The 63,916-nt window shown below is 31.7% G+C and overlaps 2 protein-coding genes, 2 long non-coding RNA genes, 1 other non-coding gene and 3 pseudogenes across 6 annotated transcripts; 1 reads left to right on the top strand and 7 right to left on the bottom strand.

Annotated features, from left to right (window-relative positions):
• Positions 1–48: 48 nt before the first annotated feature.
• LOC116405572 lies at positions 49–1,320 on the bottom strand (annotated as a pseudogene).
• Positions 1,321–5,101: 3,781 nt separating this feature from the next.
• Positions 5,102–6,903, bottom strand: LOC116405574. 2 transcript variants are annotated; one of them, XR_004218683.1, is made up of 3 exons: positions 6,463–6,903; positions 5,535–5,732; positions 5,102–5,427 (listed from the first exon to the last, which is right to left on the bottom strand). It is a non-coding gene; the product is annotated as an uncharacterized LOC116405574 (long non-coding RNA). The 2 variants fall into 2 exon arrangements; XR_004218684.1 differs by having other exon boundaries at positions 5,540–5,732.
• Positions 6,904–8,093: 1,190 nt separating this feature from the next.
• LOC116405573 (polygalacturonase-like) lies at positions 8,094–9,906 on the bottom strand. The gene is made up of 4 exons (XM_031889522.1): positions 9,440–9,906; positions 8,963–9,252; positions 8,637–8,865; positions 8,094–8,544 (listed from the first exon to the last, which is right to left on the bottom strand). The coding sequence occupies exons 1-4, from the start codon at positions 9,869–9,871 to the stop codon at positions 8,326–8,328; spliced, it is 1,170 nt and encodes a 389-aa protein (XP_031745382.1). The 5' UTR covers positions 9,872–9,906; the 3' UTR covers positions 8,094–8,325.
• Positions 9,907–13,787: 3,881 nt separating this feature from the next.
• LOC116405575 lies at positions 13,788–15,500 on the bottom strand. Its single transcript, XR_004218685.1, has 2 exons — positions 15,066–15,500; positions 13,788–14,014 (listed from the first exon to the last, which is right to left on the bottom strand). It is a non-coding gene; the product is annotated as an uncharacterized LOC116405575 (long non-coding RNA).
• A 1,228-nt stretch (positions 15,501–16,728) lies between these two features.
• On the bottom strand, positions 16,729–18,491 carry LOC116405576 (annotated as a pseudogene).
• Positions 18,492–20,781: 2,290 nt separating this feature from the next.
• On the bottom strand, positions 20,782–24,040 carry LOC116405571 (pentatricopeptide repeat-containing protein At5g08510-like). Its single transcript, XM_031889521.1, has 4 exons — positions 23,929–24,040; positions 23,491–23,726; positions 22,806–23,326; positions 20,782–21,605 (listed from the first exon to the last, which is right to left on the bottom strand). Exons 2-4 carry the CDS (start codon positions 23,717–23,719, stop codon positions 20,994–20,996), a joined length of 1,362 nt encoding a protein of 453 aa, XP_031745381.1. The 5' UTR covers positions 23,720–23,726; positions 23,929–24,040; the 3' UTR covers positions 20,782–20,993.
• Positions 24,041–30,704: 6,664 nt separating this feature from the next.
• Positions 30,705–30,777, top strand: TRNAR-CCG. The gene has a single exon. It is a non-coding gene; the product is annotated as a tRNA-Arg (tRNA).
• Positions 30,778–44,402: 13,625 nt separating this feature from the next.
• On the bottom strand, positions 44,403–45,655 carry LOC116405568 (annotated as a pseudogene).
• Between the last annotated feature and the right edge of the window lie 18,261 nt (positions 45,656–63,916).

Genomic DNA, 63,916 nt, shown 5'->3' with positions numbered 1-63,916 from the left:
AAAAAAAAACTACGTATCTCTAAAAAGAAAAGTTGGTCAATTAATTACCTGGAAGAGAACAACTTTGGTGGTTGGGACAATAATTTTGATCGATTAAGATAGGATTTTTAACATTGATCATGACGATATTTTTGAAAGATAACATGTCTAACGAAACCATTGCTAGGTGTAGGCCATGTCTTTATCCTAACACCATTATCGGATTTCGTGAACACTGCATTTATCAATGTTACATTTTCAACTCCGTTTTCGTTGGCCTCTTTTCCTAAGCTTCCGATGCTGTCCATTAATTGAAGTTAGATAATATTAGTTTACTAGCTCGAAATACATACGAAAACCACCATTTCAGGAAGTATATGTAAATGTAGTTTGTTACCTTACGCCATGGCCAGGCCCACATTTGATATCACTCATAAAACAAATTCTTTGTTCCATCACCAATAGAAATGCAATCATCTCCAGTTTTAATGGTACTTCCAGTGATGGTTACGTTAGTGGAGGATTGCACATGAATACCATCAGTATTGGGGCTTTGGTCTGGAGCCATTATCTTCACATTCTTCACCACCACATTGTTGCAGCTATTGATCACAACATGAGTTTGTTGACTATTGATTGATGTTAACCCACTAAGTATTATGTTGTTCGCCCAATTGAACGTTATTGACTGTATTTCATTTGTTAAAATAGAAAGAACACAGAACATGTTACCATATATATATTTTAAACAAGTCACAATAATTTTTCTTTTAAAAAACACCCATTTTCTAGTTGCCAACTTAATTAGGATGTATTTGAAATATAATTTTGAGATAGACTCGAAAGGATGGGTGGAACTTGAAGTAAACACATACCCTAGCTCCTGGAGGACAGTTTTTTGCAGAGTTCTTGCAAGCCCAATAGGCAGTGCCTTTTCCATCAATAGTGCCACCGACGAAAGAAACTCCATCGACTTTGATGAACAAAATCCAATACCCAGAATCTCCAAGGCACGATAGTCAAGAGGTGCAACAAGTGTTCCGTTCAACAAAAATGTAATTTTGTTCTTACATGGACCTCTAAACGTGATGGGTGTGAGCAAGAACCTTCCCTTAGGGACGTTGATGGTGGATCGTGTGGAGGAGCTACATGCAGACGTCCACGCCTTAAGAAATGATTGGGTCGAGTCCGTTTTTCCATCGGGTTTTGCACCAAATGATATCACATTGTAGTTGGCAGCAGTTGAGATTTGAATGAACAAATGGAAGAAGACGATGAAGACTAGACTTTTGGTTGGGTTGGCCATATGTATGTGTGGAGAAGATTATGATAAATTGGGAATTAAAATTGATGATGGATGGCTGTTGGGATGTGTTATATATATTTATAATGTGATGTAATGAATTTAATAATCTAAATTAAAACATTGATAAAGTGAAATTAAAGAAATTGGATACGAGCCCTAAGTAAAGAGGCGGCTTGGTGGTTTGATTCAAACGACGGAAATCGGCGAAGGTCTTGATGTACGGCTGCTAAGTTCATGCATTTTCATCATTCTTTCTTCTTTTTGTGAACAAAAATTGGTATTGATTGAATCTTTGTGTGTAATTGGTTGGTACTTAAATAATTAGTACAATATCATTCTTATCCATATATTTGTTTGATTATTTCACAATTTTATAAATACTACTCTATTATTTTAACCCTATTACAAGCTATTAACCTTCAATTAATTTTTAGTTTCATCTCAAAACCCATCTATTTTTATTATCTCATTTCATCACTCACTCTAGAAAATAAATTCTCTTTTTCTAAAAATAATTTGGCACCTGAAAAATTATGATCAAACAATTTGATCGATAAAATGTGAAAAAGATGGATATTGCTTGAAATGCACTCTTATAGTATTTTTTCTAATGTCATTGTCTTATTTATCAAGCCTTATCATACACACTCTTTCAAACAATTAGTAATGTATATCAGAAAAAGTTATTTCATAAATAATATTTTTTTTTTAAGTAATCACAAAATTATGGTAGTTAGATAAGAAAATACAGAAATCGGGTTGGAGCACACAACTTCCTTCTACAACTCCATTAATCCAATCACAAATATTTGACCAGTTTGACCTAGTTTTTAGCCACGTGGGTTGTGACTAGATTAAAGAAAGTCGTATATCGAGTATACCACCCTTAAAAGAAAAACAATTTCCTAAATTAACCCATTTTTTGAAGTTTATATGATGCTTTTATTTTTGAAGTTTGGACTCAAAAAGAAAGAATAATGATGAAACACTCCTCAAGCCATCTGCACTGCCTCATATTTAACTCCTTCTTGGTGACGAAGTATTTTAAACTCTTAGGGGCCGTTTGGGGAATGAAAAGAAAGGAAAGGAAATGACTACAGTTTGGCGGAGAGATTAAGGAAAGAGAAAATACTACCCTTAATTCCTTTTATTTCTTCTCTCTCATCATTTATTATCCATTTTTTCTATTTAATCATTTCATTTCCCAATATAATCCTTCAATTTTTTAATATAATCATTCTCATTTTTCTCCTTCTTCTCTTTCCTTGTTTATTTCTTCATCTCTTTCCTCGTTTATTTATTCTTCTCTCCAAATTAATCCTTTTATTTATTCTCTTTTCCAATCAAATTAATTACACTCTCTTATTCTTCATTCTCTTTGTGCCAAATGAATTAGTTCTCTTCTATAGTATGTTGCTTATCATTTGCATGAAGAAAAAAATTAATAAATGAAAGAACAAAAAAAAACAACATAATACATTTTTTTATTATAAGTATTGATGATATAAACTTAAAATACAAATTTCTTTTGGTATTCTATTTGCTGTACAATTTGAAGAAACACATTTTACATAAATGAAAGAAAATAATACAATTTGTTTGTATTGTGTATTGTGTGTACGAGCCCCATCAACTAGATCTTCAGCTCCTTCAACTTAGCTGAAGCCATTCTGTATGGATTTTCAGCTCCATTCGTCGAACTCTAAGCCCAACCACACGCCATCTTGTTCCACCCTCGATCCAGTCGTGCTTCACGTTCAACGGTAAGTCATCATGCAGATTATACTCGAGATGTCTTCTACCTCGAGTTCACAAGCTAATTCTCAAGATCGAGCCGCGTGTTTCTCTCCCTCTCCCAATCATGCAACCAAGTTATTCTCTGCCTTTTCCTAGCCAAGCCACAAGCTTACCTTCACTTCTTCAAGCCGTTTGCTTTTGGAGCCATGTTTTGGGTGAACCTTAGTGAGTTCTTGATTTAGGTTTAGGATACACCCACAAAGTGTTAATTATTAGTGTTAATTATTGATTATGGTTAACAAAATTATTATTTTATTTTTGTTGACATTAGGATTGGTTTAATTGAATTTTAATTTGGATTTTTTAGTTGAAGGTTAATTAGCTCAATTGGAAGAATTAAGCAATGTTGAATTGGTTCCTTAGATGCTTAGGATTGGGTTCATTGATTTCTGACTGTCAACCACGATTCTACTACTATGTATTGATAGATCTTCAAATGTAATCCCAACTTTTGAATTCCAAACTTTTCTTCAAGGTATTTAGCATTTTCTAACCCAATGGGTTTGCAGAACTGCAATTGTTGAATACTTAATGATCCTTTCAAGTTAATCAATCTATTGAGTTCACTTAACTCACCGTCTTTATTCTCTCTTAATATAAACAAATTCATTGTTTGAAGGATAGTCATTGAACTCATTCCTTTTGGCATATAACCCCAAGCATGTTTAAAATCCTTAACATCAAGATGCCTAAGATCGATCAGATTCTTAATATATCACTTGGCAATTCTCTTAGCAAATGACAACCTTGAAGGGTGTGTGTTTCCAAATGGTACAGTTTTGTAACTACCTTGAGAAGGAAAACAATACGACAATAAGAAATATTAACATATCTCAAATGTTTAATCTTACCAATACACTTGGGAACATGATAATGAAACAAAAATTTCAATGTTTGTAACTGCAAATGATTAGAGAGGTCGATTTTATCATCAGCATAATTCAGTGTTCTCAAAATATTTGCCTTTATTAATGATTGTGTAATGGTTCCAGTATTGTCTTTGGCATGAAGGTCGGAATTGTCACATGTTGAGTCCTTTTGTCAATGGACTTAGTGTCATCGTTAGGAAGCACACAATCATTTTCTCCAACGGAACATGGAAGATTATGCCTTGAAGTTGTGCATCTTGAACGTCTTGATGTCTCCCCATTTGTTTGTTTTACGTCTTGAAAAATTGACCTTCCTAGTAGTTGTTTGAAATAAAAATCACCAACATCTTCAATTGGATTCTTATTATGTGGTTGAATGAAGCCTTATGCCATCCATAGTTTTATCAAATCATCATTTTGAATCTTAATCTTTAAGGAACAAAGCACAATAGGTGAAACATTGTTTCAACCTGAATGAGATGTGGTTAAAATTGATCTTTAGTATGAATTGCATCTCATTTTTCCGTGGCATGATTGGGTGAAGTTAGTTGTCCTTGAATGACAACCAATTATTTTTTGACTTTTTAGAATACAAATAGCTCCCAATTACCCTTATTGCAAGAGGAGAACCTTTAAACTTTTGTCACAATCTCCTTACCGATTACCACCAAATTTAAATATTCAAGCACCTCTGATTCGTTGGATAATGCAATTTTTCTAAACAACTCCCAAGAGTTGTCCTTGTCTAGTTCACTCAAATGATGGAACAAAACTGTGTTAGAAGTATGTGCAACTTGATGAGTACGAGTTGTGATCAAATTTTTACTTCCCTTAGCTCCATCGATAAGAAACTCTTTAAGACTAGTCCATTATCTTGCCCAATTCATATTCCACACATCATCCATGACAAGCAAATATTTTTTTCTATCAATTTTCTCTAGAAGCATACTTTGCAACGTATCGAGTTGAAGGTTGGGCTCATGTCTCTTTTTCGTGAGAGACTATAATATTTTCAACAATTATTTTGACATCAAATTCTTTCGAAATACACACCCACATTGTTAAGTCAAAATGTTCATTTTCCTTCATATCGCCATAGATAGATTGAGCAAGGTAGTCTTTCCTAATCCTCTCATTCCAAAAATTTAAGTTCAAACCAAATCAAATCGAAGATATACTTCCATTCGTAAGAGATCAAAACAAATGGTTAAAATACAAAGGATTATAAAATTTGTTCAAAACATGAACATCAAAGAAAATTTTGTTCATACCCTATTGCAAATAAACATAAAAATATAAAAGTATTAGTGTTTTAAGTCAAAATAAAACAGACGGTAGTTCTAAACATAAAACTCAATGCAACCACCACAACTTGAAAATAAGTAAAGTGTTAAATGAAAGCATTTGAAAGGTTCATGTTTGGTGTTCATGAGTTATTCTTGTCCCTCACTGGTCAGACTCTCGTATTACCTTTGCCTGAAAAAGTTAAACATGAAAATAGTGAGTATAAAAGTATATCTAATAAGAGACCCACTATCGATCCCGTTAAGAGTAAAAACGGTTAACTCTCTATTCGAAGGTACCTTACATCATAACAGTCTTTTGATCATATAGGATGCATGTCAATTAATCTAGTGATACTGTAGAATACACGTCAATCAGTTTAGTGATCCCATAGGATGCACATAATCAGTTTAGTGATCCCGTAGGAACACATAAATAGTCGAGTGGTCTTGTAGGAACACAAGCACAATATGTGGTGATCTCATAGGACACTGTACCTACAATATCCCATAAATAAAGTTAACAGTTGCCCCTCAATGTAGATAAGTTCATTCCGATCTAAACTATCTAAGACAGTCAAATCAAGAAAGACTCCAAATTATCAACAATTTTTTAGTTCAATGCATAAGTAGTAAAAAACTAGTAAGCTAGTACATATCTCAATTCAATCATCAATGTAGCAAATCATCAATACATCCAAACTTATTCTTATGCTTATACATCCAAACATACACACATGTCTATTTCAGACATTCCACGACATATTTTAGTCGAAACATCTTAATTCTACGCGGTATATTTCAATTCTACAGGGTTTGGTAGTTGAAATCCTTTACCTTGAGATTTGCTAAAACAATTATTCTCTAGTTGACAGCCAACGTTTTCCCAATTAACTAGATACTAACACAAAGGGAAAATTTCATTAACTTTAATCAACAATATAAGGTCAACATGTAAGCTCAATCCTAACACAAAGGGAAAAAATTAGTAACTTTAATCAACAATACACATCTAAATTTTGGTTAAAACCAATTCAACCTTAGAGAAAATTCCACATATTAAATGTTCAACAACTTATCTTATTAGACTTACCTTCAAACAAAAGCAAACCACTTGAAGAAAATAACCCAACTTTAATCCAAAATTAATCTTATTAGACTAAAAATTAACAATGTAACTAAAACCCAAAAAGTGTCTCAAATATGGCTGAAAAGGAGCAAAACTCACGGCTCGGCTAGGCAAAAGGCAAAAGATAGCTTGGCTTGCACGCGACTCCGCTTGGTTGGATGGAAGCTCACACGCGGCTAGGAGAGAAGAAGGAATCGCGCGCGGCTTGAAGCGGAAAGGCCACAGGGGTTCGGTCGGAGGGGAAACGCGGAAGAAGACCGGCGGCGGCGGGGAACAGAGGAGGAGGAGCTTGGAATGGAGAGGCGGCGCAGGACATGGAGAAACTGCTGGAGGTTTTGTCTCGGGCGGAAGACGACGGGGAACGCGGCTTGCCTTCGTCTGGGTTAGCGACGGAAGACGAAACGACAGGAGGAGCAAACGGCGTGCGGCGGAACTTCGGTGGAGGGAAACTCACGGGCTGAGGTGCTAAGGTAACGTGAAGGAGAAGAAGAAATGGTTGAACGCATCTCGAAGTTATCTTTCAATAATACATAATAATAATCAATTTACTTAACTAATGGGTAAATAATTAACCTAATTAATCGTAATGAACCAACAAGGTAAACGAAGAAAGAAAATCAATATTCAACCCAATCGATATTACCTGGTGTTTTTAAAACGTCAACCATATCACTTGACGTTTAAAAAATGTTAAGAAAGCCAATAATTGTCCCACATCCACCTTTTCATAAAACTATTGACGTTTTTATTTTCTATATCACCTATTTTTTATGTTTCTTTTCCAAAAAACGTGAAGTATTTAAAACCACAAACGTTAAAGAGAGTCCCTTCTTCTAGTAGTGAATGAACACAAACGAGAGTATAGAATTCAAAGATACAAAATGAACATGTGTGTGGATATCTATTGCCTCGACCAATGAAAAGAATAGTTAATAATTCTAAAGCTTGGTCTGACTGTTTCTTCGATAAATTTAGTGGATTCACTAAGAAAGTTTCAACCACAACTTGTCTCTTTGCTCTCAACAATTTTGTTTAATTTTTCTCACATTCTTTATCATGTATGTATACAGTGAAAGAAAGTGAACTTGGTTGATTATTGAAAAATAAAATAAACTTAATTCTGTAAATTAAGTTGTATAATTTGTTAGAAATTTTAAATCTAAATTTAAAATGTATGAAAGTTAACTTTGAATGAGTTGTGTTTGGTTTTAGACACGCAAATAACAACTAAATTGAATTAAATTTCACATATGTTTCAATGTTATATTTATTTTCATTTATTTTGTATTTTGGAGAGTTAGTGAGTAGCTAGCCAATAAACAGGGCAACTTGGGTTCTTCGTTTGTTGCCTCTCCTTTCACAATTGAAGGTTTCTCTTCTTTCTTTGCTAAATGTTGTCCAAGAGTTCTTTGGATCTGAGTAGTTTGAGACTACAATTGTACGTATCAAAGTTAGTCGTTGTATTCTGCTAAGACACAATTGTTGTAATCTGCTTACAAACCCATGCAAATGGAATAATTGTCTTTAGAACAACATTTATAGAAGCGTGTCTCGACTACGATTTGAGTATATACAAAGGTTTTGAGGTTCTTTCAATTTGATTGTTTTCATATCTAAACATTATTATATAATATGACTTAAATGTGATTGTGTTTCCAATTGAGTTATAAATAGTTTTCTGGCGTATTCTGTTCATATTATATCAAAAAATACTGTGTATACAAAGATTGTTTGATTTTGGTATGTTTAATATTATGTATATAATAAGAAGAAGAATATAAAAACAATTAAAAATGTCCTGAAGAGAGTGTTTGGAGGGTTGATAGATACAAAAGTTAAATAAAGGGTTTGACTAAATGTACATTATTGACATATTTTCTTTATTCTTTCTTTCTAAGTAAGGACAAACAAATATGAAAAGAAAGCACTAACACAATTAATATGGAGTGTTAGTTAATTTGGTCAAAAGCAAGTCTCTGGCACCACAAGTCCGATACTCGATCCACCAATGTTCTTGCATGATGAAGTTGTTGTCTTGTTTTTGTACGTAAGCTTTATGTCTTCCAATTTTATATCACTGCACGGATTACTGGAACTACAATCAAATGTTACAGCTTCTGACGTTGCGGATGTTCCTTCAATACTTTTGTATGTCACATCATTAATCTTCACTCCAGAACTCTTTAATATCAAAAACAATTAAAAAACAATTATTAGAATGGCAAGAAAAAAAAATTATGTATCTCTAGAAGAAAAGTTGGTCAATTAATTACCTGGAGAGAACAACTTTGGTGGTTGGGACAATAATTTTGATCGATTAAGATAGGATTTTTAACATTGATCATGACGATATTTTGAAAGATAACATGTCTAACGAAACCATTGCTAGGTGTAGGCCATGTCTTTATCCTAACACCATTATCGGATTTCGTGAACACTGCATTTATCAATGTTACATTTTCAACTCCGTTTTCGTTGGCCTCTTTTCCTAAGCTTCCGATGCTGTCCATTAATTGAAGTTAGATAATATTAGTTTACTAGCTCGAAATACATACGAAAACCACCATTTCAGGAAGTATATGTAAATGTAGTTTGTTACCTTACGCCATGGCCAGGCCCACATTTGATATCACTCATAAACAAATTCTTTGTTCCATCACCAATAGAAATGCAATCATCTCCAGTTTTAATGGTACTTCCAGTGATGGTTACGTTAGTGGAGGATTGCACATGAATACCATCAGTATTGGGGCTTTGGTCTGGAGCCATTATCTTCACATTCTTCACCACCACATTGTTGCAGCTATTGATCACAACATGAGTTTGTTGACTATTGATTGATGTTAACCCACTAAGTATTATGTTGTTCGCCCAATTGAACGTTATTGACTGTATTTCATTTGTTAAAATAGAAAGAACACAGAACATGTTACCATATATATATTTTAAACAAGTCACAATAATTTTTCTTTTAAAAAACACCCATTTTCTAGTTGCCAACTTAATTAGGATGTATTTGAAATATAATTTTGAGATAGACTCGAAAGGATGGGTGGAACTTGAAGTAAACACATACCCTAGCTCCTGGAGGACAGTTTTTTGCAGAGTTCTTGCAAGCCCAATAGGCAGTGCCTTTTCCATCAATAGTGCCACCGACGAAAGAAACTCCATCGACTTTGATGAACAAAATCCAATACCCAGAATCTCCAAGGGCACGATAGTCAAGAGGTGCAACAAGTGTTCCGTTCAACAAAAATGTAATTTTGTTCTTACATGGACCTCTAAACGTGATGGGTGTGAGCAAGAACCTTCCCTTAGGGACGTTGATGGTGGATCGTGTGGAGGAGCTACATGCAGACGTCCACGCCTTAAGAAATGATTGGGTCGAGTCCGTTTTTCCATCGGGTTTTGCACCAAATGATATCACATTGTAGTTGGCAGCAGTTGAGATTTGAATGAACAAATGGAAGAAGACGATGAAGACTAGACTTTTGGTTGGGTTGGCCATATGTATGTGTGGAGAAGATTATGATAAATTGGGAATTAAAATTGATGATGGATGGCTGTTGGGATGTGTTATATATATTTATAATGTGATGTAATGAATTTAATAATCTAAATTAAAACATTGATAAAGTGAAATTAAAGAAATTGGATACGAGCCCTAAGTAAAGAGGCGGCTTGGTGGTTTGATTCAAACGACGGAAATCGGCGAAGGTCTTGATGTACGGCTGCTAAGTTCATGCATTTTCATCATTCTTTCTTCTTTTTGTGAACAAAAATTGGTATTGATTGAATCTTTGTGTGTAATTGGTTGGTACTTAAATAATTAGTACAATATCATTCTTATCCATATATTTGTTTGATTATTTCACAATTTTATAAATACTACTCTATTATTTTAACCCTATTACAAGCTATTAACCTTCAATTAATTTTTAGTTTCATCTCAAAACCCATCTATTTTTATTATCTCATTTCATCACTCACTCTAGAAAATAAATTCTCTTTTTCTAAAAATAATTTGGCACCTGAAAAATTATGATCAAACAATTTGATCGATAAAATGTGAAAAAGATGGATATTGCTTGAAATGCACTCTTATAGTATTTTTTCTAATGTCATTGTCTTATTTATCAAGCCTTATCATACACACTCTTTCAAACAATTAGTAATGTATATCAGAAAAAGTTATTTCATAAATAATATTTTTTTGTTAAGTAATCACAAAATTATGGTAGTTAGATAAGAAAATACAGAAATCGGGTTGGAGCACACAACTTCCTTCTACAACTCCATTAATCCAATCACAAATATTTGACCAGTTTGACCTAGTTTTTAGCCACGTGGGTTGTGACTAGATTAAAGAAAGTCGTATATCGAGTATACCACCCTTAAAAGAAAAACAATTTCCTAAATTAACCCATTTTTTGAAGTTTATATGATGCTTTTATTTTTGAAGTTTGGACTCAAAAAGAAAGAATAATGATGAAACACTCCTCAAGCCATCTGCACTGCCTCATATTTAACTCCTTCTTGGTGACGAAGTATTTTAAACTCTTAGGGGCCGTTTGGGGGAATGAAAAGAAAGGAAAGGAAATGACTACAGTTTGGCGGAGAGATTAAGGAAAGAGAAAATACTACCCTTAATTCCTTTTATTTCTTCTCTCTCATCATTTATTATCCATTTTTTCTATTTAATCATTTCATTTCCCAATATAATCCTTCAATTTTTTAATATAATCATTCTCATTTTTCTCCTTCTTCTCTTTCCTTGTTTATTTCTTCATCTCTTTCCTCGTTTATTTATTCTTCTCTCCAAATTAATCCTTTTATTTATTCTCTTTTCCAATCAAATTAATTACACTCTCTTATTCTTCATTCTCTTTGTGCCAAATGAATTAGTTCTCTTCTATAGTATGTTGCTTATCATTTGCATGAAGAAAAAAATTAATAAATGAAAGAACAAAAAAAAACAACATAATACATTTTTTTATTATAAGTATTGATGATATAAACTTAAAATACAAATTTCTTTTGGTATTCTATTTGCTGTACAATTTGAAGAAACACATTTTACATAAATGAAAGAAAATAATACAATTTGTTTGTATTGTGTATTGTGTGTACGAGCCCCATCAACTAGATCTTCAGCTCCTTCAACTTAGCTGAAGCCATTCTGTATGGATTTTCAGCTCCATTCGTCGAACTCTAAGCCCAACCACACGCCATCTTGTTCCACCCTCGATCCAGTCGTGCTTCACGTTCAACGGTAAGTCATCATGCAGATTATACTCGAGATGTCTTCTACCTCGAGTTCACAAGCTAATTCTCAAGATCGAGCCGCGTGTTTCTCTCCCTCTCCCAATCATGCAACCAAGTTATTCTCTGCCTTTTCCTAGCCAAGCCACAAGCTTACCTTCACTTCTTCAAGCCGTTTGCTTTTGGAGCCATGTTTTGGGTGAACCTTAGTGAGTTCTTGATTTAGGTTTAGGATACACCCACAAAGTGTTAATTATTAGTGTTAATTATTGATTATGGTTAACAAAATTATTATTTTATTTTTGTTGACATTAGGATTGGTTTAATTGAATTTTAATTTGGATTTTTTAGTTGAAGGTTAATTAGCTCAATTGGAAGAATTAAGCAATGTTGAATTGGTTCCTTAGATGCTTAGGATTGGGTTCATTGATTTCTGACTGTCAACCACGATTCTACTACTATGTATTGATAGATCTTCAAATGTAATCCCAACTTTTGAATTCCAAACTTTTCTTCAAGGTATTTAGCATTTTCTAACCCAATGGGTTTGCAGAACTGCAATTGTTGAATACTTAATGATCCTTTCAAGTTAATCAATCTATTGAGTTCACTTAACTCACCGTCTTTATTCTCTCTTAATATAAACAAATTCATTGTTTGAAGGATAGTCATTGAACTCATTCCTTTTGGCATATAACCCCAAGCATGTTTAAAATCCTTAACATCAAGATGCCTAAGATCGATCAGATTCTTAATATATCACTTGGCAATTCTCTTAGCAAATGACAACCTTGAAGGGTGTGTGTTTCCAAATGGTACAGTTTTGTAACTACCTTGAGAAGGAAAACAATACGACAATAAGAAATATTAACATATCTCAAATGTTTAATCTTACCAATACACTTGGGAACATGATAATGAAACAAAAATTTCAATGTTTGTAACTGCAAATGATTAGAGAGGTCGATTTTATCATCAGCATAATTCAGTGTTCTCAAAATATTTGCCTTTATTAATGATTGTGTAATGGTTCCAGTATTGTCTTTGGCATGAAGGTCGGAATTGTCACATGTTGAGTCCTTTTGTCAATGGACTTAGTGTCATCGTTAGGAAGCACACAATCATTTTCTCCAACGGAACATGGAAGATTATGCCTTGAAGTTGTGCATCTTGAACGTCTTGATGTCTCCCCATTTGTTTGTTTTACGTCTTGAAAAATTGACCTTCCTAGTAGTTGTTTGAAATAAAAATCACCAACATCTTCAATTGGATTCTTATTATGTGGTTGAATGAAGCCTTATGCCATCCATAGTTTTATCAAATCATCATTTTGAATCTTAATCTTTAAGGAACAAAGCACAATAGGTGAAACATTGTTTCAACCTGAATGAGATGTGGTTAAAATTGATCTTTAGTATGAATTGCATCTCATTTTTCCGTGGCATGATTGGGTGAAGTTAGTTGTCCTTGAATGACAACCAATTATTTTTTGACTTTTTAGAATACAAATAGCTCCCAATTACCCTTATTGCAAGAGGAGAACCTTTAAACTTTTGTCACAATCTCCTTACCGATTACCACCAAATTTAAATTTTCAAGCACCTCTGATTCGTTGGATAATGCAATTTTTCTAAACAACTTCCTAGAATTGTCCTTGTCTAGTTCACTCAAATGATGGAACAAAACTGTGTCAGAAGTATGTGCAACTTGATGAGTACGAGTTGTGATCAAAATTTTACTTCCCTTAGCTCCATCGATAAGAAACTCTTTAAGACTAGTCCACTATCTTGCCCAATTCATATTCCACACATCATCCATGACAAGCAAATATTTTTTTCTATCAATTTTCTCTAGAAGCATACTTTGCAACGTATCGAGTTGAAGGTTGGGCTCATGTCTCTTTTTCGTGAGAGACTATAATATTTTCAACAATTATTTTGACATCAAATTCTTTCGAAATACACACCCACATTGTTAAGTCAAAATGTTCATTTTCCTTCATATCGCCATAGATAGATTGAGCAAGGTAGTCTTTCCTAATCCTCTCATTCCAAAAATTTAAGTTCAAACCAAATCAAATCGAAGATATACTTCCATTCGTAAAAGATCAAAACAAATGGTCAAAATACAAAGGATTATAAAATTTGTTTAAAACATGAACATCAAAGAAAATTTTGTTCATACCCTATTGCAAATAAACATAAAAATATAAAAGTATTAGTGTTTTAAGTCAAAATAAAACAGACAATAGTTCTAAACATAAAACTCAATGCAACCACCACAACTTGAAAATAAGTAAAGTGTTAAATGAAAGCATTTGAAAGGTTCTTGTTTGGTGTTCATGAGTTATTCTTGTCCCTCACTGGTCAGACTCTCGTATTAACTTTGCCTGAAAAAGTTAAACATGAAAATAGTGAGTATAAAAATATATCTAATAAGAGACCCACTATCGATCTTGTTAAGAGTAAAAACGGTTAACTTTCTATTCGAAGGTACCTTACATCATAACAATCTTTTGATCCCATAGGATGCATGTCAATTAATCTAGTGATACTGTAGAATACACGTCAATCAGTTTAGTGATCCCATAGGATGCACATAATCAGTTTAGTGATCCCGTAGGAACACATAAATAGTCGAGTGGTCTTGTAGGAACACAAGCACAATAGGTGGTGATCTCATAGGACACTGTACGTATAATATCCCATAAATAAAGTTAACAGTTGCCCCTCAATGTAGATAAGTTCATTCCGGTCTAAACTATCTAAGACAGTCAAATCAAGAAAGACTCCAAATTATCAACAATTTTTGAGTTCAATGCATAAGTAGTAAAAAACTAGGAAGCTAGTACATATCTCAATTCAATCATGAATGTAGCAAATCATCAATACATCCAAACTTATGCTTAACTAGTTAAGATATGAAAGTTCACACACATGTCTATTTCAGACATTCCACAACATATTTTAGTCGAAACATCTTAATTCTACGCGGTATATTTCAATTCTATAGGGTTCGGTAGTTGAAATCCTTTACCTTGAGATTTGCTAAAACAATTATTCTCTAGTTGACAGCCAACGTTTTCCCAATTAACTAGATACTAACACAAAGGGAAAATTTCATTAACTTTAATCAACAATATAAGGTCAACATCTAAACTCAATCCTAACACAAAGGGAAAAAATTAGTAACTTTATCAACAATACAACGGCGGAATCAACATCTAAATTTTGGTTGAAACCAATTCAACCTTAGAGAAAATTCCACATATTAAATGTTCAAACAACTTATCTTATTAGACTTACCTTCAAACAAAAGCAAACCACTTGAAGAAAATAACCCAACTTTAATCCAAAATTAATCTTATTAGACTAAAAATTAACAATGTAACTAAAACCCAAAAAGTGTCTCAAATATGGCTGAAAAGGAGCAAAACTCACGGCTCGGCTAGGCAAAAGGCAAAAGATAGCTTGGCTTGCACGCGACTCCGCTTGGTTGGATGGAAGCTCACACGCGGCTAGGAGAGAAGAAGGAATCGCGCGCGGCTTGAAGCGGAAAGGCCACAGGGGTTCGGTCGGAGGGGAAACGCGGAAGAAGACCGGCGGCGGCGGGGAACAGAGGAGGAGGAGCTTGGAATGGAGAGGCGGCGCAGGACATGGAGAAACTGCTGGAGGTTTTGTCTCGGGCGGAAGACGACGGGGAACGCGGCTTGCCTTCGTCTGGGTTAGCGACGGAAGACGAAACGACAGGAGGAGCAAACGGCGTGCGGCGGAACTTCGGTGGAGGGAAACTCACGGGCTGAGGTGCTAAGGTAACGTGAAGGAGAAGAAGAAATGGTTGAACGCATCTCGAAGATATCTTTCAATAATACATAATAATAATCAATTTACTTAACTAATGGGTAAATAATTTAGCTAATTAATCAATCATAACAGGAATGAACCAACAAGGTAAACGAAGAAAGAAAATCAATATTCAACCCAATCGATGTTACCTGGTGTTTTTAAAATGTCAACCATATCACTTGAAGTTTAAAAAATGTCAAGAAAGCCAATAATTGTCCCACATCCACCTTTTCATAAAACTATTGACGTTTTTATTTTTTATATCACCTATTTTCTATGTTTCTTTTCCAAAAAACGTGAAGTATTTAAAACCACAAACGTTAAGAGAGTCCCTTTTTCTAGTAGTGAATGAACACAAACGAGAGTATAGAATTCAAAGATACAAAATGAACATGTGTGTGGATATCTATTGTCTCGACCAATGAAAAGAATAGTTAATAATTCTAAAGCTTGGTCTGACTGTTCCTTCGATAAATTTAGTGGATTCACTAAGAAAGTTTCAACCACAACTTGTCTCTTTGCTCTCAACAATTTTGTTTAATTTTTCTCACATTCTTTATCATGTATGTATATAATGAAAGAAAGTGAACTTGGTTGATTATTGAAAAATAAAATAAATTTAATTCTGTAAATTAAGTTGTATAATTTGTTAGAATTTTTAAATCTAAATTTAAAATGTATGAAAGTTAACTTTGAATGAGTTGTGTTTGATTTTAGACACGCAAATAACAACTAAATTGAATTAAATTTCACATATGTTTTAATTTTATATTTATTTTCATTTATTTTGTATTTTGGAGAGTTAGTGAGTTGGGTTCTTCATTTGTTGCCTCTCCTTTCACAATTGAAGGTTTCTCTTCTTTCTTTGCTAAATGTTGTCCAAGAGTTCTTTCGATCTGAGTAGTTTGAGACTACAATTGTACATATCAAAGTTAGTCGTTGTATTCTGCTAAGACACAATTGTTGTAATCTGCTTACAAACCCATGCAAATGGAATAATTGTCTTTAGAACAACATTTATAGAAGCGTGACTCGACTACGATTTGAGTATATACAAAGGTTTTGAGGTTCTTTCAATTTGATTGTTTTCATATCTAAACATTATTATATAATATGACTTAAATGTGATTGTGTTTCCAATTGAGTTATAAATAGTTTTCTAGCGTATTCCGTTCATATTATATCAATATTGTGTACACAAAGATTCTTTGATTTTGGTATGTTTAATATTATGTCTATAATAATAAGAAGAAGAATATAAAAACAATTAAAAATGTCCTCAAGAGAGTGTTTGGAGTGTTGATAGATACAAAAGTTAAATAAAGGGTTTGACTAAATGTACATTATGACATATTTTCTTTATTCTTTCTTTCTAAGTAAGACAAACAAATATGAAAAGAAAGCACTAACACAATTAATATGGAGTGTTAGTTAATTCGGTCAAAAGCAAGTCTCTGGCACCACAAGTCCGATACTCGATCCACCAATGTTCTTGCATGATGAAGTTGTTGTCTTGTTTTTGTACGTAAGCTTTATGTCTTCCAATTTTATATCACTGCACGGACTACTGGAACTACAATCAAATGTTACAGCTTCTGACGTTGCGGATGTTCCTTCAATACTTTTGTATGTCACATCATTAATCTTTACTCCAGAACTCTTTAATATCAAAAACAATTAAAAAACAATTATTAGAATGGCAAGAAAAAAAAATTATGTATCTCTAGAAGAAAAGTTGGTCAATTAATTACCTGGAGAGAACAACTTTGGTGGTTGGGACAATAATTTTGATCGATTAAGATAGGATTTTTAACATTGATCATGACGATATTTTGAAAGATAACATGTCTAACGAAACCATTGCTAGGTGTAGGCCATGTCTTTATCCTAACACCATTATCGGATTTCGTGAACACTGCATTTATCAATGTTACATTTTCAACTCCGTTTTCGTTGGCCTCTTTTCCTAAGCTTCCGATGCTGTCCATTAATTGAAGTTAGATAATATTAGTTTACTAGCTCGAAATACATACGAAAACCACCATTTCAGGAAGTATATGTAAATGTAGTTTTGTTACCTTACGCCATGGCCAGGCCCACATTTGATATCACTCATAAACAAATTCTTTGTTCCATCACCAATAGAAATGCAATCATCTCCAGTTTTAATGGTACTTCCAGTGATGGTTACGTTAGTGGAGGATTGCACATGAATACCATCAGTATTGGGGCTTTGGTCTGGAGCCATTATCTTCACATTCTTCACCACCACATTGTTGCAGCTATTGATCACAACATGAGTTTGTTGACTATTGATTGATGTTAACCCACTAAGTATTATGTTGTTCGCCCAATTGAACGTTATTGACTGTATTTCATTTGTTAAAATAGAAAGAACACAGAACATGTTACCATATATATATTTTAAACAAGTCACAATAATTTTTCTTTTAAAAAACACCCATTTTCTAGTTGCCAACTTAATTAGGATGTATTTGAAATATAATTTTGAGATAGACTCGAAAGGATGGGTGGAACTTGAAGTAAACACATACCCTAGCTCCTGGAGGACAGTTTTTTGCAGAGTTCTTGCAAGCCCAATAGGCAGTGCCTTTTCCATCAATAGTGCCACCGACGAAAGAAACTCCATCGACTTTGATGAACAAAATCCAATACCCAGAATCTCCAAGGGCACGATAGTCAAGAGGTGCAACAAGTGTTCCGTTCAACAAAAATGTAATTTTGTTCTTACATGGACCTCTAAACGTGATGGGTGTGAGCAAGAACCTTCCCTTAGGGACGTTGATGGTGGATCGTGTGGAGGAGCTACATGCAGACGTCCACGCCTTAAGAAATGATTGGGTCGAGTCCGTTTTCCATCGGGTTTTGCACCAAATGATATCACATTGTAGTTGGCAGCAGTTGAGATTTGAATGAACAAATGGAAGAAGACGATGAAGACTAGACTTTTGGTTGGGTTGGCCATATGTATGTGTGGAGAAGATTATGATAAATTGGGAATTAAAATTGATGATGGATGGCTGTTGGGATGTGTTATATATATTTATAATGTGATGTAATGAATTTAATAATCTAAATTAAAACATTGATAAAGTGAAATTAAAGAAATTGGATACGAGCCCTAAGTAAAGAGGCGGCTTGGTGGTTTGATTCAAACGACGGAAATCGGCGAAGGTCTTGATGTACGGCTGCTAAGTTCATGCATTTTCATCATTCTTTCTTCTTTTTGTGAACAAAAATTGGTATTGATTGAATCTTTGTGTGTAATTGGTTGGTACTTAAATAATTAGTACAATATCATTCTTATCCATATATTTGTTTGATTATTTCACAATTTTATAAATACTACTCTATTATTTTAACCCTATTACAAGCTATTAACCTTCAATTAATTTTTAGTTTCATCTCAAAACCCATCTATTTTTATTATCTCATTTCATCACTCACTCTAGAAAATAAATTCTCTTTTTCTAAAAATAATTTGGCACCTGAAAAATTATGATCAAACAATTTGATCGATAAAATGTGAAAAAGATGGATATTGCTTGAAATGCACTCTTATAGTATTTTTCTAATGTCATTGTCTTATTTATCAAGCCTTATCATACACACTCTTTCAAACAATTAGTAATGTATATCAGAAAAAGTTATTTCATAAATAATATATATATATTTTTTAAGTAATCACAAGATTATGGTAGTTAGATAACATTTGACCAGTTTGATTCAATTTTCAGCCACGTGGGCTTTGACTAGATTAAAGAAAATTTTGTACGAGTATACTACTCTTAAAACAAAAATAATTTCCTAAATTAACCTGTTTTTTAAAGTCTGTATGATACTTTTATTTTTGAAATATACCAAGCTTTTATGGGGTAATTCATAAGTGTCAAAATGGTATATTTTGAAGTATCTTCATCATCTAGTTATGTCGAACACCAAGAATTAACTTTCATGCTCTGCTCATTGTTCTTAGATTAAACCTCTGGGATCTCCATCCCTTAGTTTGCTTCTACTGCCTACAGAAATACTTTTGAAATTGAGGTACGGCAAGCTTAAGGTTCAAAATTCCTTTGTGTTGTTCTCATGTACACATTTTCCTTTTTAAAACTGGCCTTTTGTTTCAAGATTTTCAACTTGTTGATTCAGAAACTCTCTCTTGTTTTTACTTTTGACTTACTTTGAGTTTGTTCCTTTGACAAGTTCAACTTTTATCATTGCTTATTTACTTTCATCGCATAGACATTGGAGCAATTAATGTTTATCATTTCTAATTACTCACTTTCATTTTGACATACCAACTATGAGGTGTAGAAGGCACCCAACATTGGGTAAGTGTTGTTCATGTCTTTAACCTTATCTAAGGCTTTTCGAAGACATTGGAGTTTTGTTTTTTTTTTTTTTTCTTAAATGAGTTTAATTTTTTTAAAATAAGCTTGTTTGGAAACCTATTTAACATTTTTAATGCATTATACTTCGAACATGATGAAGTTGCATGTGGCTTTAGACTCGACCATGGTACTCTTGGTCAATCTATGGTTGTCCCAAGTGTCTACATTCATTAACCCTTCTTTTTTAGATTCTTTTGATTCTTCCACATTCTTTTGGTAGACAACTAAAAATCTCAAGACCCCAACTCGTAGGTTTCACTTTCTTCCACTTGCATGGTGTTCTCCGTAATAACACATTTATCGTTCAAATCAAAAACTAATTATGCTTGAATGACATTAAGTTTTGCTCGATTGAGGCATTCACTTGCTCTATAGTGACTCTTGAATATGTAACAGAATAAGGGACAATTCTAATTGTTCTGCTGGTTTGGCCCTCTACATGTATTTCCAACCCTTTGATGGAATTGCCTATTGTCTCCATCAATATTCTTTTCTCTCCACTTATCTTTGAGAGGACTTGAGGTGAGTTCTTATCCTTCCTATTTGGTGCACTCTCTCGTCATTAACTAACGAAAACATAAATATGTAGGTTTTTCTTTAGAATAATAATAAAAAAAACCTATCTATAATTCATGACAAAAAAAAGCACTAAATAACAAACTCATTAAACCTGATGTTATGAAGTTAACAATGTCCATTTTGTCATTTTTGACAATTTCTTTATATAAAAACTAATTAAAAAAAAGATTAAGTACATTAAATTGTTTATATATATATATATATATTAGTTTAATAAAATTGTTATAATTTTATAAATCACATATACAATATTCATATAATTAATTTGATATATAAAATAAATGAATAAAGAAATGTACTAAAAGAGGAGAGAATGGACATGATAAAAAAAATTATCATTTTGAATGAATTCATAGGTATAAAAGTATTTAAACTTTAGGACAAAAACCGACTAAGTGCAAAATTCAACTACATACAATTTTGCTATTCCCTAATGAACTATTCTAGACATTAATTCCTAGTTCTTTAAATCTCATATATCTAATATAATAATCATGAAGCAATATAACGATTCAATCAAACCGTAAAATAATTACGAAGAATAGAGTAGTTCTTCATCTTCGTTTGGATCATGATGTACATGCTTATGAAGTTTAATAATGTCATAAATTTTATGAAGTAAAGCATATATTTCACCACTCTTCAAATGTGATCTATCTTCTACAATGAACTCATGAATCCCATCTCCCACTTCAATATAACTATATCCTGCTCTCTTTGTAATATGTCCTCCTTTCATCATCTTCCTTAATCTTGCAACTCCAGACCAATCACCTGCCAACGCGTAAATGTTAGAAAGAATGACATAATTTCCAGGGTTCCATGGCTCAAGCTTGAAGAGGGACTCAGCTGCTACTTCACCCAATTCAACATTTCCATGGAAGCTACAAGCTCCCAAAAGCGTTCCCCATATAACAGAGTCAGGAGCCATTGGCATGTTTTGAATGAGATTGTAAGCTTCCTGCAGCTCTCCAGCTCTCCCTAATAAATCTACCAAGCAGCCATAGTGCTCTAATTTGGGAGCAACTTGAAACTTACTCTCCATTGATTCAAAGAGTTGTCGGCCTTCTGCAACCATGCCTCCGTGTGTGCAAGCCAAGAGAAGCCCTACAAATGTCACGTCGTCCGGTCTCATTTTCCGTATCTGTTGTGAGAAAGATATAACACCACCGTCAGTATAAATGCAAAAGATGTAACAAGACTATTAATATAAATGCTTAAACATACAATAACACAACAACTTCAACCTTGTAGATTTAGCTATAGTTTAAGGTGAAGGAAAATTTAATGTTGTATCGTCTTTAACATTTCCCTCTCCTTTGTAGGCTTGAAATATGTAGAAGACTCAACAAATGGAAATCATTTTAATTGAAGAGAAAATAATACTGCAGCCAGTGTTTTCGAGGTGCAACCGAGGGCTCGCCTTAGGTGAGAGGCACTTGCTCCTCTTAAAACAGCTAGGCGACCAACTTCAAACGGGCACTCGTCATTGCGAAAACGGAGAAATGAAAAATTATCTCCAAAATTTTTGCTTGAAAGAATTGGACCAGTGGCATAAAAACTGGAATTACCTCCATCGGCCTCTATTCATCCGGTGTCTCATGTCTCACAGTTGAGGGAGTGTTAGTGAGCATTCTGAGGTGCAGCAACTAGTCACTTGTCGAAAAATTATGAATGAGTAGCCAAGCTAGAGGAAGTTTATGGATATCAAAGGCACCCTACAACGGGAGTGTGGGAGGTCTTGATTTGTTGGCAAGTGCTACCTCCTTATAAAGCTGCCTAGGAGATTTGTTATGATTTTCAACAGCAATTTCCAGATTTCACCTTAAGGAGAATGTGATTTTAGAGAAGGCGTAATGTTAGGGCACCTATTATATGGTAATACAGTAGGAGAGGGAACAAAGGAAGTGCATGTGTAATGGGCACTATAGCTGCTAAGGCCGGGTCCCACAGTTAGTTAGGGAAAGGAGAAGGTTTAAATGGTGAGGGAGTCTGAGAGTGAGGGTATGAAAATTGTGTGAGGGATTTGTTTATTCCTTGAGAGATAGAAAAGGCCTGGGAAGGGTAGGGTTTACTTTCCGTTCTTTGTTAGTTGTCTTTGTTCTTGTTCAAGACTGGGTGCTCTACCATTTCCTTGTAATTCCTTTTGTTGTTTCCATTGAACAAGAATCATCCAAAGTAGGTGTTCTATTATCACTAACCTATACCAGCTACCAAACATACAAAACATGTGAACATAAACAAAAGATTAACTATGTACTCACTTATACTTCTGAAGTTCATTAGTGATTTAGAAACTAAAATTCAGAACAAAAACAAATGAAGAAGGATATAGAAAACTCACCAACATTTGATCATAAAGCTGAAGAGCATCAATACATCTTCCATGCACAGCCAATCCCATTATCATGGTATTCCACGAGCACAAATTTCTTTTGCTTCCAATCTCATCAAAAACTTGCTGCGCTTCCTCGATGTTCCCACACCTAGCATGCAATTCCAGCACCGCATTGCTCACATATGCGTTTTTGAAAAATCCATTATTTCTTGCATATGCTTCAATCCTCTTCCCAATATCCAATGCCCCAAGCTGAGAACAGGCAGGAAGAACACTTGCTATGGACACCTCATTTGGCTTAGTGCCTTTCTCATTTTCCAATCCTATAAACATCTCCAAGGCCTTCGCATACTTCCCATTTTGTGCATACCCAGATATCAAAGCTGTCCAGGAAATCACATTTCTCACCGGCATTTTGTTGAACAATTCTAACGCAGCCTCCATATGCCGGACCTTGCATAACCCGCAATCAACGAATTCCAGGTGGTATATCTCGACACATTTCATCAAACAGTTGGCGTGCAGACCTCAACATTCCCAATTTCGCATACATGTCCAACAATGCCCATTAGCAAACATATCAGAAGCAAATCCTGACTTACAAATGAGAAAAGCATCTGACCTGGGTAAACATTAAAAAGGGAAGCACACGCGAAAGAGAAAGGTGAATGAATACTGATTCGAGAGCAACCTTGGGAACACATCTGACAGTAAAGCAACCAGCATCGGTGGGGGTGACCAATTGAAGAAAATGTTTGAATGAACTTGTTGTAGAGATAAACAGATGGCTTAGGAATTTGGTCAAACAGGGTGCAAGCATACGGAAGATCTGGTAACTGCAGAAGCTTTTCAATGAGGAACTTTGTGTGATCTAGGCCGTTTCTGAGGCTATAAGCATGAATTTGCTTCAATTGGTTCATAACAATTCTGCACCGTAAAGCATTTCAATGATCATGTTAGGGCAATTGGTTCATAACAACTCAACCTATGTTTATTTAGTAATAAACAAATAATAAAGCCAATAAGCCCTCCAATTACAGGACTTCAAATTGAGAGACAACTTTGAGCAAATGACAAGTGGGGTAAATAAGCCTATTTTATTTAGTAAATATCTCGCATGAGTACTAACCTCCATCAAGTCCATTCCATTACTGAAGGACTTTAAGTTTCTGGTGCCATTAGAAAAAGTTAACACTGAGGCAACGCAAACATATGTTCTCTCTGGTCTTCTCGTATCTTTTGCTGGAAAAATGGTGTTATTGTGAATCAGCTGAGCCAAAGGTTCAACTACGAGTATTAAGAACAAACCTCCTACCGTGGCCTATAAGCTTAGGTGACTACAAATCTCTACCACCTAGTCAAGGTTAACCTATAAGCCACTTCCATCTGGAAGGAATAGTGCGAGCCCTCCCTAGCAGCTACTTACTTCAGAAAAACAATTGTCTTGAAAAGTTTACTACATAAGTGAAAAGGTATTGCCAAAAAGAATTTCATAAAACCTCACTAAGTCTTTAAGACTTATTCTTTAAAATTTATCTTCCAGGACTTAGGCGTTAGACCAAGAAGAGAGGAAAGTTTGGGCTTACAAGGCGAAGAATTGTCAGACGTTTAATTATAAGCTTAAGTGTATTGTTTGTATTTTGGTTAAGTATTGTATCCATATATTCATGTACTAAACACCTTGTTGGAAATAAAAATTAAAGTTTGTTTTATCTTTTCCTCGTTAAGTTTTATCACCTAAAGTTTTTTATCAAGTTAAGTGTTTTGGCGATTAAGCTAAGGAAGTTAAGACGAGTGTCTTTGACGTTTAACCGCATCAAGGATGCTCAAGTCGCACTGCATCTCGCGAGACAAGCAAGCTGGTCTGCGAGACGGGGGTGTGATACATATTCTTATCGAAAAAAGGTGGCGACGATAGGGATGACTAGAGCATAGCGTGAGCGACGAAAGGCGATTGTGAGCGACGAGCGCACTTTGTTTGAGGATGAACGATGAGCAGTGGTGGTGGCAGTCTCTTTGTATTCGTCTCTCTCCCTTTCTCTTTCAGATTTGTAAACTACAAATCTGGAAGAGGATTTTTATAGGAGATCTCTCGACACACCATGATAATTAGTGTCGAGAAATAGGGCTTGTTGCCATTAGCAATATGTCGAGAATGCCCACATAACTCCCAACGTGTACATGCATGTACACGTTGAGAGTTGTATGGGCATTCTCGTCATATTTGCTAACGACGTCAAAAATGTTGCCCTATTTCTCGATGCATTACACTTGATGTTTGAGAATAGTTGATCTTCTGACGTTCATGTTACGACATCGAAAGAGACTATCTTCTGACACTTCATCTCCCGACATGCTAAAGAAGCGTTGGGATATAATGATTTTCTTATAGATATCTTAAAGGACAACTCAAGATATTGATGATAAGAGATTCAAATAAGACTTAGTTAATTGAATAGGTTCAATTACATTTTCAGAGGGAGTCTGACCATTTTCATTAGATTTAAATCACAATTAAGGAGGAGTCTCATTATTTTTAGTTAATAGGAAAAACTGAAAAGAGTACTAAATATAAGGGGAGTTTCTTCTACATTGTTGAAGTGTGTTCATTGTTACTCATTTGAATCTTAATAAAATCTCTTTTAAGCTGCTAAAGCTCTTCTGAAGTAGGTGGGTTCTCACCAAACTAGGTTATCAAATTACAGTGTTCTTTTGTTTTTATGTTTCTTTAGCTATCTCTTCAGCCGTTAACTAAAGTAACAACTAAAATAAACTATTTCTCTTTCAGACATTGTTAATGATACTCATAGTAAGGCGATTTCACGATTTTTGAGTTATGAAGTTTTTTCTAAATATAAATTTCATGTTGTCCATGTGATGTCACAAATTTCATGAAAAGAAATATGAGGTTAATGTCAAATATGATAAAGCTTGGAGATTATAGTGGTTCCACCGCTTAGCCTACGTCCAGTCTCAAAACAGTTATAGAAAGATTTCATTCATGGAGTTTTTCAAAGAAACAACAAGATGAAGCTCCTTTTACACTGATCATTTTCTACTCTTCTTTTAATTTCTCCTATTTTATCTACTAGATTACATCCATAAAAAAAACTACTTCTTTCAAAATTATTAAAGAAGTTATTTTGTTTTAACAGAATTTGTGAATTCAAACGTAAAATCAAAAGTTTTCTCAACGAATAACTAATAGACTTTCCTCACCTCTCATGCCAATGTGAAATCTAACGTAAGCTTTTTCAATGCTATAATGCATTTGCTCCAATTCTAATGAGGGCACGTCTTCCCAAACACCAATGCCTAAAGAGACATCCTAATATACACGGTTCTATAACCCCATAGAGTTTCATTCAAATGGTCAACCTAAGCTGTATGCAAGATGCGTTCACCAACTTTTGCAGAATCTCTCCACTTTACGATTAGACACTTCAACTTGTCTATTAGTTTATAGATTGTAGGTTATCAAGGTGAACCCTCTGACGACCATCATCTTGTTATATGTTATTTACGAGGTAGAATCCAGACAATAGTATTGTTTCATCTTGTTATAGCTACAATGAGGTGGGTAACCTACATATATCATATTTGCAGAACTCTCTTCTCACAAATCTGTCCCAGTGATAGCATACATAGGTGACGTGTCGACATCTAATCTCTTGTGTATTGTGTTGAAGAGGTGCATTTTCAAGATGTGACTAGTGATTTGTTACTTAGTTCTTGGTACGCTTGTGGTTTATAATCTCCAGATAAAACCCTTGGAACAAAAGCTCTATCTGGTCAACTATAGCTTGACATCCTTCTTCACCATCAATTACCTGGCTATCATCAGTAGATGATTAGTATGCACCATTTTTTGAATCAACAATCTAGCTTGAAAATCATTTCAAAGAAAATATTACTATAAGCAACTCATTTTCAATAGTTATGTAATTCTCTTGAGCCTTGTTAAATGTTTTGCTCGCATAGTATATTGGATAAATCACCTTATTATTCTTTTGAACCAATATTGCATCCATCGTAATGTCATTTGCATTCCATATCATTTCAAACGATTGGGACCAATCAGAAGAGACTAAAGTGGGCTCAGAGATCAACGTCTTCTTGTATACAGAAAATGCACGGGTACATTCACCCTTCATCAAAATCAAATGGTTGAGTCTTAACAAATTACTCAGAGGTATAGTTACCTGGGAGAATCCTTTGATGAATATTATACAAAATCTCATATGTTCCAAAAAGGTTAGTATGATTTTCAAATCAGGAGGTGATGGTAACTTTTCCACCACATTAACTTTTGCATAATCCACTTCAAACTCTTTTCAAGATATCTTGTGTTCAAGCACAATTTCTTAGTCACCATAAATGACACTTTTTTTTCAAATTCATTACTAGATTTATCTCTTCGGATCAGTCTAACACAACTTTCAAATTATTCAAACAATCTTCATAAGAGTTTCAAAAAACTGAGAAATCATCCATAAAAATCTACTAATCACTTCAGGAAGTGAGAATATAGCCATCACACATTGCTGAAATGTGTCCGATTGCATGGCAAAGCCCAAAAAGCATATGACGAAAGGAAAAAACCTATATGGACAAGTAAATGTTGTCTTCTCCTGGTCCTTTAATGTGATCATTATCTGGTTATCTGGTTATATCTAGAATAACCATCCAAAAAAAAATATTCATATCCAACAACTATTTAGCATTTAATCAACAAAAAGCAAAGGGAATTGGATCTTTTTGGTGATCACATTGAGCTTAAGGTAAGCAATGCAGATTCTTCACTTAGTCATTGTACACATCTAAATTAACTCATTGTTGCTATTAGTGGCCATTGTCATACCCCCTTTCTTGGGTATGCATTGGTCTGGACCTACCCATTCAATATCAGAGATTAGATAAGTCACATTTGGGTTGAACCACTTAATGATTTCTTTTTTCACAACTTCTTTCATGCGAGCTTTCTCATCCTTTAGAATTGAAAAACTCCATTTGCCCTTCTTCTGATATGATTTTATGCATGTAATAGAATGAGCTAATACCTTGTATGTCAGTTAAGATCAAGTTTTGAATAGAAATGGACAAAATTCTAGAATTTTCATAAGTATAAAAAAGAATTAAGCTCCTTAATCTTGTACTTACAGGCAAAAATCATGTAAATCCCAAATCCATAACAAATTGACACTAATCTTAAAAATTATTGTGGGATTTGTGGTAAAATATAAAATTAACAGCAAGTTAACCTTCAAGCTTAATCTTGCACACTTGACGGAAAAATCCAATAATGGTTGATTTTCCCACTACCAACTTGGTCATCTCATCAAAATTTTGACCTTAAATTTAACATTTTGTATTAAATTAAATGTAATTCAAATAATCAATTTTAATTTAATTAGTTAGTTAATTTTTTTTATTTTAATATCCAATAATAAAAACCTCTAATTTCAATCCATCCAATTGACCAAGTTCCAATCTTTATTCAAAATATTAGTGTTTTTTTATTTAAATTTCATTTCCCTCTAAATCAAAACGTTAAGTATGTCGAATATATTTAACAATTTACTCTAAAAATAATTCAAACAAATCAAATTCATAGGTTAATTCTGATATGATCTACTAGGGAGACTTAATGGATCTATAAATTACGAGCTCTAAGGATTCGAGATTAACAAGTTAAACTCTTTAACCTAGCTAACTAATATTTGTTAATTATTAGAGTTGTCCACTAGAACCCATAGATGCACTCTCCTCATGGTATAAAATATTTTTTAACCCTGAAATTTCTCTTTGTTCCTTAAGTTCCATTAATCGTGTAACGAACAATTGGTTTATGGTCTGACACTAAACTGAGTCTCTCTCAAGCAAATGAGAAGGTAGGTTTCATGTTCAAGACTTGGAGTTACCACTAAGGAATAACCTATCTACTTAATCTAGAAGCGTGTAGGAGTAAATTCCATCTTGCATCCAATTCTATGTCCTTAACTATCTACTTGATCTTACCCTTGAAATGGGAGGCTTATTGAACTCGCTATTGAGTTACTCTCACTATGAAAATCTAAGGATAATCCGAATAGAAACAAAAGTTCATAGTTAGGTTAGGATTAAGATCGGGTTACTAGGTCATCGAATTTGAAATAATTAGTTTTAAAGAGTAAACGATGCTATAAAGTAAAAGTGAATTTCATGGTTTGGTCTTATACAAATTCTTTGCATAGGACACCCGCACTCATTCGTCAATACATGAACAATCTAGAATCACATTGTTTATATCAAATACAAAGTAAGTCGTATTCATAGTGTCCTTAGAATAAGACGTCCAACATTATCCATATACTATAGATTTTTTTTAGTTATTAACTTGAACGTGGTCCACTTTTTTTGTAGCTATATAAAGTTCGAGTGCACATATTTTAGCCACATGATTTTAATTTGTTGGATTCGGGATTATAATAATTATATTGAACAATACCTCAATAAAACTTTTATTGAATAATATATAGAACACGTTTATGATTTACAAACCACGAGTTTTAGGAGATAAGATCCAACATTTCAACACCCTCTCCTCATTGTTTTCTAGTAACAATTGGCTATTGAAAGTTGAACGTGGTTGTGACTTGCCTAAGAGAGTTGGAGGCAAACTTGACTGGATTAATTGTGATCATGACACTTCAGCCCGATGGGAGACTTGACAGCGATCAAGTTACAGGTGTTAGAGAACAATAGGCTTTTAAAGTAGAATCTTAAGCATTGGAGGTTACAGAAAGGAGACACACTTTGCTAAATTTGAAGTCCTCACTGAAGACAATCTTTTTGTCAGGAAAGTTGTTTATATTGTACAATTTTGCCACATTCCTTGATAGAAATAACAAGTTTGTCCAATGTAATTACAAATTTTGCATCCTTTCACCACTGTTCTGGTTTTTCCAAATAGTATTTACTCTCTCTTTCTTGATGAGGAGCCCAAGGAGCAATTGGTTGTGCCACTTGATGTGCTTTGCTTTCTTGCCTAATAAAAAGAACAGTGGGTCATGCTTGTGCATAAATTCTTTTTTAGCATAGTGTGGTGCTTTTGGACACTCAACATACATATCTTGTTATTTTGATGGTCAATTAATCTTGTTTTTTAATTGATACCCTCGATGACTTAATAAACTTAGATTTTGTTAGTGTCAATGAGTGTCTAGCTCAACTCCTTACTCCAAATGAAGTTTTTATTGGGAATCAACTCCAAGTTAGGTTGAAGCTACCTTTTTCAATAGTCAAATCAACTATTTCCTATCCAAATGTGATAGTAGGTTGCTTTGAAAATTTTAAAGAGTGACTAATTCTTATGAAAGTCATTTTCTCGTGGTCTTTACTTCCAAATTCCTAGTGCTTACTCATAACAACTCATAATTAACAAATAGATCCTAGTTATGTACTTTTTTAATATATTTTTCTTACCATTTTTTGAATATTTATATCAAACTCATTTTAGTCATCATGCATGGATGCATTCACAACCATTGATTTTTAATTACATAAGAGTTGATTGTCGTGGTTAGAAATGTGATTTTTCTTTATTCTTCACAGTAGTGTGAGACTTTTATCTTGAGGAGTGTTGTTGATTATTCGGCTTCAAAACTTTTTTCTTTTTCATTTAGTGACGTACTCCACTCTTTCTTTGCTTATTAGTGTTCTTGTGTTCTCTTAGTATATCTTCGGTTTTGTGTCTTTTACTTTTACCTTGACCGAGGTTGAATTAAATTTTTTTTATTGAAATTAAATGTCTTGAAAGGTAATAATAATAATAATCAATAATTGATTATCACTATTATTACTACTTTTACTATTTCCTTTTTATTCTTTCTATAAATTGCTTAAAACGGTTTATTCCAACAAACAGTTCGCGTGGCCTAATGGATAAGGCGCTCGCCTCCGGAGCGGGAGATTGTGGGTTCGAGTCCCATGGCGAACGGAAGTTTTGACTCATGGGCCATTCAAGTGCATTAGTAATCATCCAGTTTTTTTTGTTTGAAATTCTCCTAACTTAATTGTTGTATTAGAGAAAGAATACCATTAAAATTAGTTTGATGAAATTTTTCTCACCAATTTATCCACTTTTCCATTCATGTTTAAACAAATGTCTAATCATAGTAATTACAATTGAATTTCACTCCATAGACTGACCACAGAAGATGAAGAAGTGCTTTACACATGGTGGTAAGGATACCACCAATTCTCTAGGTTTTGGTCCAATAAGACCTTTGTGATCCATACAAACCTTCTTTTCTCGATGATGATGATGAAGGTTCTTATATAGGCATCTTTTGACGAGAAACCTATCATTCTAGTCATGTCAGTGTTAAAAGTTGTCTTTTTTGTCAAGTCACATCACTCCAATTACCGTTGTTGTCTTTTAACAAACCTCTTCCTACGTGATGATTTGGTCTTCTCGCCTTGCCTCTGTGCGAGTTCCTCTGTGAATTGCTAGCTTATTCTTTTGTCAATAATCTTGCATTTAGACACTAAAAATGGAGTAAAGCAGACATAAAGTTTATGTAAAATATGGTTCTAAATAATTATGTATTTACAACATAAACTACACGTTTTGGCACTTTTACTATGCGTTTTAGTCTCATTACTCTATCTAAAATGTCATAATAACTTGTATATGTACAAGTTATCACACCTCCAAATTTAGAATAATGATTGTCCTCAAGCACCATCCTCTTCAAAGACTTCCTTCCTCTTAGTATTTCTAGGCTCCTCAAAAAGTGATCAAGTTTTATTCATTATTTAGGGTTATTCTCATTGCGTACTTTTTACTATGAAAACATTTCTAAGTTCAAAACTTAGCAAGCTTAATACTCAAAATATCATTGCTCATTCCCCATAGTAAATTTTATTTTCAAAATCAGAAATGGCTAATTTTTTTTAAAAGTGTTGAAGCCTTTTATTATGTGAAAGACTACTTTTTATTTATATTTACAAGATGTTTGGGCGTTAAGTGGAGAATCATAGTTACTCTATGAGTCTGTTTCTCTCCTAAACTATAACTCCTATCACCACTTAGTTTTTACTTTTAAAGTTATGCATCTTATTTTTGCAAGAGAAGACAACATAGGAGTTGTTATTTTGATTGCATGAACGAATACAAAACATTTTCAAATTTGTACAACTTGTGGTTTTGTTTTAACTTTTGTTAAAATGCATTGTTTTCTAAAGGTGTCATACATGATTTAAAAAAACTTTGAAAAGCTTTAGTGCGAACCTCACAATGTGGCATGACCATGGCACAGCTGAGCGGCAAAGGATGAGCTCAGGTTGTGTGCATGATCCTGCCTGGAATAGAATTTAGGAAATATTTCAAAATATGTTTGGGATTTAACTAGGGAAGCAAGACAAGATTGGAAAATATTTTCAAATATGTTTGGGAGAGAATTCTACTCCAAACATTACAACCCTACCTTCCCTCTTTTACTTGGCTTCCACGATTGAGATCCATTTTTTACTTGACTTTAACGCTTGACAATCTAAGAGAAAAAATTGAAACATAAGTCAAACGAATCTGGTGAGTGATAGGTTTGAGAAATACCTTTTGGGAATACAATAATATCATAAATAAGAACAAGGTTAGTTAACAAACATATGGTTCTCATCGCATCAAACCACCATCATAACAAGCACAATAAGTTTCACGCTTCAAGTCATCACACATTCCAAACTCATCACCAAGATGTGGGATTCTCTTCTCGCATGGACCTGAGATTCACATTCAACCAGCGTCACGAAAGTTACCTGGAAATTTCACCAGAGTCTCGTAACATTCAAACTTTTCTTAAACTAGAATTCAAATTCAATCAGCGTGTCATACATTACTTATCGCCTAGATCTGGGATTTACATTTCAACCAGCATCCAGCATCAAGAACACATCACAACTCGCCCTGGTATGGGATACTCTCTTCTTTAGATTTAGAATTCACATTCATGTTATTTTTTTTTAACATTTGTTTTTAAATTGTTTATTTTGCATTTTATTTAATAAAATCAGTGGACTTTGCTTTCTTTTGAGTTTTAGAAGAAAAAGTTATTTCTATTGAGTAATGACATCAAATTAGTTTTAAAAAGTTGGAGCGTTACAACCTCTCCTCGATGTCTAGACTATTACGTTCATCTCAAATTAAGCCAATAAGAAACTTTCTATCACTTTAACATTTGATCATCCCACTAGAAAATAATCTTTTCAAATCTATTAATATCATCCTTATTTTAATCCACACATTGTGGTTAGAAGGATAAATCTTTAGAATACTATTAAAAATAAAAGAAAAGGGACGAAAATTAAAGTTTAGGTGGTAAATAAAAGATTGCCACATGTAGAAAGAAGAGAAGTTAGATATGATATGAATATCTTAATGAAAGATCAAAACTGGAAATGTATAGAGTGAGAAATGACTCATCATTTCTCCACCACAACTTTTTTGGTTATCAGTATTGAGCTGTCAACTAACCCCACATATTTTATCACTCTCCTTAGTTCTTAATGGATAGGATTCATGTTGAAAAAGTGGTCAAATTCTCCTTTCCTCAAGCATCTTTACTTCTTACAAGTAATCAAAGTTAAATGTCAATGAAAGATTGTTTAATAGAACTCTAAAATTTGAATTTTGTGTTTGTAATTTTAAAAAAACGAGATCTAGTGGACGAGTTTTAATAAGAAATTCATCTTATGATTTGATAATGCCTCCAGCTGATGTAGGGTTGTTTTTTAAAATTGAAGTTAAATTGTAAAAGCTAAGTTGATATTTGACTATATTAACCAATTGCATGATTGGATGATCGGAAGTGTTGTGGTGAATAAAAAACTTTTTGTAAACCAAATGACAAAAGAAATTGTTGATGTATAGAGTGAGAATTGAGTCATCATTTTTTAGCATTGAGGTGTCAGCACGTCACGGCAGTTGAGGGCACCTAAGCCCACACACTTTATTGTTGTCCTAAATTCCAATGGATACATTCAATTCATTTTCCTTTTTGTTCTGTCTTTTTCCAACTGCTCATATCCTCGTCTTATAATTATATAGTATGAGTTATTATAGTTTGTCTTTAGAGTACACACTATTATAAGTTATGTTACTATAAGTTATGTTTTGGATATAAATTATTATAATATAATTGTTTAAAATATACATTTTTTTCTTAATTACTAATCTACATTTTTCACAATTCTTCATTCTCATACATATATATATATGATAGAAGTGAACAGTCGTGCCTAACATGTCTCATTTCACAATTAGTGCCTATAGCGTGACCTTTTTTTTTTGCTTTCTCCCTTCAACCAAATCCCCTCCCTCACATCTAACTTGTCAACTATATTCATATATAAATTATTTACATTTTAAGTTATTGAGTAATGTAGTTGGTTTATTTTCTACTTTTAATGAATTACTTTCGGAATTGTATAGAAAGAGAAATTTGTAAGAATAATTCTTGGCTGAAATGCATCGAAATTTGAACCATATTTTATTAGTAAGGAAAATAAAAGAATAAATAAAGAGATATTTTTAAATATAAGAAAATTTAATAAAGAATTTTGTATAAATAAAGAAAAAGAAACTCAAAGTATTTAAATTAAAAAAGAAAGAATGTTGATTAAAAAGAAAGGAGGATAATGTGAGTATGATAAGTGGTTAGCAAAGATTGAAAGTAAGAAGTGAGAAAGACTAAAGAAGTAGGGAGGCACATGGGAGTGTCAGTCAGTCCATTAATTGCAACAAAATGTCTCCCCCACTCTTTTTCTTTTTCTCTTCCCTTTCTTTTTCACACTTTTCAAAATTGTTGTCTTTCCAATTCACACTTTGTTGCTTTTGGATTTTGGCTCTCAAAACTCACAACTAAAGTGGACCCCAAATCACCCATGTGATAAGCAAACAAACAGCCCTTATCAAACCTAAAAAACCCTTTCAATAATCAAATGACTCACTCACCAATCCATTTTCCCTTTAATTCATCTCCTTTTCAACATATCACTATTCCCCCTTCATTTCTTCCAATTCATCTATTATCTTTTTTTTTTCTTTTTTTCAAAATTTATCTTTGGGAAAACAATTTATTTCAAAATTATAAATTACTTTTATTTGTAATTGACGTTCTAGAAGAGTTTAGAAAAGACGAGTCGAGTCGGCAGCCTTTGGAAACTAAAATTCTACTCTTTCTCCTTATTTATTTCCCTTTTCTCAATATGTAGACATTTAAAAAGTCTTTTTGGGAAGTCCGGACCTCAAATTAAATAAATCAAATAGCACTATCACTTGTTAATATTTAATTTTAATTTCCATGTTCTAATAAAGTAAATATTCAATTAATTTAATCTCTTATATTAACATTTATTTTAGGTTAAAGTAAGCCTAACTTCACCGACGGAAACAAAGAGGTAGGGTGAATTTGGGTTCAAATAAATCCACAGTGTTATAAAATAAGGAAAGATTCCTCACATCTCAACCACAATCCAAAAACTAAACTTTATACCTTTCTTCTCTATAAATATTTCATTATAACTTCATATCCAATCTCTCCCTCTAACCTCTACAACTTAAATTTTCTCTTCTTTTCTTCATTTCACACTTCACCACCTCAATTTTTAGCATCAATCAACAATGATTTTTTTACTATTTATATGTTTTGCTACTCTAATTTTAAAATCAATAATAATTTTGAAAACTACAAAAACATGTAACATAATTGTTTAATTGTTTTAAGCTCAAGTATCATTTTATACTGTTGGTTATACCAATTTAGACCATAAACTAACAAATGTATCAATTTAAACCAAAAACTTTGAGGTTGTATCAAATTTGAATCATAAACTAATAGTTGTATCAATTTAAACTATGAACTTTCTTAACTATATGAATTTAAAATCAAATTTTGTAAAAGACCATTTTAATATTATCTTCAATTATTTTAATTTATATTATTTTGTAAGTATCGCATCTTGTAAGCATGATAGATAATAGAGGTAGAGATATTGAAAACCACAAATTTTGTGTTCGTTAACAAATACAAATATTTGTTGACATATTCTCTTTTTAGAGTACGTATCACATTTAAATGTTAACCGTGGTAAGAAATCAAATTTAAAACAATTAAGTTGGTCGTAAAAGAATAAATAAATATTATTTTAAAAACGATTGGAATTAAATTAAAAAGGGTTGGAAGTTTTAGAAATTCATGTGGTTGAGTCAAACTCTAGAAAATAGAAGAAGAATATATAATATAGATTTAAAATAAGTTTGAGATGGAAAGGCGTACATTTGGAGGTAGATAAGCAGTACTACATTTTGATTCAACAACTCAAATGTATGGGGGGGGGGGGGGGGGCTTATTTAATATATTCGGTTTCATAGTCTAAAAGATTCCTTCCCAAAATTGAAAATCCTCCTCTTGCTTTCAAAGTGAACAAAAGGAAGACTCACTTTAATTATTTTGTTTTTTGGGAATACGAGCCTTTTACACATTGTCTCTTTCTTAGAGGACATATAATCAATTTTTTTGAAATTTAAAGGATGAAGAGAGAGAAGATTATCTTATATGTGGGTTCTCATTTTTATTCTAATTTGTGTACATATCAAGGTTAATGTAATGAATGATACTTGTTATACACAACTATAGAAAAAAGCTTTAATAGAAGTTTAGATGGTGAATTTTTAAGTTTGATTGTATTTAGTTTTTAGATAGTAGATTTTTTAATAAATAAATAAATTTTTAATTTATTCATATATTTTATATTTATAAGTTTTTCGTAAAAACATTTAATAGAAATTAATGGATACGTTCCAAAGTTAATTCATCTATTTGATATAAATAAAATTTTAAATTGTTGAATAGCTTTTAAAGGTCATATTATACATTTTTTGTTTGGTTAAAAGACTTTTGAATAAATTAAGGGAGCATTTAGAATGAAGAGTAAGTTAAAATAGTCTGGGTATTACAAAATATCCAATAATTGTGGGATTATAATAGTCTACGTTTAAAATGTAGAACAATTATAATTTGTGTTATTATAGTCTGCATTTGGGATATATAATTGAGGGAAGTGCAGTGGGCTATTTTAGCTCAACTCCACGTTTGGGGTAATGATTTAAGCCAAAAGGGGATTAGTGCTATTTTGCTCCTCTTATTTTACGTTGTATCCATGCCACAACTTATTCTACTCTTTCCAGGTGCATCTCGAGACAACTGAAAATTTTATTTTTCTCAGAGTCAATCTTGTTGGGATTTATGTCCTAAAACTCGTAAATTGTAAATACAATCCATTGACCGTTGTTAATAAATTGTTATTATTGTAATAATTGTTATTGGTTATATTATTAGTTGTCTTAATTACTCAAATTCAATAAACTAACATCCTAAGTTGTTTAATGATTCTTGAACAGTATGTAGAGACATACAAAGATTAATGTTTGAGATCATCTTAAAGAGTCTATTGTATAGCGGGATAAGGTTGGGTACCATATCCTGGTAACACTATAGATACGGCTCACTTTTTGTATTTGATACAAACTCAATGATTCAACGCATTTATGTAGTTGACATGCGAATGAGGATATCTTATGCAATGAGTTTGCATGAGATCGGACCGCGAAATAGTAACCACTAGATGTAACTCCGTTAACTAGTTAGGTTTCTATTTCATTAGGATAACCTAGGTAACTTAGTCTTAATCCTAAGCGTAACTCCTATTGACGAGAAATTGTCCTTTGATTTGTACGAGTGAGAGTGATCAGATCACGCGACTCAATAAGCTTATCATTTTGGGACAAGATCAAGTAGGAGATGAGAACATAATTACACAAGATAGAACTCATTTCTTCCCTACTTTAGGGTAAGCAGATGAGTGTTTCCTTAAATTGTGTCTCCAAGTCTTAAGCAAAGGGTCCTACCTTCTCTATAGCATGAGAGAGGTTTTTGTTTATTGGTAGGACCATAAACAAGTTATTCATTAGAGGAGCACTGATATTTAAGGATTAGAGGTAACCCAGGGATAAAACAATAACTTGATCCAACTAGTGTTACGAACATTCATGAAAGCCTAACTTACTATTATTAATCTATATCCGTGGACACAAAAATATATCTACAGTGAGAAGAGTTAAACTGTGAGTCTTTAGTGGATTGTACACACTTAACGAATATTTGTTAATGTGGTTAATGAGTTTAGTCGATCAATCTCATATCGTTGTAGCTTCTGATCCGTAAGTTTATTAGGTCCTCTTCCTAGCTCGTAAAGAGTGATGAGATTTATTTATATTGGTTGTAATTTGAAATGTTGACAATTACTTTGAGAATTAGTTTAATGTATGGTGATATATTATCATATAAAGTTTATCTAACTTTATTATATAAATTTAAAGGATATGATTTTAAATTAATTTATAAGGGATAAAATATTTGAATACGATTCAAATTTAGTTTAAGTTAAATATAAGATATTTAATTTAGTTATTAATTAATTAATAGTTTAATTTAATTAATATAAATATATTCGAGAGATATTAATTAAATAAGATTTAAATAAAATATTGATTAAATATGATTTAATTAATTATTAACTAATTGATTAATAGTTAATTAATTAGTAGATTTGAAATTTCTATTAATTTATTATTTTTTAAATTAATAGGATCTTAGGATTCGGATTCTCTCCTATTTCTTTTTCTACTCAGGAAAGAAAGTTATAAATATCTAGAAAAAAACAGTTTTCTTCACGAATTAATCAAGAAAAAAAGTCAATGTTTTTACTCTTTGCAAAAATAAAATGATTTATCTCTAAACATTTTTTCTATCCCAATTGGTTCTTACAAACATCAACAATTCTCAATGCTTTATTCAGAGCTTCTCGTGGCTCCATTGATTGCTCAACCCACCTCCCTAAACTTTCCCCACTGCCACTTCTATCTCCTCTATATGACAACACATGTTCGATCTCTATCGCTTAAAATAACTCTTAATATAACCCTAAAGCTATAAATGTCACTCTTATCAGTATACCTATTTCGATATGAACATCACCAAGCGTAATAGCATTATGAAAAAGAAAATATGCTCAACTAACAAAGTAATCTCTACACAAAAAAGACCGTTAATACATAACATCTCTATATCTAAATATGTCTCAAGAAAAGGAAAATCATTGCATGAAAGTTCCTACAACAAAGAAAAAAACATCAGTTTTGAGAGTGTATTTAACATCTAAATACACTCTTGTTAGGGTCATCTTGCTTGCGGTTGTCAAGAAACCGCCCTGTCACCAGATGAAAAACTGAGGTTTGTTGCCAGTGAGGGAGGGTCGTCCATGAAAAGAATGAGGTAGTGTTTGTCGAAAAGAAGAGAGGAGGAGGGGAGGGAAAATGTGGGAAAAGAGAAAATTTAGTTAGGTTTTTTTAATTAGATATATTACTCAAGTAATGTAAAATAATCTTAACTTTTTAACATTTCAAATATTTAAAATAAAAATAAAAAATTATGCATTTTTTTATTACTGGTTATTGTTGACGTTTTTTTTTTCTACTTAATAGTTTTATTAAGACAGTCAAGAATATCAAAACTACAAACGACAAGTATTGCCAGTTTTATAGTAATGTCTTTTCAGATCCCTTTTACGTTTTGTATTCTAACTTCAAATCTTAAAACTATAAAGTTTGTAGTCTTCTTTTTGTTTGATGCTAATTTAAACACTCTTCAGCAAGGTCGTTGAAGTATTTTCAACATGAAAATGTGAGTTGAGAGATTTGTTCAACTTGTTTTATTAAGATCATCGATTAAGATTCATTATTTGTTCAACTTTTTTTGTTATGATCATCGATTAAGATCCATATTATGCACTAGGAATTTGTTCGAGTCGACTACAATGAACTGTTTTTTACTAGGGTTTGATGAATCTCGAGGGTGTTTTTTTAGTGTTAGCATGATGGGTTGATGGCCCTTTATTGAAGTATTGTACACATACCTATTTGTAGCATTTGTGTTAGCATGATGGGTTGATGCCCCTTTATTTGTCATCTTCCCATTTGACATCATCCACTACTTTTCCTTTGCCTTATAAGAGCTCTTGGCTATTGAGGAAAATTAGGTATGTGTACAAAACATATTAGGTACAACTAATAAAAACTATTTAACTTAAATTCTAGCTATACCCATTAACCAACAAATGGAACAACCTGCCCTTCATAACCCTAAAAAATCTACATAGATTACGATAATCGAATCAATCCTTCAACAACCTTACACAAAAGGTAAGACTTATACTAGAAGCAATACATTATAGTGTCTTATAGGTTGCTTACAAGAAAATATACAAATTTTATGAAAGCAGTAGAGTAAATTCAAATACAAGTTCATTAGCGATCGAAACCAGAGACATAATATACCATACCATAACCCGTGAGTAAAAAAAAAAAGAGAATTGTTTAACTTTTAAAAAGTCAAATAAATATTTATTATTAAAGAAAATGTAAACTTCGTCAGTGTTAAGGTTTTTTAGTATCCAAACGAACACCTCAATCAACATCAATCATAGAGGGTAATCAACCGTCCAACTAGTTTTCAAAATAATTAATTTGATGTTTGTTTAAATCAAAATACTTAATATACCTAATCACATGGGTTGATTTAACAATGGCCATATGATTGTCAATCTTATATATAAGTATGTATGTGTGTATATATATTTATTGAGAGAGATTCCCAAACCTTGACTGTATTTAAACAGTTACCCAAAGTATTTCTTTTTCTTTGATTTATTTATTTCTTTATTTATGAGCTTGCAAACAAATTCCACATAAAAGTGTATATATATATATATAAAAGAATTAATGACAACCTATGATAATACCTAATTTTGAATGGATATATTATTTTTATAAGTTGAATTATTGCACCAAACCATGACCTCATCAAACCACACAAAGCCTGCCCAATGCTCTTTACCATTACACAAGTTCCAAAACAAAATGCTATAATTAATTAGTCCATAAGATATAATTAAAGAGAAAATAGGTTAGATCATTTTTAAAATAAACTATCATCACATATTTTAGACAAATCCTATTTATAGCTTTGAATTTTCTGCTTTATTTTCACTTTTATTTGTTACGTTTTAATTACTACAATTTATATTTATATTTAAAGTTTTCTTCAATCATCAATATTTAGAGAATTAATATAAGAACACAAATGCAATTTCTTTAAGGATTCATAAATAAAATAATAATTTAGGTAAAGTGGAGGAATTAAAATAAAATATTTAAAGTTGATGGATGACAAAAGAAAAATATTCTACATTAGAAAATTAGTTAATTAGTTTGTTCATTGCATGCTTTATTTGGACTAATAATATATACAAAAATGAGTATTGATGTGCAGTGTTCAACGGACTAAAATAATAGTTTAGTTTCTAAAAACTCAGAAATTCCATTTTTATTTTCAATTATAATTTTGAAGTCTTAAGAGTCTTCTTGCAATTGTTAGTGGTATGATCCCTTCCATCCTATGTGCTGGCTTCTTCAATGATGCTACAAGGATATATACCACAAGGGATGCTTCATCACTTTGACACTAGCTAGGGTAGATGAACTTTGTTGTTGCATCATTTTTTGTTCATGCTTCCGAGTGACATTTGGGTTTTGTCAGCTTTTGACCCATGAATCCTACAATTTCAACGCATTAGTGATAAAAATGAGGCATTAGACCATCTTTTAAATAAATAAAGCATCACATACTACACATTTTACAGTAATTTTCTATAATAGAGCATACCAAATTATTATTTAAACCATTTAAAAAAACACAAATAAAGTAAAATATATATATATTTTTGTTTGAAAAAGTAGGAAGTCCAAATCAAAGGGAAGAACCTTTAAAACCTGATGAACATGATACAGTTTTGTGGGTTTACCTGATGTTTGTGCCTCTTCTCTTTGAACTCAAAACAGGACAAATATTTGATGGAACATTATGCATTCAGAACCCCAAATTCTAATGTTTTGAAAGTAAATTAATTTTGATGGTTTGTAAGAACATGGAATGGATAATGTAGAAAGAAAAGTATTGGAGGACAGACTGTCATTTTTATTTTTGTGATTTGAATCATTGTCCTTTTTGGAAGAATGAATCATATAAGTTTTAAAAGAAAAAAAGAAAATTAAAGTTGGAAGAGGAATTATTGTATCCACAAATTAAAGCCAATAGTGTTTGATAAAAGCAAAGAGCAATGTGTTAGGCAAGCCATGAAAGTTCTTTCATTTTCCCCTATTTTAGTGTCTATTGATGTTTCCAATTTTATTTTTAAAATTAAATATGATTAATTCACTCTTTCACTCTTCTTTTTAACAAATTACTTACACTTAATCAATACTTTCACGTAATTTTTAAAAATAATAGATTTACAAAATATTAAATTCTATCTCCGATAATCACTGATATGCTATAGTGATAGTGATAGAGAGACTATCCGTGATTTAATCCAAAATTTTTCTATAGCTGGTAAATATTTTAATTTCTTTTGCTATTTAAAAAAATGTCTCTTACTTTTACTATCAAATTGACTATTCTTGAGTTTGAATTATGCATCAATTAAAACTTTAAAATAACAATTGTATCTAATTTAAATTTTGATTTTTTTTATGTGTATATAAATTTCCATTCATAACATCAGGTTTGAAAATTTTTCTTGATAAATATATAATTGCTATCAATTAAACTCCTAAAATTTTATAAACAAATCATTTTCACGCTTTTAATCACAATTTTCTTTCGCAAATGGTTTAGGTATTTAATCTAAAAGTAAAACTAATGATATTTTCATAATTAGATATTTATTTAAATTAATAATAAAGACATTTTCAAATTATCAAAATGAACCAATTTTTTTACAAAAGGTTTAGAATTCTATTAATGATAAACTTTGATAATCCTTAATAGATATGTCTATCATAACATTGATAGACGCTCGTAGAAGTGTATCATTGACTATATGTTTCTTCATTGATAGAATATAAAAATTTGTTATATTTTGTAAATAATTTTACTAATTTTATCATATGCAATTATTTTTATTAATGTACGTGTCTTTGGAAGAATGAAAATATAAGTATATTATTTGGTATAATGTATGTATAAATTATTTTGCATATACTTTTTTCCTATATCTCTCTTTTTTACACACTACAACTTTTCCAAAACATAAAGAAAAAATTAGGAAACGGTATATAACAAAAGCATATACTATGTCTAAGAACCTTCACCCAAAAATTAGTATCATTTAACAATCAAATAGCAATTATGTAATGACAACAATTAGATTAATTGTTGTAAGTTAATATTCATTAAGGATGAACATCAAATATTATGATATGAGAATTAGATTTTGGTGGTTTGGATAAAAATATGAATAAAATGTTTATTCTTAAAAGTTAGGAAAGAAAAAAACATCTGTCATCAGTACTGTTTGAAAACTTAATAAAATATTTTATAATATTTTATTAGAATAGAAATTTGCATGATTGAATAGAATTAAATTTTATAAAGTTGATTTTTGTTTTCATATTTTGAAATGAAATTTAAAAATAAAATGTCAAGTGGACTCACAAGCATCAAAACCATTAAACTAAAGAAGAAGCCAAAAGAAAGAAGTATTCCCACTCAGATTCCATTAGCTAACTTGCACTAAACAATAAACCACCAATACTCTGAGTATTTTGCATTCACAATTCACATCCCTTTTCATTCATTATACACTCTCTTTTCTTCTTAGATACATAATACAAAATCATTTTGCAAAAATATCAATCAAAATTGATCAACATAGGTATTTTTTTTAACCGAAATGGGTATATATATGAGAAAAGCATATACCAACTCTATGCCTTAGAATCTGATGTGCATTTAAACCCAAAACAAAATAGTCAAACAAAAGAAGTTGAAGTTGAGCAAACTTACACTAAAACATCACCCTTATATTCCCAGCAAATTGCATCCACATCACATCACATTTCATTACATCCTTGAAAATTGAAAAAAAAGAAACAAAACAAAAAAGCCATCTACTAATTTGAATACAACTTCTCTTCTTTATCTCTCTCTCACTATTTTTCTCTCTCCTTTTTCTAATTCTTTTCCCATTTTTTTTGTGGGACTTTCTCACTTCCCAAACACTTTATACAACAAAAAGAAAAGGGTTGGGAGGGAAAGAAAGGATTCCCCAAATTCCGTTTTTACCTAACAACAAATCAAAATGAAAAAGGCAAAAAAAGAAAAAAAACATCCTCAAATGCTTCTCAAAGCATTGAAGAAATCAAAAAAGAAAAGAAAGATGATATTGACAGCAGCGGAGTCTCAAATCAACAACTGATGTTATCTTTCTCTCTCTCTAGAACCTTATACATGGAGCAGGCAGCCATTGATGGAGTCTGAACTGAAGGTTAAGGTCTCTTATTCACAATATGGTGAAGAAGCGAGCAGGGGCATTATGTACTTGAATACAAAAATAGGAATGCTTGATTCTTTTTCAATAGCATCCTTTCTTCATATGTTTCTCTTTTAGGGATGAGTTAAAAAGTGTTAAGATCAAATTATTCAACTGAAGATGTTGCTTCTCCTCCACTCAATATCCATGGGTGTCCTGCAAAACAACAGTTTCCAACCCCCATAAGAAAACAAATAGATTCACTAGTTTTGAAATATGCAATGAATTTTCACTTGGGTTTTGGGGTTTCTTCAAATGGTTCAACCATTTGCTAAAAAAATATGGAAACAATCAATAAACAGTTGCCAGAACAACCAGATCAAGAACATAAAATGGTTTGATTGAATATAAGAATTAGACTTACTGAGAGCTTGTTCGGCTGAGAATCTTCTAGAAACATCTCGACAGATCATCTTCTTCATCAGATCCTTAGCCGCTGAAGAAACCGACCTAAAAACCCTAGTCGGAAATCTGAGATTTCCTCTAAGAACAGCCTCAAAGACCTCCGCCGCAGATTCACCGTAGAACGGGGAATCCGGCCAACATCGTGTAAAGAATCACACCGGCGCTCCAGACGTCGACCTTCCGACCGTACTCAGATCCTCTCAAAACTTCCGGCGCAACGTAATAAGGCGTTCCGACGACACCGTACATAAATCCATCTTCATCACACCACTCAGCCGATCCGAAATCGATGAGTTTCAAATTGTTCCTGGAATCGAAGAGCACATTGTCAGGCTTGACATCGCGGATGAACGACGCCATGAGAATGACAGTGGGCGAGGGCTTGGAGAAGCTGCTTCATGACGACGGCAGCTTCGGATTCGGAAAAGGGACGACGGATGATCCGATCGTAAAGGGAGAGGGATTCGCAGAGGTCGGAAATCAAGCAGAGGTAATGGTCATTCTCGAGAACGTCGATTAACTGAAGAATGTTGGGATGGGAAGGGAGAAGTGCCATGATTTTGGGTTCTTTGACAAGGCATTCTTTGTCAGTTTCATCGTTGAGATCGTTTTTAGAGATGGTTTTGCAGGCGAAGAACTTGTTGGAGATTGGACAAAAGCAACGAGTGATGATTCCGAACCTTCCTCTTCGAGCTCCTCGAGGATTTGGTATTGGCTGTTGACGATCATGTCGGCCATTGCTGAAGATTTGTTTGTTCTTCTTCTTTGGAAAAATTGGGGGATTTTGGTATTTGCTCTCTACAAAATTCTTGAACTTGTTTGTCTCTTTCTCTCTTTCTCTCTCTCTCTCTCTTTCTCTTTCTCTGTAGTCTTAGGAAGTAGGAGTGCTTTTGGGGGAATCAGTTGGGAATTGGGGGATTTTTATAGAAGGCTTAGAGGATATTGGATCCTTATTTAGAATATTCTTTCTTTTGGTATCCTTTTTACTTTTGGAGGTTTATTTCCAATTTTACAGTTATTACTTTGCTTCAATGCTTTGTTACTGCATGCCTTTGCCCTCCTTGCTTAATACGGTTTGGATGTATGTGAATTTGGTTTTTAAAGATTTTTTTAAAATAGATTATTTTATAAATAAATTTTTAAAAACACATTATTTTAATTTATCAAACATTACCACTTTTTTCAAAATGGATTTTTTTGGCAAAATTAAACCATTTATAATCTAAACTAAACACACCCGAAAACTTTATATTGTTGTGATAATTCTGCTCCCATTTTTCGGTTGGAGGAACTCCTCCATTTTACCATTCAAATATATCAATTACTTCATAACTTTTTCTCCGTTATAACTTCGTCTCAAACCTTTTCTTTATTTTTTCTTCCTTTTTGTTTTTGTTTTTTTTGTAAATTTACTTCTATTTAAGAAACGGTAAATGTTTGTGCCCATATAACAATTTAACAAAATCCATCAAACCTTATTTACCATTTTTTAATTCTTTCTCATTTTCTTCTTTTCTATTTATTCACTTTCTTTTCGAGTTAATCATGTTCTTTTTAGATTTTTTTTTCTTGAACATTCTTCTTCATCTTAGACAATTTCTAGATCATTTATATCCCTTTGTTAAGATTGTTGCGGTGAGTTTATTTTCGATAAGAATTCTAAATATTGTTTTTGTCTGGATTATTTAGACGATTATAAAAAATTTCGTTAAAAATTCTATGTTTTATTATGAAAATCGTTTTTGTTTTTGTTTATGGTAAGAATTCTAAATTTTATTTTCGTTTCAAATGTTTAGAAGATCTAAATACTACTATAAGAATGATGTATTTCATTATCAAGATCGATAATTTGAAGTTTTTCAGGATAATTTACATTGAACTATACATCATTTAACAATATCAACATGATTGTTTACCAATATTAACATGATCGTTTACTATATTCAATACAATCACCATGGTCAAACAATCATGTACTTAAGTCAACACAATCGTTTACTGCATTTAATACGATCGTTTTACTGTGGTCAAACGATCGTTTTTATGTTCAAACACGATCATTTAACGTATATTATTTTACTGCATGATTGTCTATTCTTGAATTGTGTTTATTATTATCATTTTGTACATTTTATTCTTTTATTCAGTGATAGATGTATATCTATGTCTATCTATTTCTTTCTATCACAATTAAATACTTGATTGTATTTAATTTTTTTACAGAATACAATGTCTATTCTTATCGTTGTTTCTTATGGAGGTCAATAATGGAATTGATGCAATGTCTATAAGAATTACTTAGTTGCTGGAATTTTGGTAGATGTCTGAATTAAGTTTAATTGTTTGGTTGGTTTAATATATGAAGAGATTCAGTTGGATGGATTGCATAAACGACCGTTTATATCTACATAAACAATTGTGCATAATGAAATATAGAAATGATCGTTTATATCCACTTTTGTTATATTTATGCATATGAAGGGCTTCTCAAAACAATCGTTTATATATACATAAACAATCATACATAAATATCCAATGATCGTTCAAGCTACTCTAAACGATCGTTTATATCTAAAGTTTTTCACCATCATTTAGAGTTTATTATTTGATCATTTAAATTTGGGTCATTTTCACCATTGCTTATTTAATCTACACGATTGTGTATCATTACATACACGATCACATATGATAATCGTTTATTAGAAGATTATTCATCCGCATGTGACCGATTAATTGAGTGTTGACTGGATATTTTTGGTATTTCTCATTGCGGGCCTGTGTGCTTTTTCCATTTTCAAAATGGTTTTATACTGTGTAAATTTTTTCTATTTTTTAAAAACCTTTTTTTATATAAATATTATTTTGTTATCTTTACTTAATATCTTATTTAGCTTTTATTTGATCTTTTTAAATTTTTTTAAGGTTATAATATCATCGTGGTCCTTATATTTTTAAAGTTTGTTCAATTTAGTCATGATCTTACCGTTGGTCCCTTCTGCTAGAAATGTTCAATGGGCGGGTGGGAACGTGATGTCACTCCCTGTTCCTATCTCCACCTCCCACCCCCTATCCCATTCTCCATTCCACAAATTTTCTTGCCCGAGGAACGGGGCAGAGATTCCCTGGGAATGTATTCTCTGTCCCTCGTCCCAAATTGACAATGAGAAAAAAATCATTTCCACTTCCTCCCCCATTCCCTGTGTATTAGGAGATTCCCGCCTCATTCGGGGCAAATCCAGGCCCCGCGGGTTAAATGGACATCTCTACCTACTACTAATTTATGGTAGTTTTCTCATAACGTTTTTATTTTTCTATTAGCATTTTCACTATATATTATCATTACATAATCAATTTTAATAAAAATTTACCTCGAGTGACTAAAATAAGATTTACTAAAGTACAAAAATTAAAATTAAGTAAATTTTAAAATTACACGGACCAAAATGATATTTTATAAATTGTTTTAATTATTGTGTATGTACTTTTAATAATGTTAAAATTAGTCTCCCAAAATCAATATTTTACTGAATTGGTTAAATAACAATAATACTTCTGAACCAAAAATATAATATTTGAATTTTTAAGGAGATAATTTCAAATATAACAAAATGAACTAAAATATATACAAAATATATATATAAAAAAAATCATATTCAATCAATGATAAACATTAAAAGATATGGATAGAAGTCTAACCGTGGATACTAGTGTCTATTATTGATTGAATCTAAAATTTTAGTTTTGAGTTTCAGTACTTTCCATATTGGTTTTGTTTTGGGTTTTTATAGTTTAGAAACGTTCATTATTTTAGTTTCAATACCTTCGACTTTAGGTCATTTTCATCCAATTTTTTCTTTTTCTAAAAACTAACCATTTTCTTTTTCTAAAAACTAATTTGTTCTTTTTCTAGTTTAAAAACGTTAAGTAGCGAATGGAGTAACGACACTTTTTGCTGGTGAACTAGTACGTCACTAATGACATATTATATGTGTACTATTGGTTGTTGCATCATTCAAAACTTGGGAGACAACTATGTTCCATTTCTTACATGCATTTCCATCTCTGATGTTCCATTTTTTTTCCTAATGTGCTGAACGTGGAGGATTGAGATTGTATATTGTTGCAGCTACTATATGGATAAACATTTATCAGTAAATTACATGGTCCTAAATTTATGTTTAGTGTCTATTTGTTCAAACAAAAAAATTTAGTCCATGTGTTTTGAAAATTAATTCTAAATGGTCCCTATGGCAGTTGACCTATTGGAAATTCCACATCATGTTGAAGTGCTCTGACTATCCTGCTACTGTGGTAATTTTTTTTCTTAATTTTACTTTATGTGTGCTTAAATCATCATTTCTTCCTAAATATGTTTTGATAAGGAACATATTTCACCATGCTAGAAGCATAAACATATTTTGTATACTTTTTGGTGCTATTCAAGAAGTGAAGAAAGTCTAAATACTTTTTCTAATGATGTAACTATTAAACGATGATTTAATATAATGATATTGATTTAGTTGACATATTTGGTTCTATTTTGTTATTGTAATGTTTTGTCTATGGGTATTCTTTTAAAGGGACACATTTTATTTTGTTCTTGTGTGCATCGTTATTTTAGTTGATATGTTTATTTGCTACCATTCATTATTGTAGTTTTTCACCATTCTTGTTTAAATGTCAGTAGAATACTTTACATCTGTAATTGCATTGCTGACTTTGAAGATATTGAGTCAAATCTTTAGTTATTTTTACTGCGAGAGAAAATGTCCTTTCTAGTAGATAATCATTTTTTGCATTTTTTGTTTTCATCTTTCTTCTTCATATTAAGAAGATGAGTGAAGTTCTTTCTAGTTTTGATTCATCGATTAAACTAGACATCATTCTATCATTTTCTTTATTGATCTTTTCCCTTCATGTTAAGAACATCAGTTAAGTCATATAGTTTGTGTTGACCTGCTAGGAGTAGTTTATGTTCCCTTCTGTTATTGCCAAATATAGTGAACATGAAAAGGATAAATAAATCATTTAAAAATAGAAAAAAATAAAATGTAATCGGGTGGATGAATAAATTACAAAGAAGAAAACGAAAGAGAAGTAATGGACCGTTTGGAATATTCAAGGACAAACTTGAAAATTATAAAAATATTTGACCGACTGCATGAAATATTTTTTTGTTACACTGGTCATAAATATTTTTTAATTTTGTTACATTTATGTAAATTATCCCGATATATTTATAATTTTATTTACGTGGTTACACACCGTTTTAAAATAATCCATTGTAAATAGCTATGGATTAACAACAAAGAATTTAAATCGATTTATTCATGAATTTGACCCTAACAAAATGAAACTATGACATCACTAATTTACATTCATACTTATCTCATAAATGATGAATGAATGGATAATATTGTTTCAAACTAAGTCAGATTTGTTGATCGCTCCTATATTTAAACAATGTTGTACCTATAAGGTTCCTAACGTCCACTCATCATGTCATCATCTCAGTAAGCTCTATGTGGAAGCCATGGGATGGTTCATCTTCATCTTTATATAAAGATCAGAATATAATTATAGAGTTTGAAGATAATATATTTTGGTGTTTTCAAAGCAGAAGTTATAGCCAAGCATATGGGAATGATACCTACGACACAAAAACTTTGCTTCAATTAGTTTAATCACTCAAAACTATTCCCTTTTCTGACTAATGACACTGAAATAAAGTGACAAAGCACAGCCATATATTTCTTACTTCTACTGTACACTATAATAATTCAACATTTTATGGTTAAGTTATTAAAGTACTTTCAATTATGCAGTTGATTTTTGTTTAATTATACTCCGACTTTTTTAAAATTGATTTTCTTTTTTTTATCGGGTTATGTGAACAAATCTAAATACTCAAACAAAGTAGACACATAACATATATATGAGACTATATATGTTATCGTCTCTTTATTTCAATCCTATACACATTTTTAACTCTTTTATTTTCATTTTATACTTTATATTTTTGTCAACCGTAATCACTAAATGTACTTACTGTGTGCTCGTGTGTTTGAATTTGTTCATTTAAACAATCATAATCACTACATTTTACTTATAGTATCACTTTTTTCCACTTGTTAGTGGTAGTACTCAAATATTTTGTTGGTGATACTTACCGAGCTTTCTTTTTAGTTTATACAATGAAGGATTGGATTATTAAATGATTTCTTTAGATGGAAAAAGTATATTTACCGTTCATCAAAACTTTTAGACTTCTATTTAATAGGTTCTTAGACATTTTGTTTTGTATCAGTTTAAACGTCTCTAGAAACATAATTTAAAAGTTGATATGAACTAAACTTAAACTGTATTTATAGATCTTGTAAAATTCATCTTCCTCTGACGTGGAAAATAAATGCTAAGAATGATGGTCGTTTCTTCTTGTGCCAAGTCTTTTACATATGGGGAAAGTGTAAAGAAATGTAAGAATCTTGGATCAATTTTAGACATTGCTTGTTTGTCTTCAACAAGCATTACCTTATCTTGATAGTCTAAACCATGAAATAGCTAGCTAAAGAAGGTGGATTGGAAGGCCTAATGGTTTAATTTTCTTGACTTCCCCATCTCGAGTGTGGATGGCCTCTCCATTTGGCATTGTACATATTTCTTTGGGGATTATATTTCCTTGAGATGCCTCTAGTTGCATTGACTTTCTTAGTAACCTCATGTCATGTGTCAGATGAGTGCCCAAAGTACTCCACAAGCTCGAAAAACAATAACTTGTTGGTTTGCTCCTTTAGCTATATATGTCACAAGAGTTGTCAAATTAGAAAGTCGAGATCTTAATTTATTTACATCTTTTGAACTTAAAAATTATGTGCAGATGCTCTAGTTCCAAAGTTTTGGGAGTTATCCCTCATGGTTGAGTCAAATCATTAGCTTTCAATGGAGTCTTGTCGCGAATAGCTCCAAAATTTGGACTATTGGTCCAAAAACCTGACATTTTCAAAGTGAGTTTAATTCTGCGTCAATTACTTTTTTCCACAAAGACCAATCTTTTCTTTGCCGACATTCTTCAATAGATTTTGGTTCATAATCCTCGTTTTCGGATATAATATCAAGAGCAATAACATTATATACCAAAATATTGTCAACAACTACATTAGTTTAGTTCCATCTTTTTCTTGTCATGACATAGTTTATCGAGATCTCATTATTATTTTTAGTTGTTTTATTTTCTTCGACATTTCTGTCAGAAGTCAAATTTTGGATTTCTTTTGGAACATCCACATCCTTAATCGAGTTATTGACTCAATTCCTTTTCTAAGGATTTTTATCTTTGGAACTTACTGGTCTACCACGGTTTTGGCGTGTTCCAAATTTATTAATGACAACATGTTGTGTTGGGATAATGAATCTTTGATGGAACATTTGTAGCTGCTAAATGTGACTTAGTTACTTTCTTTGCATCCACAAATAGATGGTAACTGATTTGCTATATTTTGCAAATGACTTATGTAACATTCGAGATTAGTAGGGAGACATGAATAAATCGATATCACATCTGAATGGGAGGGATCTTGAGGACATGAAAGTAATGTTAAGAAAGACTTAAAATAATTAAAAGTCAATACCTATACCAACAAGGTACATCTCCCTTTTTGGTGACTTGATCATAGGAAATTCAAAGTTAAGTTGCTTAGCTTGGAGCCATTGTATGTTGGGTGACCTTCTAGAAATATTCAAGATACATGTGAGTGAGGACAAAGCATGCTGAAAGACTCATGTTGATTTGTGGGGAGAACTTTCACTCTAATAAACCTTTAAGGATAGTAAGGATGATGTTGTCGGAGATTCGTATTCCAAATCATGGTCCAAATCTTGGGCTTGAGGTGTTACAAATTCAACTTTTAATTCTTCTCCCTAATGTTGAAAAATTTGTCTCTTTAAAATGACAATGAACAAATTATGTACTAAATACATCACCCATCAGGAGTCCATGATATTTAATAATTGATGGGAATCAAATCCAATATATATTCTTAATTAACCTCTTTTGAACATATACTGCACATAAAAAATTCTCTAATGAGAAACATTTGGCTCATTGTCATATGCTAATTGTAATGGTGAGTACTTGTGATAAGCTTCTGGCCCAATACCCATAAGTGATGCAACATGCAAAATAGCATGTCCCTTTACCGATGTAGGAAGTTTAGCTCTCATAAGCAAGGGTCTAGCAATTAATTGCAAATGTTTTATAAATGATTATGCTAAACGATTTTGTATATGAACATGATCTATAGGATTTGGTTAAACCCAACCCAACCCGAATTAATATATATATTATTTAATAAAATTAAAGTTAGGAGTATTTTGTTAAATGATCGTGTAGGAAGTTAAATGATCGTATAAAAAATTAATCGATTGTGTAAGAAATAAACGATCGTTTGAAGGTAGAGAGCTAAATAATTGCATAAGATAGGGTTGAAAATGAAAAAGAAATATATATATATAACCGGACAACCCATATTTTATAGGTTGGATTTGATGAGGTTGAAAATTAATCTAGTTATTCAGGTTGCCAACATAACCAACCAGAAAATATGGGTTGTCTCCCAACCCAACCCAACCTGTTTACACTCCTAAGATGTTCAACACTTATCCCAATAGACATACAATAATTATCAAATATTTGGGGTGTAAATTTACCAACATTATCAAGTCCAATTTTCTTAATTATATAATCAGAAAAGTGTCCTCTTAATTTTCTTTATTTAGACACTGTATTTAATATATATATATATATATTCAAATGATGTGCAACCGTTTTTTCAAATCTAAATGATCATGAGAAACAGAGATGGAGAGAGAACATGTGTCCATTAACAACTTTTGATAATTATGTTAACTTTTTTCATGCTTTTTCAATATATATAATAAAGTTGTTGAGTGGAGAAAAAAGTAAGAGTTTATACACATTGTGGCATCCAAATTATTTAACTTGTATTTATTTATTCCCTAGATTTAGCATTGCTTTAATGATATGAATCTGTATGTGAAGTTATTATTGTTTTAAACAGGTACATGAAAAATATGAATGTCCATATCCCCTTTTATTTGATGTATTTTTTTAATACTAGTGGGATTTGGTGATTTCTTATTTTTGTTTCGTTGAGTTGATGATTTTGCCGGACATTGTCAAGTACAATCGCAGGACACTCCACTTTTTTCTCCCTCTTTTCCATACCTTTTGTTTTGTTTATTCAATTAGCAATATAAAAGAGGAATATCAAACAAACCAAAACCAAAACAAATGAGAATCATATCCTTTTCATTTTCTTATATCTCAGTAATATTAATATTATTATGGGTTAATGGAGTTTACTCTTTTACAAATAAAGAACCATAAATAATTTTAATTAGAAAAATATATCTGGATTCTGCTAAAATTGAAACTCTTGGTGGTAAGGTTTTGAGTTTGATTTTAATAGTAATTTATGTTTGAAACCCTAACTGGTTCTAAAGTTGAATTCCGTTTTGAACTTCTCTAAAAACACCCAAACGTAAATGGTGCATGATTAATTTCATTTTCATGGTGATACATTAGGGCAGAATGACAATATTTGCTCAAATCCTTATTTTGCAAACATCCAACCATGTTTATCATTTCTATCTTTTTCAAGTCACACATTCAAACCTCTCTTCAATTTTCTCTAGTCCAGAAAGAAAAAGAAAGAAAGATATTAAATTAACCTCTCAATTTTGTAATTTACTTTTATTTGGTTCTACAATTTTATTACATCAAAATAGATGTGTGTATGTTTTACAAAAGTAATATGGAGAATCTCACAACTGTGAGGTCAATATACAAAGACAATGAAAAGAATTATGATAATCGATCAAGCAGAAACACAGACACAGAAGAAAAGATGAACGCAAAAGATTACAAGGAGAAGGGCAAACCTGAGTCCTCTGGATAAAAGCCCTAAGCTAGTAAGAGTAGCAAAACAAATTTCAATCTGCATAACTTGATGAAAGCATGTGAAAGGAGGGAGCATGGAGGTTGGTGCGGAATATAATAGATAACAACATACCAATAACCCTATATCAATCACCCTCAATTGCTTCCTCCTCTTTTGGGTTGCAGTTTTAGCCTTTTCTTTTCTTGCCATCTGATAGACACTAATAGGATAGACACTAATAGGATGCTGATAGAAGTGTATCAAATTATATATGTGATAGGAACTGATACAAGTCTATCAAAAGAATCTTTAGGTCACTTGTACTCATTAACCTAAAACTCACATTTTGTAAATACTATACACACAAACTATTGTGATGTGTTAGATTGAATGTTTAAAAGCTAATTTAGGAAAAGTAAAATAAAAGAAAGAGAGAGAAATAAGAGTTTGTGAGAAAGAAAGGAAGATGTGGAAGTGTATTAGAGGAGGACAAAAAGGCAGCCCATGGTACGGAAAAGAATTGGTAGAGAAAGAAGAGAATGAAATACAAGTGTCAATAAAAGACATATATGATGGATGTGGACACAAAATAAACACAACTACCAACCCTTCCTTCTTATCCAAAATACTCTTTGGTTTTTTCCTTACATTTGGTGGGGTACCCAATTTCAATACAACAAATACAACTTATATCAATTTGTTAATGGAAGTTTGTTTTGCTTTCTTTGAAAGCTACTTGGAAAGAATCATTTCTCTATTATATTTTCTGTCACCTTCACTTTCACTTTCTTTTTACTTTTAAATTTATTTTTATTTACTTCGACAACTGTCATATAGGAACTAAATCTTCAAACGTTTACATATAAATATCATGTCAATGTCGTTGAGCTAAACTACTTTTAGTTTTTTTTTTTTTTCAATTTGTTTCTTAAAGGATTTGTTTGTTTTCGTTTAGATGGAGGTGAATGAATATGCAAACTACTTGTACTACTTGTTTCTCTTTTTCTTAAAGGAACTTACAAAAGTATATCTTACGAAGGCTAGCAACTCAAGAGGATACCTCTAACATATAAAGAAGTTCAGACAATCTAACAATATAGTTAACATGTAATATTTATTTAAAAGTATTCTTGCAACTTTAGTTTGTTGAAGTTATTGGATTTGATTAGTTTATGTTTGTTAAAGTGCTATGACTATGTTGCAGCTATAGTAGTATTTGAATGTTTTTGGCTTACTTCGTACTTGTTGGAAATTGGATTTGATTAGTTCGTACCTAGTTCACCTTGATTTTTAGTTGTTCGTTTGTGTTGGAAGTTGATTCTGAAAACCTTGGGTAGCTTCTGTGTTTTCTTTCATCTTCCCATGTATACTCTTCTATGTTTTCTTTCCTCTTTCCATGTATACTCTTGTGTCTTCTCGTGACTATATTTCTACATTTAGTCTATAAATCATTTTTATAGGTGGAGTCTAATTAGGATTATAATTTGAAGTTCTTTTACTTCTATGGTTTAACTGTATTCAGCGAAAATTTCTAGATTTAGGATTCTACATGTTAAACTACTAAAGCAACAATGTTCATTCTTCCAAACAAATTTGGCACTCATGTGACTTGATTGATTTATGAGAGTTTTAGGTATACAAACTTTATGTTTTTGTTTACTTGTGAATTGATTTGCTTTGGAAATGTTCTTTAGTCATACTCTAAAATGAGATTTTGTTTTCTTACTAGATTTGGAAGAATCTATTGGAGCAGTGAAGCCATATTGGAGCAATTAGTTTATATAAAACTTTTTGTATGGTTGGTAGCAAATTTTTTGTTCCAATGTACTTATTTTAGGCTTTTTGGTAGCTAAAAATGTCAATGTTTATTCTTCTTGTATGTAAACTACATTTAACAAAAAAAAAAAAAAAAAAAAAATGTTATTAGTCAATCCTAGTGTACGGATATTACAAAGTATATTATAGCGTATATATATTAAAGTGTTAACTATTTGTTGTCCTATGAGTGTGATTTATTATAACAACTTTGTGATTAATGGCATAGCGACAATAAGAACACGACATGTATTTTATTGTAAAAAAAATGTAGTAAATTAAGAAATATACGATAGAAAAAATGTCATAATATACAAATTTATGACATATTTGTAACTGTCGTCAATATCAAAACAATGACATTTAATTTTATAAAAATTGTCACGAAGGAAAAAATGTCATAATACACGAACTTGTGACATTTTGTAATTGTTGTCAATATCGAAACAATAACATTTGATTTTATAAAAAATGTCATGATTGACATATCCTTGACAGAAAAAAAATGTCATATTATACGAATTCATGACTTTTTATAACTATCGTCAATATGCAAATGATGACAGTTATTTGTTGTCATAAAATAAAAGATGACAAATTATTTGTTGTCATGAAATATTAAATAACGACATTTATTTTTTATCATGAAAACACTTATTGAAACTATCATAGATGGACTTTCCACAACAGGCGATACTATGACTGTAAATAACTGTCACAAATAAAATTTGTGACAGAAAATAACTGTCGTCGTAGACCATTTTTCTTGTAGTGGTACTCTTTTATATGTTAATTATCAATTTTTCGTGTTTGACTTTCTATCATCCAGATAAACCTTTTGTTTTGCTTATACTTGGGCAAACAGTAGAAAAATATGTACTCAATGCAATGAAGAGGTATATAGTGAGTACTTCGCATACAGTGATAATGACGAATGAGTTATCGCATATGGAGAACAACCAAGCACCAATCAAATCAATCATCTCTCTTCTAATTAATTATCTTATTTTTCAACTGTTATAAATATATTCAATCATATAATTAACTTTTACTTTTTCATATTAATTATTCCGGCCTTTGCAAAAATAGCAAAAAATCTACAATAATAGGAACCATGTCACTATATTTTTTAAATTACAAAAGTAGTAAATTTAAAAATCGATAAGCTTATGATTACTGTTTGATAGCCCTCCAATAGCTATTTAATTACTGTTTGAAAGCCATTTGATATCATTAAATTCTTAATTAAATATATATGTATACTTAATTAATTCCATTACCTCCAACAAACTTTTCCTTTGAAGATCCCAAATTATCTCAAATCTTCCGTTCTTTTAATTAACCAAATCTTCTTATCAATATCATACATTTCAACATAAATTATCTTAACTCAATAATTAAATTTTAGCTCTAATATTCCTTAATAGAACACTCAAATAATTCAAGATAATTAATAAAAGTTAACGGTCAAACAATTTATATTTCTTTTCTCAATAATTATATTCCAATATATAATTATCAATTTTTTTAAAAAATAAATCTTATTCTTTCTCTTTCCTTATTTATCCAATCATAACTTCTCTCCACAATCCATATTTATCTTTTTCCAAAATAATTAATTATGTTCGGGTAACTAATTTTCAGAGATAATATTATTTTACTCTTTTCCATAATAATTATATATATAACCACTATACATATAATTATTAAATGTCTAACAAAATTTTCACTCAATAATACCAAAAACACCAAATTATTTAATTAAATTCAACCTCAACAAGACCAAAAATCCCATTCTACTAATTAATTAAATATTCAACTAATAATATTTAATTAATTCAAATTCCATAAAACTATCAATTCTAAATCAAATATTCAAATTAACGTTCAACAATTCTAACATAATTAAATAAGATTAAGATAAATAAATTCAGTAGTATTACCTTAATTTTTGGGACATTGCAATCTTCCATCTTTGAGAAACTTTCATTTTCGAAAGTTTTAATCCTCGAACAGCTTGAGCTTGGAACATTGGGCTTTCATGTCAAATTACACCAAATAAATTTCTTAACTTCTAAATTTAATTAATCTAACGCCAAATAAATTTCATAACTTTCAATTCCATTTAATGTAATACCCATAATAATTTCCTTAACTTTTTCAGGTGCTCCAACAATGTTATCAAAAGCTTAGTGTTGCCAAATATTATGTTATGAAGTAAATGTTTACCAATGAATGTTATTTAAGTCACGGTTTTATGCTAAACTATTGAAGAAAGCCTATTTATAAATTTATTGCTCACCAAGTCTTTTGATTTATCCTTTCAAAATGTTCTCTCATTATGAGTACAAATTGTGAATCTATTGTCAAGCCCTTTCGATCATGAAAAGAAGTATTATAAAAATTGTGACTTCATGCTCAGTTTAAAACAGTTCATGAAAACTTATATTTCTTATACTTGTGTTTTCATTTATAAAGTTATTTTCTAAATGGTTTACACTACAATTTTAATTTATTTCTAAGATTAAGACTTCTGCTTGCAAATGTGTTTAAAGATTTGAGGTCAAGGGTTAGCTAGTATTATTTGAAAGGAGAATTATTTCAGTAGACATCACACCATCTTATAGGTTTGTAGCATGTGATCTGGAAGTAAGTGTGACAAATGTTATCAAAGCAAAAGTTAGTTCCTAAGGAACATAAAAGTAGAGTTAAAACTAATTTCAAGTTAAAGAGATAAACATAAGTTCCATAAAAAAAATTTGATTGGCAGGCAAAGTATATAAGCAAAAACTGGGACACAATCTTATTGAAAGCTATGCGAGTAAAAATTTTGTTCACTGTTCAAATGTTAATTACTAAGGAGAGAAAAACGTTTATAACTCACATATTCAATGGAAAAACTAACCAAAACCCTCGTGGGAGATTAGAGATTAGAGATGTACATAGTAGATATGTTTAGGGGATCTATATACCTTACTGAAGCTGAAGAGTGGATTAATAGAGTAAGAGAATGTTTGTAAATTATTATCGACTGTGAAGATAATATAAAAGTCAAGTTAGTAGAAACCATGCTTCTGGAGGAAGCAAAAGAATGGGGGCTCACAATAAAAGGGGATTTGACTAGGGAAGCAGGTCAAGATTGAGAAATATTTCAAGATATGTTTGGGAGAGAATTGTATTCTAGACATTATAGGAAAATGAGAATTAGGGAAATGGATACCGATAGTAAGCAGGAATCTATAGGATTGTATTTTATAGGAGAAGTGACATCTAAACAAAAAAGTAAAAGACAATGTTATAAATGCCAAAAATTTCATCGAGGAAAATGTTTCATAGATGAAGTAAAATGTTTTTACTGTCATCAGATGGGGCACTTCAAAAACAACTGTTTGGCATTTAAACTAGACCAACATGTGGAGATAAGATCGAGATCGATATCAACCGAAGTAGCTTAATCTGTTCGTAAAGGAGTAGAAGTGGCAATAGAAAGGAAGAATAAACTTAGGTAAATGGTAGTTTGTTGCAGTAAAAGTGGGAGGACTAGTACGAACTTTATCAATGTTGTTTCTTTATGTTTGTGAAATACTGTAAGACAATATATATGTAAAACTTATGTCAATAAAATGTGTGTTTTATAAGTATTTGTTTAAGTGGTTAACCAAGTAAAATAGTTGGATTAAGATTAAGAGTTAAAGAATATTATGCATAAGTCATAAGTACATACAAATATCTAAAGATATTATTGCATGCATAAAGTCATAATGCCTCACCACTGAAGAAGGAGTACAGGAAAGGCAGAAATGCCTACTACAAACATAGAAGAGGATTAAACTCTTGAAACTAAATCAAGTAAGACAACTAGAAGAGATGAACAAAGTTATCAAGAAATTATCCAAAAATTGATGGAATCGTTGGGATGGTCCACATTAAAACTGACAAGAAAAGTAACATTGAAAGATGAAAATTTTTAGATGCTACTATCTTTGATGGATCATAGGATTTAGCTGATGCAGAGGCATGGTTGAATTTGTTGGAAAAATGTTTTGAAGTGATGGAATAACTAGAGGAAAGGAAAGTTAAGTTAGCCATTTTTCTTCTTCAGAAGGAAGCAGAAGGCTAGTGGAAATCCATTAGGCTCGTAGGAGAAATACAAACACTATGAGGTGGAAAGTATTTAGAAAAATATTCGAAGATAAATATTATCCAAATACTTATTATGAAGCTAGGAGAGATGAATTCTTAAGGTTAAGACAAAATCCATTATTAGTAGCGGAGTGCAAGAGAAAGTATACAGAGCTCTCATGTTATGTAGAACCCATAGTGGCATTAGAAAGTCATAGATGCCGACAGTTTGCGAAAGGTCTTTGGCAAGAAATTCGTACTCCAATAACGACAACATCTAAATGGATGGATTTTTCAAAGTTAGTAGAACTGCATTAAGAGTTGAGCAAGTTTAGTAACAAAAAATCTAGACAGTACAAGACCATAAGATGTTCTAAAATCAAGTCTTCGTGAAGCTAGACAAGAAAAAAGGAAAAGCTTTAACATAGGAGTGTTCGAAGGAAGAAGTTCTAAGAACAGATCCAAATGGAATTTATTCCAGCCACAAAGTTCAGTAGGCAACTACCAAAGATCAGTTACAAGTGGTAACAGTAAACCTATTTGTAACTAGTGCTGCAAGTACCATTTAGGGCAATGTCTTAGAGGTAGAGACATTTGCTTTGGATGCAAGAAGTCAGGACATTTTGCAAGAAATTGTCCACAAATGTGTAAGTCAACAAGGAGAACAAAGTACAGCTTCTCCATTAATAAATCAATCAAAAGTGACTGTCAAGTGGAGAAGGACCTAGTAATGCAAAGCAAAAAAGAAATTTAAGAAGATAAGTATTTTTGTGTTGTATAGATGTTGTTGATCTTGTAATTAAATTTTAAGTTTCAAGTTAACTTATGTTAAGAGTTGAATGAATAAAAATGATAGTTGTAAATTTTGAAGACGAAATTTGTTAAGGGGGTGAGAAATATGAAACCTCAAAATTTCTAAGACCTTTAAAACTTGTTAAGATCTGGTAAAGATAAGAGAAAATGTGATTAAAGTCATATAGAAAAATAAAGTATTAAGATTTGAGTTTAAGATAAAAGGGAAAATTAGTTGAAAAATGGCCAAGTGTCAAAAGGAAAGAGTACTAGGTGTTAAGAGCAAAGAAGATAGGCAGTCAACCGTGAAATAACCTCTAAAAGACAACTCATAGGCGAATTAGATGGCTTGGCAACAAAGAAATTGCTAGGTGAAATGATTAACCATGTGTGTCGTTGGCTATGGGAGAAGGATTAACCATGTGCTAGGGAAGAAGATACTAAGAGGTTAGTAAGTGAAAATGGACGGCCAAGGCTATGTGAGGAAGGCTTGTAAGTGAGAAAGCTTGCAACCATAAAGTTTAATGGTTGAACAACTGGGCATTTGAGAAGGCTAGGCGTTTAAGAAATTCAAGAAGAAGGCTTTGATCAATCTTATGTGTGAGAGCTTAACGAAAGATTAGAGAGAGAAACCATCATCTTCTTCTCCTCTAACTTATAAAAGGGCAAGGAATTCTTAGGCATTATGCGGCTTGACTCCCTTCTGTTTATACTTTCAATGGTCGAAAGGTTACATCAATCTTCACTCCTTCCCTATAAATATAACAAGTAGAGAACTTGCTCTCTAAAAGGCTGATTTCAGAACTTGAACAATGTGGGTCACACTCTCTTTTGGCTCGAGAGGAGTTTAGGTTTAGTGAGACTATAGCTTATTGTTCGATAAATGAATCAATGGTACTTAAGGAAGTAGATTTAACTACAAAAGTAAAATGGTAACTTTTGGCCTAACTTTACTTACGAGCATTTGTGAAGGGACATTGCACTTTTTATTGGTTATATCTAATGGACACAAAAATATATCTACAGTAAGAAGAGTGCAACTGTTAGTCTTTAGTCAGTCTTTATTGGAATGACTGATAGTTAATGATTGAAGATTGATTTTTAATTTAATTAAAGTGTTTAATTAATCAATCCCTTATAATTGAAGTTTCAATCTGTAGATCCATAAGATCCCCTTGTTAGCAACAAAGATAAATGAGAATCAAATACATTATATTACAATTTATTCCATTTAATCAATTTGAACAATTTAAATTAAACCAAAATAAATTTGATTTTCATTTACGAGAGAAATTAATATTTGAATATGATTCAAATGATAATAATAATATGAATAAGATTTAAAAACAAACTATAGATTAAAATTAATATGGATTCGATTCATATTAGAACTATAAAAAAATTAAGATATCTAAACCATTGCGTATATTATATATAATATGATATAAAGTTTGTATTATATGAGATATAATATGGTTTAAATTTATATTAATTCTATTTTATTTTAATGAGTAGAATGACTCTCTATAAAAGTTTAAACAAATAAGGAAGATTTATTTGATAATTTTACCATCCATCTCTCTTTAAATAAATGGTTAAGCTAAGACACAAATAACCTCTTCCTTTGATTTTTCACGATTTCTCTTTGAAATCTCTTTAAAAGTTTCCATAGTAGCAAATTACATCAACCTAAAACTCTTTATGTGATTTTCAGCTCGAGAGTAATGACAAAGATTTTGCGGTGTTCTTGGCAATTTCAAACAAGTGTTCTTCGGACATTCTACAAAGGTTAGTTTTTTTTTTTCCCCCTTTAGAAGCATATTTAGTTTTTACTTTTTTTTTTTTTGAAATTTTTGAATTTCAATTGTTCTATTTGGCATTACATTCATACACTTCCACTATAGGAATTCCATTCCTTCACTAGGTTGTTGGACTTAACTTCATAGGTTGGATGTGGAAGTGATACCATAAATGACCTTTTGAGGAAATTTCAATAATTTTATAATCTTATATTATGCTTAATTTGCTAATTTTGATAAAGAGATACCGGCAATTTATGATAATAGATTTCACTGCATCTGAAAAAGTAGCAAATGTCAAAGCTGATAACCCTCTAATAGCTGTCTGGTATCACTAATTACTTGTCATCATATTTGTGATATTCGTAATTATGCCAAAAAAAAAAGAGGTGTCATTTCTTTTTCTAAGTGTTTTTGTCAAACTAGTGAAAATGATTTAAATTTTGTTTTTGTATCATTTGCAAAGTTAATTTAAGATAATAAAGAGATATGAGTTAAGCTTATTTAATACCATTTTTGTTGAAAGCCTAATTCAATTTTTCAGTAGGATATGATTATTATAATTCCTAAATTTTAATATAAAAAATAGTAATTTTCATAATTTATTTTTAAATATTATTTAAATAATAGAATGGGAAGCATGGGAATAAATACAAGATTACATTAACCACATAAGAATGTAATAGTATAGGTA

The sequence above is a fragment of the Cucumis sativus genome, unplaced genomic scaffold, assembly GCF_000004075.3.
Source record: "Cucumis sativus cultivar 9930 unplaced genomic scaffold, Cucumber_9930_V3 scaffold119, whole genome shotgun sequence".
NCBI lineage: Eukaryota > Viridiplantae > Streptophyta > Magnoliopsida > Cucurbitales > Cucurbitaceae > Cucumis > Cucumis sativus.
The sequence above is the reverse complement of the archived record's forward strand: the minus strand, read 5'-3'. Positions and strand labels throughout refer to the sequence as shown.

Excerpts from the sequence above, each read along its gene's own strand:
- LOC116405571 (XM_031889521.1), bottom strand. The coding sequence starts at position 23,719 with ATGAACCAATTGAAGCAAATTCATGCTTATAGCCTCAGAAACGGCCTA. Across the intron at positions 23,327-23,490 it reads CTGTCAGATGTGTTCCCAAG|GTCTGCACGCCAACTGTTTG; the intron begins GTTGCTCTCGAA and ends GGGAATGTTGAG. Across the intron at positions 21,606-22,805 it reads AGCTTTATGATCAAATGTTG|ATACGGAAAATGAGACCGGA; the intron begins GTGAGTTTTCTA and ends TTCTCACAACAG.
- LOC116405573 (XM_031889522.1), bottom strand. The coding sequence starts at position 9,871 with ATGGCCAACCCAACCAAAAGTCTAGTCTTCATCGTCTTCTTCCATTTG. Across the intron at positions 9,253-9,439 it reads ACTGTCCTCCAGGAGCTAGG|TCAATAACGTTCAATTGGGC; the intron begins GTATGTGTTTAC and ends AATGAAATACAG. Across the intron at positions 8,545-8,636 it reads ACCAAAGTTGTTCTCTCCAG|AGTTCTGGAGTGAAGATTAA; the intron begins GTAATTAATTGA and ends TTGATATTAAAG.